The sequence below is a fragment of the Strix aluco genome, chromosome 17, assembly GCF_031877795.1.
Source record: "Strix aluco isolate bStrAlu1 chromosome 17, bStrAlu1.hap1, whole genome shotgun sequence".
In the NCBI taxonomy this organism is placed as follows: Eukaryota; Metazoa; Chordata; class Aves; order Strigiformes; family Strigidae; genus Strix; species Strix aluco.
Window position 1 is genome coordinate 7,795,640 of NC_133947.1, and position 72,089 is coordinate 7,867,728.

The 72,089-nt window shown below is 39.6% G+C and overlaps 2 protein-coding genes across 5 annotated transcripts in view; one reads left to right on the forward strand and one right to left on the reverse strand.

Annotated features, from left to right (window-relative positions):
* The first annotated feature begins 25,034 nt into the window (after positions 1 to 25,034).
* Positions 25,035 to 53,658, forward strand: ZNF217 (zinc finger protein 217). 3 transcript variants are annotated; one of them, XM_074843059.1, is made up of 7 exons: positions 25,787 to 25,855; positions 26,179 to 26,386; positions 39,848 to 41,599; positions 43,821 to 43,946; positions 44,830 to 46,422; positions 50,142 to 50,270; positions 51,570 to 53,658. In XM_074843059.1, the coding sequence occupies exons 3-6, from the start codon at positions 40,123 to 40,125 to the stop codon at positions 50,249 to 50,251; spliced, it is 3,306 nt and encodes a 1,101-aa protein (XP_074699160.1). In that variant the 5' UTR covers positions 25,787 to 25,855; positions 26,179 to 26,386; positions 39,848 to 40,122; the 3' UTR covers positions 50,252 to 50,270; positions 51,570 to 53,658. The 3 variants fall into 3 exon arrangements, with proteins under 3 accessions (XP_074699159.1, XP_074699160.1, XP_074699157.1); XM_074843058.1 differs by lacking the exons at positions 25,787 to 25,855; positions 26,179 to 26,386 and adding an exon at positions 25,035 to 25,169; XM_074843056.1 differs by lacking the exon at positions 25,787 to 25,855 and having other exon boundaries at positions 25,929 to 26,386.
* Positions 53,659 to 63,166: 9,508 nt separating this feature from the next.
* The window catches only part of TSHZ2 (teashirt zinc finger homeobox 2), a 233,501-nt gene continuing 224,578 nt past the window's right edge, over positions 63,167 to 72,089 (reverse strand). For both annotated transcript variants that reach the window (XM_074843072.1, XM_074843069.1), the window contains exon 3: positions 63,167 to 72,089. This exon is cut by the window's right edge and continues 511 nt beyond it. The gene's annotated coding sequence lies outside the window, so the exon portion shown is untranslated.

The window sequence follows — 72,089 nt, forward strand, 5'->3', positions numbered from 1 at the left end:
CAGAGCCTTGCTCCCACTCCCGGGTCTGTGCCGGTGACTGAATTCTCCTCGCAGTACAATTGTCACTACTGTGTTTTTTATGCAAAATGGTAGTTTCCAAGCTTTCAGCTTGTGATTCCTGTTTCAGGCTTGTGTGCCCATTTCCTTCTGCACTTCCAGGTCGTGAACCCAGCTGGGTCACAGGCTCATCTTTGGGAACTGCTGATTTAACATATCCACGTAACTCCATTGCCGTAACTCCATTGCCGAGCTCCAGTGAAGTGCTGTGATTAGCAGGATTTATTTTTCTTTTCTAATAATACATTTGTTATGGAAAGAACTGAAGTTGATCTTCCATTCCTTAGGAAACAAGGATGTAGTGTTCCTTTTGTAATGAGATGGCCTCAAGGAATGAGTAATAAGGAAAAAAAAAAAAAAAAGCAGACATCCACTTCTTAAGACATCAAACACTAAATTGTGCTATACAGAAAATCTTTTAACAGCCCCTGCTATGCTTGTTCCATCTCCATGATGGGCCATGTTGTTGCCCCAAGCAAATCTGTAGAAAACTCCCATTAGAAAGTTGCTTTAACGCTGCTGAAGGGCAAGTGCTGTATCTATACGTGTTATGTTTTGAACCATTCCTTCTCCGTGGCTTGAAAAAGAGCGTCACTGCTTCCACATGTAAAATATGAACTCCCAGTGATACTCTTCCCAAATGCTAATGCACAGCTGTGGAGTTTGGATATTCCAGAGCTGACTCATTCTGCAACACAGCAGATTCACAGAGATGAAGTGGAGGAGGGGCAGTGCAAAATAGCTCTTTCAGGAATTAAAAGAACTCCTAAACCCCAAAGTATTACTATTCCATTACAGTATTTCTTTCACTGAAAAGTTTGGGTTTTAATGACCCCTAATTGATTTTTTTTTTTGGCTTTGCTTTGTTTCAGCATAAAATCTATGTCACTCCAGCGAAGCCTGCCAGTCTTTTGTCTGATGTTACAAACAAATCCAGCCAAACATCAAGATTCATAAGGGGGATTGGGGGGGGGGGGGGAGCACAGCTTCTTAAAGCCACATCAAGTATGTTAGAGACAAAACATTTAATTTAAATGGTAGAAACTAACACAAAACAGCTTCAAACCTAGTAAGCAGAGTTAGCTAAGTAGAAACACATGTTCTTATGACATTTGTTTTCATGACAATTAGAAGCAACTAGTTTTCAGCTAACATTCTTGTTCATCCCTTTGAGGCTTTGGCTAATACATTAATTCAGAATTACTGCAGAACAGGTGCCGATTGGAACAGTATAGGTAATTACATGCAACTTCGTAGTATGTAAGGCAAATAAGCCAAGTCTGGTTCAGGCACGTACGTAACCATACATTCAATGAGTCAAGCAAATGAGGAACACAAAATGCTTTCATTTTTATGTTGCTTTGACCTCAGTGTATGTTTTGTTCTAATGTGTTTTGCATGCTCTGATCATCCTGATCACATGCATGTGTCTCATTCACTTGCAGAGCATATTGTTTCTTCCCCCCATTTGAAGACAAAGCCCTGTGACAGCTTGCAAAGACAAGAACAGGTTTTTAGCTTGGTGTCATTAGCTGGTTGGGTTTGGTTGCAACAGTTTTAATGTCAGCCCAGAGCCACTGAGAGGATTAACTTGTCAATAGACTCTTCCTACCTTTTTTTTCCTTTCTCTTAGCCAAGAAGCGAATCCTCACTTTACCGAAGTCACTGGAAGGTTTCAAACTGACTTCAACAGGGACAAGATTTCACATGTGATTTGAGACACAGCTGAGGTTTCAGAAGGGCAGATGGGTCTGACATGCCCTGCTGACTGCAGGGAGGTGATGGGGAGGGGACAGGGACAGTGCCCTCTCAGGTAAGTAAGTACATAACTCTCAGGCTTCTGTTCTGGATGACTGTGAAAGTCCAAAAGAACCAAAATTGCCTCAAAGCAACATGGGCTACCCTGAAATTTGTTGCTCCAGGAATAAAGGACCACACTTTGGCCAAGGCCAGGCCGATTTTCTTGTAAATAAGGGTGGAACTGGTTTGAGGAGACAAGGAGAGAGCTGTGAATGACTTGGCTTGCTATTCCTGGGCCTAAAGCAGGTAGGAATGATACTGCCAGCAGAAACACCAACACATTCACACCCTAGTCCCTCCTGGGGTGGAGTGCCTTCCCTTTGCTCTGGCATAGGTGCAATACTACAATTTTCCCTGTTTTGAATCCCATTCCTTCCTATCACCTTTGGCTACTGCATGCCTTACCGATGCTGGTATTGATCCTAAGCAGAGTGACTTGGTAAGGGTCTAAGAGAGAGAGAAGAATTAGCAGGTTGTGTCCCAGAGCGTATGGAACAGGGAGACGTCACTGCGAATATTAATAGAAATTGTATTAGCACTTCTGAATCCAATTTTCAGAAGAGCTGAGAACTCAAAGCACACACTGCTGTTGCTATCAAGGGATTTGTCCTAGCAGGTGAGATTTTCAGGAAATCCAAATTATTAATTGTTGGCCAATTAATAATTATTTTCTTTTTGTTTGTTTAAACAGGTTTACCACATTACTGAAAGACAGGAGTAATCTTAAAAGTCTTGCTAATGAGTTAGGAAATGCAGAAACACCACACCCTGCACTTGATTTATTTCAGTCATACAATGGATTTGTATGTGATGAAGAACATAGATGGTGTCATATGACAAACCCTTTATGGATCTAGCCTGCATTAAATGGATATATATGTGACCTTGGCCTTCATGAAAGACCAACAAAAAGCTTGGCTTATTATCCTGAAATCTTCAAAATACTATTTCAGCATCCATATATGCTCTTGGCATACAAGCACCTGTATATGCAGAGCTGGGTTTTCTCCCATACAGCATAAAAATATTATAGCAGGATGTCCCAGTCTTCCCAATATTGCTGTCTATATGGCAGGGCTCCTGCTAGTGCAGCAGATGGGTGAGGGCTGCATCCCTCCTCATTCTCACTAAGGCCACTGCAAACGCAAGCAAACCATGTCGTTTGTGCTGGTGTCAGCCACTGCTGTGCCTCCACGTTAGAGGTGTGCATTTGCAGTGGTGTGCATAAATTTTAGTACTAGTACAGATTTAATATAACGATGTTAATTAATTTCACTTCATGTAATAAAATAGGTAAAACCTTACTAGAAGTATAGGATTGAACTACAATGTCATAAATTGATTCAGTGCAAGCATGGTTTCACAGGCAGTGAACGTTCTACTCGGTCTGTATCAGGACTGCAGCAGTTGCACCCTCTGGCCTAATCAACTCTCACCCATTGTTAAAATGTTTTTGGTTTTATTTTTCTTTCTTTGTTCTCACTTCTGCACAATAATGTATATCCATATACACTATATATTTAAATACAGCAGTACTTTTTCACTTCTAGAAGAAAAGAGTGTGGTACTGCCCAGACAAGCCATATCTACCTCAGGAGGGGTTTGCCACTAGAACTGGCACAGTATAGTGACATGGCAGACCAATAGTCTGTACTACGGACTTGATCTGAGGTGTGGCAGGAAGGGTAAGTAGTTTAGTGGGTGGCTCCCTCCCCAACTGCATCAAGCCAGCGTACAGCACGCTCTTGGGGACAAAATGTTGTCATTGCCATGAACAGTAGAGCTGATCCTACCCCACTCTGCTCATCAGAGTCCCAGCAACAGTTTTTGCAACAGCAGGGTGTCCACTTCATATCAAAATCAAATTATTTTACTTTGATGACCTTTACCTCCAACTGGATCTGGCCTGGCATAATCTCACTAGGAGGAGCATTGGTTAGACCAGCAGAGAAGGTGTCCCTCAATTCCAGTTTGCTAAACCTGCAAACACTTCAGAATCAACCAGAGTGAATGTTGGTACATATAAATGCTATTATCATGCTGTTAAATTACACCTTTTATCTGATGATCCCAAATAATTTATCAACAATGAATGATGCCCTCACAACATCACCGTGAACCCTGTAAATAACTGAGATAAGATAATGCAAAAGAATAGGAGCTTTATACCAATTCTGCTTTTTAAGAAGCTGTAATAAATTGTGTATCCCAGGGTGCAAAACCACTACATAAATGCTTCTTCTCTGCCAATGCTATATTTTGTGCATATGATTTTGATCTAATGTCACTTATTTCTGAAGTCTATTAAACCAATTGTCTTAATCTCACTTATTCTGCAGTGTATTTGCTCTGTGTAGCAACAGTATTAATAAAAATCCCTCTATAAACACACACCAGCTGGAGCAAGCACCACAAGAACTGAAAAGGGTGAACCACATGTGCAGCATTATCCATATTCTTTTTATTAGAGATAAACATTTTGTCTGGTCCTTCTCAGGAATGCCTTCTCCTGGATGCCCCGCTCTCTCCTGTCCTACAAGAGCCAGCAGCTGCAGCAAATCAGGCAGTTTTCATCATACTCCCCACCCCATGGGGAAGTGGAAATTTCTCTTCCCCTCCCCTTTTCTCTCTGTTCAGCCGGAGGTGATAATCCCCTCGGAATGCAGCATTTAGCACTCGTCAGGTATATGGTAATTGCTACATTCCCAGGGGATTAAATCCGTGGAATCTAATTACCGTCGACTGAAGCCTCCCTATAAGAGAGGAGCTCTGCTGTATAAAAGGAGTGAAAGTCTATGTCAGAGTAACAGGGAGTTGAGGGAAGGTGAGGTCTTTGCCTCTTTCCTGCCTAATATAAACGCTATGGTGGTCCTTTTGTCTGTTCTTTTGGGAGATCAGTCCATGGGAAAGGTAGAGTGGGTAGTACTGAGCTCTGGCTGCAATGCCTGTAAAGGTCTGGGAGCCCCTGGTCAGGGTACACTCATATCAGGGTCTGAAAGACCCTGTAAATCAAGGCTTCACTGTGCTTGGAACACGAAGGATAAGGCCCCAGACCTAGAAGGAATACAGGGCCAGGTTGGTCCAGGCAGGCAGGAGTGGGATGAGGTAGAGAGGCAGAAGCAGCCCTTCAGCAGCAGAACCCCAAGAGCAGTATGACAATGTCCTGCATCCTCAGGCACCAGGTCGGATGAAGTCACCTCACTGCTTCCCTTGGAAGGGTGTTCCAGGTGACCCTAATGGCTGTAAACTTCTTTATTTCTCCTTAAGTGTACCTAATGTGATCACTTTTATCTCCATTTTTTCTCATAAAGATGCTGGATTGTGCTTAACTAAACTCATGCTTAATTGTATATCCTCTTGTATGTGTTTACCCTTGGACTTACGGTGGGCAGTAGTTCTTAGGTTTGGCCTTGTTAATGAGGTTTTTCATTCCTTGAACAATATGGATGCAATCCAAACCCCACTAAAGTCGATTGGAATTTTACAATTGACTCGTAGGCCTTGATCAAACATGATCTTACTAAATCAGATTGCAGTATACATCCACAAACTTACCCATATATGCTCACCTACACATGTCCACAAAAACTGTTATTATGGATAATCTAAAACGACCTTGGTTGCTACTAATGTGTTACCTAGAAGCATTTTAGTTCATTTCAATTTGAAGTCAGCAGAGCAGGAGGGAAGAAAATTCAAAAGTACGTAATACAAATATGCTGATCTATAGGCGATACCAGAAGAAAATGAAGGAGACAGGAAGAGGTTTGTTTATAAGAGGAAAGATCTCACTACATATACAAAGATGAAGTGTGTTATGTCAAGATAGCAAGTAAGATTCTTGCTCTGTTTTATTTAGATCAAAAAAGAACAGATGTGCTGCAAGCTTGTCTGTATAAGCTATTTTGTTGCATTCAGTTTTCTAGTGGATAATTATATTTGGAGAGTGAAAAAATATTTATAACACCTTGATACCGCAAATGAAAGCCCTTTGCAATTGTGTGTCTGCCTATTCTAAGGAAAGGGCTCTGTCTTTGATTACCCAACTTCATCTTCTGAAAACATGACTTTCAAGGATATGAGTTTCTTCTCTGTTAAAATCTACACCTGCCAAGTCTGTAACTGACAGAACACAAATGGAAAGATTTTCAAATGTTACTGCCTATCTGTGTTATTTGTATAATACCACCAAGACTGTGTTGCCAAATAACAGTAATAGAAATAAAGTCATAGACTGACTTTCCAAAGCCTTAGGTTTTAAAAATATTGTCTCCATTTCATTTGTTTGTGATTTTTGAGACTATGTATTCTCAGGTTCATATTTTCAAGAGTTTGTTTTCATTCAGAAAGACTAAAAGAAGGAACGAAATAACTTTGAGAAATTACTTACGGTTCTCATGGAAACACATGAGAACATTTTTGCCTTCCAGAACTGAATCTTAAAAAAAAAATCCCCAATATTGTAAGGCTTAGTGACATTGTTAAGAGTTGACATGCCATGCAAAACATCACTTCTGTTTTTTTTAAACTATTATTTATAAAATAAAGAGATGTACAAACAGTTCTGCAACTAAAAAATTTTTAAAAATCTGTACAAAATATTTAAAATTTGATACAGGAAAACTTGCACTGAGAAAAAGGAGACCTGGCTCCATTACTAGCTCAGCCACTGGATTTCCATGTGACTCAATTTCATCAGTTCTTTGCATCTTCAGTTTCTGCATATATGAAGTTGACTTGTAATGCTTAAGAAATAAATCCTTAAAAATGTGCTCTGGAGTTCTTGGGTGGAGATCATATACAAGTGTAGAGTATTAACCCGTACTATTAATGCTATGACTAAGAAGCATGCATAAATAGAATTTGGAAACATAACTGGGCAGTATGTCTATAGCCTATCATAGACATGTCTCCAGTGGGGAAATTATTTCTAACCATGCCACTGATTTATTTTCTCATTTGGGGTAAATTATATCTGATGCTTGATAGTTTGCTCAAAACGAAATAGGAAACACTAATTCCCCCTATCCTTTCTGCAAATGCTTTTCTTCTGATTTGGGAAATGTTGAGTGTTTAAGTCTCAGTAATCATAGTTAAACATCAGTAGCAATAAAACATTCATGAGAGAAATGGACTCATAAAATAATCCTTATTCACTTATTCATAAATCACACACACAAAACAGATTGACCCTGGCATACCTATCAGCTAAGCAGCACAAACAATTTTACATCTATTTGTTTCGTCCTCTTTTTGCAATTTTGTTTGATCTTTCTTCATTTTGCCTGTGTATATTCGGAACAACATTTTGATATGCAGTAGTGGTCTTTTGTGGTTTCTTTTTTCATATTTTCTCTTTTGTATTTTCCTGTGGTCACCTGCTATTACAGAGTACAATAATTTTATACAAGAGGATGCACACAAAACTAAGATGCTCATTCAAACACGGACAAAAAAGCAAGAGTGTGTAACAACCCAATCTCTATTAGTCCACAACTGACAAATTACATTGCAGTCACCTAAAACTTCTTCTGCTATTGCACTAAATTTTTGCCTGTTATTTACGAGCTGTTGCATTCGACTCCAGAAGTGGCTGCACTTCCTTCAATTAAAAATTCACTGCAGTTTTAAAACTGTTTGGGTGTAAAAAGCAAGCGAGGAGTCGAAGAGCTAGCCCAATATCTGTAAAGTGTGGCTTTGTCAAGAAAAATGCTTATGTCAACAGAGGTGATGTCTTAGTGGGAATGCCTGTTGGTTAATACAAAATCCTAGAGAGCCGGCCTGGGGGGGAAAGTGTTAAAGGTGGCTGACAGAGGGAGAATGGGCTGCAGGTGAGAGGAATGATCTGATGGGCTGAGTAAAGAGTCCGGAGGTGTTTCTGTCTGGTGATGGGGGCACATCAGTTGCTGCTGTAGGCCTGCAGAAGGAGCCGGGGGGAGGCAGGTGGTGGCCAGCGCTGCCAGGAGGCAGCTGGGCGGTGGCTGGTGGCACCGCCGGAGGTTTTTGAGGAAGGTGGTGATATGAAGAGACACATGCCACTTTCTCACCATCAACCTGCTTCTGTTCTGCAGGCCCAATCATCCCCCTCAGCCGGCTATATTTTAGTGCATTGTCAACCTCCCACTTGCTTGCTTATAGGCCACGTCCTCTCCGTGTTGCCCAGGTTCACGCTGGGCACGCTGGTCTCTGCCTTGCCAGTCCCCGTCCCCTTCCCAGGAGGGTGACGGTGCTTACTGCAGCCAGTCTGTTCTGCGGAGCTGTTCCTCTGACGTGACTCGCTCTGCTTCCCAGGTAAGGGACTCGGTGGTCTCAGCCCACACACACACAAAACTATTTCATATTGGCCTTCTGTCAGAAGCCATAGATTTTATATACTGATTTTTGGGATGTTCAAAATATGGTTAAGTCCATTAAAATTTTCCAGTGAAACAGGCACTGAAGCCCACTCTTAATATTGACACCTGTGTCCTTACCCCTGTAAGCTCTGTAGGGGTCAAATCAGAGCAGTGAGTAGTTTTTTTGTATGTTTCTATGACCTGCATGGGTTTTTTCACTAAAATTTATTGTAAGGAAGATTAATACTTAGTAACTTTGTGATTACCCTCGTTCACGTTTTTCTAGTAGCTGCACAGCTATTAAAAACAGTGGGGTTTTTTCAGCCAAATAAAAGAAGGGAAAAGCATATTCTGAGAAATGATATGACCTTTACAGAAAACTTTTTTTTCCAAGAATCCAATTTTCTTAGTTTTATTAACTACTAAACTATTGGATTTTGTGTTTGATTTTTCATAATATTTATTAATTATTTATTAGTTGGTCATAACATTTATGCAATAATAGCAACAGAGCCTACTAGTGAAAAACAATTGTATGTGGATCCAACACAGATTAATTTTGATTGAAAACTGTCACCTATTGATGAAATTGGCTTATTAATTTAGTGGCTCCAGCTGTAGGAGTCTCTACACCTGAAAGCCATCAGAGAGTGTCAGGGCCCGGTGAGTGAATCTCAGTGAGGTGACCTGGGAGGTCACCGTGGTTCAACCTCTCTGCCACTAGAGCTGTTGTTTTCAGGTCAAAGCTGAGCTGCTGGTTGTGTTTGAGTGGTCAGGAGACATTTCCTCCTTGCTCTCTTTTTAGAGGAAAAAGAACTTTATTTCTTAGGGTTGTGATGTTTTAATAAGTACTAGATTTTTTTTTTTCTTCTCTTCCCAGAGGATTAAAGTTAACTCAAGCAGTAATCTAGTATCTGATTACAGATAACTGGAAAGTGTGACCTGAAATCTTGAGCTTGATTGCCAGAGAGGTTTGGAGATGTCCTGCCTCAGATGTACACTTTGTCTTTCTCGAGGAAACACTGTGAACAGGCAGTATATTTCTGATTAATATTGGAAACACGTATAGATGAAATTACCAACTGTCTACGCACATAAAATGAATTCACTAACTATGAAATTAGCAGTTTGCTACTGAGCTCAGGGTTGCTGCAAATTCAGAAGGCAAAATACACAGCAAACTTGGTTTAGTCCTCAAACTCTCATTTACATTAAAAATATGCATATGCATGCCTATCGGGAAACATCTTCAGAAGTCGGCAGTTTAGGGCATATTTGCAATGCAATATGTAATTTATTCTAGCGAGGCTGTGAGATGACTGGTCATCATATGTTTAAATCTTGCAGCTGTGTATTGACTCATTCCTGCACTCTTTCTGCCAGCCACTCTGCCTCACTTCCTAACGTGGAGATAAGAAAGGCACCTGGGGAAGGAAGGCCCAGCAGTTCTGCCTGGCACAGCTGCACATGGGCAGACGAGTGGGGTTTTTTTTCTTGCAAATACTGCACAGATATCGGGACTACGGGGTTTTCAGACATGACCACTTTATAGGGCAGGTTAAAAAAATATTTTACCTAAATCTTCCCTCAGAGACATACTAATGCACGTGTTTGGAGCTCTCTGTATACACAGAATTAGCAAGGCTTTAAACAGGAGAATAACATTTGATGAGCAAGAAATGTACCTGTTATTATGGAACTTTGCTCATGGTGAGATTGGGGAGTGTAATGGAGATTTGTGCACAGCTATTTTTAGAAGCATCAAATTTATGTCACTATGACACTGCGTTTATGGGTTTTTATGTTGCTTTCCTGAAGAGCTCACCAATTTCTTCGTTTCATCAAGAAAAACTATCAGAATCATTTAGAAAACGAGAACAAAGGATAAATCATTCTCTGCTATTGCCAAATCATTCTACACTCTTGCCAAACTGTAGGACTTTTTTTTATTGATTGAAACAGTATTAAAAAATATTTTTTAATTTAAATTGAGTGGTGGAGACAGGAGAAGAGGGGAAAGGGAAGAAATATTTTATTTGTCAAAACAACTGATATTGTCCATGTAGTGAAAAAGAACAACACATTTCTGGATGCTGGTTATAAAACATATATTTTAGTAATTAATTTGCAGCCATAGAACTATTATTAGGCTAAAAAAAAATGAATAGCTTTTGTCTTTTTTTCCCCCCTAAAAAACCACCCCACAGCCAGCTATTCTTCCATTATTTCTAATCACTATGTATAAGTGCTTTGCTAGGAATACATTATCTCTGTTTGCAGACTGCAAACTTGTATTTCTGATGATAAATCTGCTGAGACATTAGCTTGGTTATGAGCACAATGCGTGGGTAGCTGGATGATATTTCATGTACTGTTTTATATCTAAATTCAGACAATATGAACCTTATGTTCCTAATATTGCCAATTCTGAAAATGTTTCACAAATTTTAATATTATACCTGAAGCAAAGTTCATGGAAAAAGTAGGGAAACCCTTAAGCTAAAAGCAGTCCTATCGTGACACAAAAAAATATGTGTATACTCAACTTTAGGTATACATTGAGGTCCTGCTACACTTAGGGTTTTTTTTGAAACAATGTCTTAATGGCATTGTAATTGAATGTCTTCTTATCATTAAAAATATATATATTCTTAACTTCTTCATGCACTTCTGAATGCAGTGTACCTCTCCACCAATAATAATCAGCCAGAGCAGTGGGTATTCACAGCTGGAATTATACTAGATGAGGTGTCCTGTGCATTACAGCAATCTCTGAGCAGGTACAGCAGTTAATTAGTCCCCTAGTGTGAAGTTTGCAATCAGGTGTTGAAGCAGTTTCAGTTACAGTGTTGTGGTGAATCATTTCCTTCTGATGCTTGTGGTGATCAATCATGTGGGGCCCTCTTCTAGATTTTCACACTAGCTTTAAGACAAAAGACGTTCACAAAGAAAAACAAAATATTATCCATCTGGGTACCCAGCATGTATCTGCATCACTTTGATTATTTTCAACCTACAAGGTTATACAAACATTTTACTTTTTAAAAATTTGCATATTAGTCTGAAACAGACTTCATAAGGAAATGTTCTAGAAAAAGTATCAGAGTCTAAAATATAAAAACCTGTATATATATTTGAAATGCTGTTGTGGTTCTTTTTTAATTGCTGGCCTTCTTTCTGAGCATTAAATATCTAACCAATATAACACTCAGGAAAATATCCTGCTTTTCCAGAGGCAGCTTTTAAACCGCATAGCACATAAAACTAAATACTTTCTTTTTTTCTGAAATAAACGGCAATACAGGCCTGTACTTGTATGACCACGCATATTTCATTACGTACACAGAAAGCACGTATGAAGAATTTTCACCTGCAGCTATTTTGATAGATTGATTTGGATTCAGGAATGCATCCCTATTTGAGCCACACTTAAGCATGTGGTTAACAACACGCACAAGGTAATACTTAAAGTTGGTCACGCACTTAAATGTGGTCTTGAGGAGGGCAGGATTTGAGCATGTGCGAAAGTGATTTCTTGACTTGTGGCCTTTGTCATTGCAACACAAAAATATGCATGGGGAACGCCAGCCACACACGGCAATTACAACAGCCTAACCTCCTGTCCTCAGTCATGTTTTAATATATAAAATAATTGTGTGATGATGAAGACCTTCAGCTCTCAGAGGTTTCAGTGGGAATTAAGGATCACTGGAGGTGGCGAAACTAACAATATTTGCATAAAAATGCACATGGGAAAAAGAGAACATCAACTGGAAAATACTATTCCAGGCCAATTTTCAGTGTCTTCTGTATTTTTTTAGCTGAGTGCTACGTTCAGGATGGATTTTGCTAGAAATGTAAATGAACATGCATTTCCAAAGATATACTTTTTTTTTCTTTACCTGATAGTAATAAATTATGAAAAACAATTTTTAACTTTTCCCCATTGTTTCCTCCATTTTCCATATCTGTACCCTGGGGTCTGGGAAGATTATTAACTGTGAAGATTGCTTGCTTTCCATTGCTATTTATAATTATAAAATGGTTAAATGAATAAAGAATAAGGAACGTGACCTTGTCACCCTAACTCATGAGTGATTGTCAAGTGAGGTATCCCAGTAGGTCAAATACTGAAGTCTTAATTTATTTTTTCATGTTATTATGAACTAAAAATGGAAATCCTGATCTCTCAAAGATTTCTGTGCATTCATACTTTTAAGCATCAGAAGAAAAAGTGTACGCCTTAAATATATATGTTACAGAAGTGAGACCTAAGGAAATCAGAAGTCAACCCCATTGACTTCAATAGAGGTTTCCCCATGAAGGATTGCAGGATCAGATTCCTGGGTGATACAAAGGGAGGTTTACAGAAAGTGCTGGGGGTGGGGGAGCTGTTATTGAAGATATAATTAAAGTTGCAACAGTAGTTACTAATGATCACTTCCAATGAAAGAAGCAAACTATATGCCAAGTAAATTTGAAGGTCTCTGTTCTCAGTTTAATTTCTAACAATAAGGATCCTTCCTCAAAGCAAGAGGAGGGTAGGTCGGGGGGATGGGTGCATTTGCATTTTCGTAAGAGATGGGGGATATCGCTCGGGCAGGGAGAGTACAGAATAGTGATTATGTGGAGACACTGGCACTTGAATGTTATTGCCCCTGCTACGGTATTTTGGATAGCTGGATCAATATAACATTGGCTGTCCTTGCAAAACACAACAGGTCAATAAATAAATTTGTCAGCATTTTTCTAGCTTGCCACGCTGGGAAATAATACAGGTTACTAAAGAATTGTCACCTTTGATTTATAAAGCTAATTAAATGTAGGTGGCTTGGTTTCTCTCAAATCATTTGGCAAATTAAAAGATACAGGGGAAGAATATTCTACAAGTGAACCAGAGAAATACAGTACATCTGAATACTTCTCAGCTTATAGAGACATCTGACCTCAATTACTGCAACTGCTTTTAACACAGTGCTTTAGTGTTGCTTACCCTTTGTCTATTGACAAAATATGATATTCAAAATAAATCTGCAATGAAGCAGTTTTAAATTAGCATTTAAGATTCTAGGAATTCATTCCAATTTAAGTCTTGGGGCAACAGATATTTTCCCTAGTGATTTCCTGCTTTTGCAGCACTTACTATTTTTTATTGCTTTGCATGATATTATATTAATAATACTTAGTTTATTCATTTCATTGGGATTCATTTCATGTGCAAACTGGCTTTACTCTTCTATTAACAAATATTTCAGTTCAAGACACCATCCTTATAGCAGACTTCGGAAATATTACACACTATTTTGTCCTGTTGTGTTATAAATGAGTGGATGCTGCAAACGAAAGGAGCACCTTCAGGGATTTTTTTTTTTTTTTTTTTAAATCGTGGACTTTTCCTAATCACCTTTGGCTTGCAAACAATGAGAAAGTCCCAGATGAGAGTCTCTAATATTCCATTTAATTAGGATTCCTTTGTTTCCTTTTTTTAAGAAACTTGGATTAAGGTCGTCTGCATCTGACTGCAATGGCCCAAACTGTGCTCTGAGTGACACTGTGCAGCCTTTCTCAAGGAAAACAGCCTGGCTGGCACTTCCTGAATATTGCGGGATGAAAGGGGGTTTGGATAGATTCAATCCTAAGAAACCTATGCAATGAATAGGGGGAAATGAAGCTGACTTGTTAATGGAAATTTCCCATATTTCCCCTTGGGATTTTCCATTGGGGATGACAGGTATTGTCTCCAAAGCCATGAGTCAATATATTCCTCATGGCCAGCGGCTCCCTAATCCACTCAGCCCTTCCTTGGCTATGAAGAGCTAATCTGGGGCTGATACATTTCTGTCTGGGATTTCCTGGACAGAAATACGTGCACATGTGCTGTGTAATGACATGTAGAATAAACCTGATGTATCCGGGACGCATCAAACTTATTGCACATGTGTGAATCAACTATACATTGCGTGCTCAATAAATCCAACATTTCCGAGAAAAGCGGTACAAGAGCTATACACCCACTACACAGATCCCGGGAATTTGGGATGTATGAAAATTCACCTAATGCTACTGCACAGAAATTCTAACTGTGCTGCCCTTTTAGCCAGAAATCCCAGATGAGGGGCAAACCCAGCCCTTGAATTTTTCTTGAACAAAGAAGAAAAGGACAAAAAATTCTCTCCTCCATCTCATTGGTGACAAAAAAGCATGTGCGTGCAACTATCTAAGCACAGAGTAGCCCTAGCTAATCCCACTGTATTGCATCTTCGCATTATCTTCGCATTCTGTTCCTCTTCTGGCTAATTACTGACCAATCCATGATTTTGGTTTGTTAGAAGACATCACGTGGCTATTGTATGGTATGCTTTAAAGGTTTTATACACTTATTTCGGTGGCTGTCTCTCATACTTGTAGTATCTTGGGGAAAATATTGTGCCTTTCCAGGCCTCAGTTTCTCCATCTATAAAATGGGCATGGTGATGCCTTCCACTAATTGTAAAGTACCAGTACACCTCAGTGGTTCTCTTGTTCTTAGGGCCATCTATGACTTCTAATTAAATTGTGGATGGTTTGAAGTAAGACTTGTGCTACCTATGCAGATTGTGCCTCTGTAAGTCACTCACTCCTACACAATGCATTTTTTAAAAGGCCCACAAAACTCATGTTACCTTTGACCTATTCCTGTTTCTAAGATGCAAGACATGAAAGTCTAAGACATTAACATAGTGCACGACCCTGTCTGAGCTAGCTTCAAAATTTTATATAGTGACAGCTATCTTCAAAAAGTCTTTTTCCTCCCTTGAAAAATGATCAAGTAGAAACAAAGGCTATTCAGATGACAAATATTTCTTACTGAGAATAAATCAATGAAAATATTTACAAAACGAAGTAGTAGGTGAGTATAGTGAGTCTGTTGACTTCATGTAACTGCTTATTATTATATTAAATACAAGGCATACCGTTACTACAAATCCATTATCATTCAGTGTGTGGCTTCTTGTTCAAAGCAGTTAATGCAGTTATGAACCTTTAAAAAGGATTAGTGACTTTCCTGCCTTAGAAAAGAATTCTTTTCCCTTTATTTTACAAATTGCGATTTTATTTTCAAAGCTGAAACAAAGGAAAGGCTGTACTCTGGCAAGGAGACGCACTGCTTAAGGCTGACAGCTGGAGTACTGTATATAGGATGGCAGTTCTTGATTTGTCAGCATGTTGCTAGGGGTAGGGAAACTGAGAGTATAGTAAAATGCCTATTGAGATATTCCTGTATCTCATGGTACATATGCACACTCGCTCTTTCCCTCGTCTATCTATATTCACTGCAACTTCTAAAAAAAAAAAATTTAAAAATCCTCTTGACAGACCCAGAAACACACAACCTGTGTCTCCTTTCTTCTCCTCGCCTTTGTGCACAGGTCTAAAAAGTACCAGAATGAGGAGCAGCACAGAAACCAAGCTTACAAAAAAGTCAGAAAGGAGTCCTAGGATGGAGGAAGAGTGCAGCAAAGCTGCGCCCCGCTCCCGGAGGCATCATGAAAGGAGAAGGGGGGGCAGTCAGCAAGCTGACATGGCCGGGGGCGCTGAAAACTATACGGTCTAGTTACTTCAAAGGCAGTTCTGTATGGGGGTCCACAGCAGCATACAGAAACTTATATCTGCTTGGTGTTGATGCAGGTAGAAAATGCAGAGGGCATGTACTCATAGGGAGTTCTTTCGATTTCTCCTGAGTAAAAGGAAATTAAAATTTGCCCAATTAGCTGTTTCCATGTACAATTATCTGGTTTACATACCTGAATTAAAATAATTACATGCCTAAAGCAGCCATCCAGCTTCATCTGCAATACTCCATCAAGTTCCTAATTTCTCTTGAAAACCCACCTTTGATGACGAATGTCTAAAACCCTTTCGGTCTCAAACGCAGCAGAATAGATTAAGGAGATTTTCTTACTGTATAAAATGATCATGTTCACTATTACCTTTCAATATTTGCTAAAGGTACTGATCTAAATCTACATATACAACACCAGAGGACACAGCATTACCAGTTTATACATTTTTCTAAACTTCTGTGTGTTGCGTTAAAGGCTTTAATTCACCACGCAGCCTGATAAAGATAAAACGTCTAAAACAAACTGGTCTGTGCTGTTCCTGCAGCTGAAGCAGGAAGTCTGCAGCAGGAAGCATTTTTTCACTCTCATGGTTTATAGTGTCACCAGAAGGCCTTGATAAAGCTATGGTTGCATCTGTTGGGCAAGGATTTTGTCAGCACCAAAAGCTGTTATTAGGAGACCTGGGAGAGAGGTCTGCATCTCGACAATATTAATAGCTAGCTATTGCAGTATACTTAGACAAACATTCCTTTTTTCCTGTAAGTGTGCATGTACTTGTACATGTACTATATATAGTCTATACTGAATGTCCTGCTTTCTTAATCACAGAAATAAGCTGTCTTCTCTCAAACTGTTAATAGAAACTTCATTATTATAAAACTATAATATCCTGTAACTTTCATATTAAAAAAGTCCCATATAAAAATTTTCCCCTAATTTCATCTGTGGTGACACCATCTCGAATGAATAAACTGAAAGGGGTTTAGATTTCAATTCTACTTGTCATTTCACTTCTGATGGTTTAGTTTTTGCATTTGCTTCCACGGAACAAGTCACCTTCCTCTTTGTCTAATGTCAGTAGTTTAAGCTTAAAATGTCCTCAGTTGCATGTGTTACTGTGAGGCTTTGAAAGCAGGTTTTTTAACTGTAGAAAAATTTAGTTATTTCTTTTTAAAAAGCCATCTCAAAAACTTTGATATGAAGTAATAGCTAATTTCTTTTGAGGAAAAAAAAAAGTCATACAGGAAATAACGTAACAATGGCAAAAATGAAGCAAAATCTGATGATTTACTTTGAATAATATCCTGACACAAACAGACCATGGGGAAGATATTACTGTCTCCCATATACAATACTTCCATTGTATCAAAACACCAATGTCAAATTTTGAATTTCCACATGTGAGTGGAAACCCTGCTTGCTGATGGGCAGACTTCAGGGGGCTGTCGTGTCCATGCAACAGCCTGCCTGTCACCGCAGGATTCGGCCTCACAGTACAGTAGGTTTTAAAATCAAAACTCCTCTTAAGCATGCTAAAACGCTGCGGTGAAGTCACAGCTGCTGGAAATTACTGTAGCTCCATTAAAGGCAATAGTGTGATAGTGATATGCACCAGCTGAAGCCCTGCTCTGAGCAGCCCCTTGCTGGCACCATCAGCAGCCCCAGCCCCCTCACCCAACTGCATCCCAGCAGTGAATGAAGACTGGTAGGGAGGGCGCATACATTTTAATTTGGCAGGTTTTCTGATATTGGTTGGCTCTTGAGGGTTGTCTGTATCTGAGCCGGAGTACTGGCAACGTATTGACAAAACTTCCCTTGTGGGATTGTTTGGGAAATTTTGGCGCAAGTCAGCGTGGCAGGAGTTGTGGAAGCTGTGCAAAGCGGCTGTGCTTTGGGCTTCATTTTGAAAGTTACTTGAAGGCTTTTTAGATCTGGGAAGTGTGGGTTTTTCTGTTCCCCCTCCCCTTTAACCCAGAGCATAGATGGCAAATGTTCATCACCTGTTTATCAGAGCACCGACTGCGTCCTCTCGCACAGTTGCAAGAACGTTACTTTTGCAAGAAGAGGAAAGCAGAAAAATGTAAATCAAATAAACATAACAAATGTAAGGACAGGGATCAGGTTACTAGTCAGTTGTGAAAGGGAAAAAAAAGCTAATGTGTTTTGAAGTAAAATGATATCTTCTTATGGTGTCGGAACAATAATTCTCAAAATGGGGAAGCACATTCACTGTGTGTGCAAGAACATGTGAGGCAACTCCCTCGCTCAGATCAAGGAATACTTGTTCTCATTAGCTAGCATTAGAAACCAGTGAGATCTGGCAACACACCATGCCTTTGTCAACTGTCATGCTAATACCTCATTTTAAACAATTGCTTGTCTTTTTTTTATAACCTTTCAAATGCACATTTTTGTCATACCAGCTCTACGGCATTCACAACATTAAGAAGCCTCAGATTTTTCTTCCTGAATTTCTGATACAAGGAGGAAGTGTTGATGAAGGTACAATAGGAAGAAACAAATAATGATAACAAAGAGCCAAGCTCAGGGAATTCTTTCGATTATCAGATTAGGAAGAAGAAAAAACGTTGCAACCCTCCCAGAATGGTAATACCACTTCAGGATTGATCAATATTAACTTTCTATTTATAGAGCACCTTTCATTCTGAGGCTGTGCGGTGTTTATAAATTAATAAACACATGTGCAAGAATCCCATCATCCATTATTAATATCAGCACTTTCAGTTTATGAGAGACAATTATTATTTTTAACACCATTCAAGTTTTGGAAAGAATCACAAAATTACTTTTTGTATCCTATTCTCTGTGCTCTGCAGTTCAGGCATTGAAGTGCTGTAGTCGCACTACAGCTTGAGTGGGAGGACATACTCTAAGGTAAATACTTTTGCAAAAGTATGTCTCAAAAAATGAACTGAACTCACCACACTGTTCCTAGGGATTACACCTGACAAAGTCTGGGGTAGTCTTACATAAAAACCTTTACAAAATGAATACTTCCTTAACTCTGAATTATATGCATAGATGCCTTCAGTCTCTCTGCTATCTTAAGGCAGATAATTTTCTTTCCCTTACCACGGTCCGTTCTTAGGGATCTGCCTCCACATCACAATTACAAGCAGCAGTAACTGCCACCCTTTAAGGCAGCTTTGATCTTTGAATGCACTTGGAATACGCCATAGAAAGTAAAGGAATTAATCTACAGATGCCTTCTTCAGTCTGGGAACATCCTGTGAAATTCTGAGAGGCTATTTCCATTATTTTGATGAAACAACCCATCGCAAATATTGGTGTGCCTGAAATTTTGATTCAATTTGTTTAAGATCAAAACAAAGAGGAGGCAAACTTCTCTAATGGAAGACAAAATGGAAAATGACCCACAAAAGGAGAAGTGGGGAAAAAGGTGACATTTGAATTACACCTACAGCACAGCACAAGTGTCAGAATTGAAATGTGGCTGTAAAACTCTTTTATTTTACAGACGTGAGCTCTTTAAGATCTTGGATTTTTAGTGTAGATAATTTATTTTTAACAAGCGTGAACAGAGCTCACTAACGGAGTGAGGGAAGTTGTATTAACAAATACAGACTTTAAGCCTGTCATCATATCAAAACAATGCATTTAGGCTTCAATTTTAGAACCAGTTCAGGGTACACCTACCTCTTTATGTGTGAGTTGTCAGCTCAGGGTTGGGCATTTAATATTAGACTTTTTTTTTAATTGAAGAATGGTGCCAGGTGCTAATTAGCATGGGTGAATATGCTCTTATTTTGCCATATCCAAGCAATGGAAAGAAGAAGTTTATAGACTGAGAGTGAGAAGACTGGAAGCTCAAACTAATCAAGGAAGGGAGAGGATTAACAGCCAGTCTCTAGATCCGACTCTTGATATTCAGAGTAAAGGCCATGTGATACCAGGAAGGACAATTTGGAAAGTTACAACAAAAGTTTAGGGCCTCTGGTGCTGATAACTAAGCCATTCTGGGCAGAGGGTATGACTTCATTATCTTCAGTTTGTTTATCTTCTCAAGCAGCCTTTTTTACATCATTTATATTTCACCAATGTATTTGTCTTCTTTCACTGCACAGCACAAATGTATGCATGCTTGAAGTTTGTTTCTGTTTTCAGTCCTGAGGAAGGGCTTGCGTGCCTGAAAGCTCTTCTCTCTCTTCCAACTACATCTAATAAAAGATATTACTTCTTCATGCAAACGTTTATTCTCTGTCACCACGGTAGAAACAATGCTGCTGTTATTGCTATTGTTATATACCCTATCAAGCAACTAACATGTGCTTGAATAAAACAGTAAGATCCCACAAATCTTTCACCCCATGAGTTAAGAAAAGAGAACATACACATCATGGTGTGCTGTCATCTCGAAAAGGATCCATTTGCAGAACAAAGTACAGGAACAAAACTGTAGGTTGAGCAAAATGAGCTTCAAGAAAGTCATATATTTTATTTGAGAAATCTACATGCTATTGAACAAGCTTCTGTTTACACGTCTTTTCCTACCCTAGGAAGGGTGTACTAAGTAAAAAGAAAAGACATGTCATGCTTCAAGTCTGTTAAAGTTCCTACGCAGCGAAAACAAAACAAAATCAAGGTCAAATAGAAAAATCTTTAATAGTTGTACTGTCAGCGTGCCTTGCAGGATTTTAAACCTATGAGTTTATACAGACAGGATGTATAAAACAGTGAAAGAAAAACCCTGCAATTTCTTTCTCATTATAAAAATAAACTGTTCTATGTTAAATGTGCTGCTTAGAAAGTAACTAAACCTTCAAATTTTAGCTGAGCATAAAAATACCTACGGATGCATTTTTAAAGAATGCAGCACTTTGGTCTAGAATGGGGGGAAAGGGAGGGGGGAAGAGCTGCTGTTGATGAGAGGGAGGCTGGTAACTGAATATGGGTTGAGGAGATAGTTACTAATGCAACAGCCAGGCGCATTCTTGGGGGGGAGGGCGCGGGGAGCCTTCTGCATGGTTACTGCACAAAGTCGCTTCGTGGATTATCTGATGTTGCAAGAACCTGATTGCTTGCAGCTTTCTCATCACCGTCTCATCTGTGTCTTCATTTAGTAAATCTAATCATGTGAGCATGTTAGTCAAATCTGAGACCGTGTCTAACTACCAGAGTGCCTCTGCAGCAGGCGTTTCCTGTAAACATACTACTGCCTGTGCTTCTGCAGAGGCAAAAACAGGAGAACCATCTGACACGATGGGATTTTCTTTTACTCGTTGCTGAAATAATGCTGAAATAAGTAATTTGTGCAAAGGGGAAATTCAAAAAACAAGCCACAAAACACTGATAAAGACTTCTCATAAGAGATTCTGTCTGTTTTCTAGTCTCAGTCTCATCTGAACATCACACAAACAATTCATGAACAATGTTGTAAGCAAAGAAGGAAAATTACCCTGATTTTACAAATAGAAATTGTTGTGCAGAAATGAAAACTGTAGAATTTTATATTCCAACTCATGGCCCAGATACCCAAAATAACTTTAAAAAGGACTTCTAAAATTTGTTCTCTAACTTTGAGCCATTAGGTTACACTGTGATCATGGTTTCAAGCTTATCTCCTTAAAAGCTAAAACACTGCGTATTTACTTTATTTATCTATTCATGCCAGCGAACGGAGAATTTCATGTAATGACTTGACTGCTAGAGCAGGGGCTTAAAAATAAAACCTGCCAAATTTTGTGAGCCCTGTGAGAAGACTTGCCCAAGATCACGCAGGAAGTCTGTGGCAGAGCTGGGACTGAGCCCAGATCCCCTAAATCCCATTTGTGCCTCAACCACACGACGGGCCAGATTTAATAGCTGCCTAAATATGAATCTAAAATGAGAGAGTGCCTGTGCAAAAGAATGAAACTTGGCTGATCTCCGGCTGCCAGGTATAGATGGGGTATTTTGCTACTCAGGTCAGTTGTTTGAGACAAACATCCACAGTAACCCTTGAAAGACTTTAAATTTAGGTAAAGGCTTCCTGTTGCCTGATCAGCTCTGTTTTCATTCTCTCTGACAGCTAGGGTTTTCTTGTGTGCACTATGCAGAAGAGCAGGACTTGAGCCAGTTCACAAGACTTTTAGTATGGATTTTTACATAATGTAAATGTACAAAATGTAATTTAAAAGAACTTATAAATTTAAGTACATTAGGAGTTTGGGGACTGAAGCTAAACTTTTCAGCTTTCAGCAATGTTATTTTATTTTTTTTCTGTTGTTATGGAGGAGATTATCACAATTTTGGGCATGCTGCCTGGTTCCAAAGTCTAGTTTGGGGCTAGGTTTAATATTGCAAGACTGTGTAGTAACATATAGTACAGAACAGTAAACACAGGTCTGTCAGTCTTTCCTGTGTATTTGCTGCAGAAGTTTTTACTTCATACATAATACATGGATTGCTGAAGCTTCTCCAGAAAGGCAGCAAATGTCCTCAACACAAGGCAAAACAGAGGGAGAAGAAAATATAAGATTTATTTTTACAAGTTGGCCCTTGCCTCATATCAAACATTTCCAGCACCATGAGCATAAATCACGGAGGTCATTGTGGCTAATCTGTAAAAATAAATTGGATGTTTTCATTTCAGTCATGTAATGTGATATTATACGATGCATTTTCAGAAAAAAGGAAACAAGAAGAAAAGTTTTAAGATATTCTGAGCTCTCATTTTTTCCTGAAAGTCTTTTTATTTTCTTATGTTTTCCACAGAGGTACCATATCTCAGTGGATAAAAACCATACAGCTTCTATGTTCTCTGTTAAATCATGTTTACAGTCGTCCAGAGTCCTGGCTCCAGTGAAACGCCCCTTATAATCAAGAAGGTCAGTATATTTCACCTGAAAAAGTACAATCTTTAAAAGGGGGTAAAAAATGAAAGCAGGGGGGAAAGTAATGGGTTTTGGTATGTCATAAGAACAAGAAATATTGCAAAACCTGACTCTGCGAGTCTTTCAGGAGACATAGTTAAGAGCAAAAGCACAAGTCCAATATTTTTCAAAGTTTTTGGGCCCTGAAGTTGTAACTTTTCGATATAAGGGCTGTCAAAATGCTAAAATCAGAAGACAATAAAAACCCTAATTTTTTAACAGTCATGATTTTTAAGAGAGTCATGTGAGTCAGGACATTGGGTGTAGCAAAACTGGTAACTCCCACACCCATTTCCAGCTAAATTCTACTTTGTTCTTCTTGCCATGCTGGCATTTGTAGATAATCAATGCTTAAACCTACATAGCAAGTCCCACTGAAGTGTACTGGCTTACTCCTAAGCTTAAACTTAGGAGTGTTTGTGGGATCAGGTTTGGTCACGTAGTACAAATCAGTGTGCAGCAAGTTACAAAGAAATGTGAAGCTCTTGCAATGTAGTGGAGTATTTTGCATGCATGTATAAACACTTCGGTTGGATACATCACACCGCAAAAAAAATCACACTTAACAACTGAAATTGCTCATTGTGCAGCAAGCCCTATATCAGTTTCCTCCTGTATCAATTCAAAACTCTCAGACCATTCAGAATAGTGGGAGGACCAAGACCCAACGCCTGAAAACCTGTAAAGAAAGCAAACTTAAGGCAAAACCCCGTGGTCTTGGTTCACACAGCTGATTCACACAGAGGGTTTTTTTTTAACTTTCAGGAATTCCGCTAGTGAGGGTGCACTGTATGACTTGTTGAAGGGCCACGTCTTAAACATACGTATTTTAAAAGTCTGAGCTTATCATTTTTGACCTTCTTTCCATGAAAAGAATTCTGTTTCAAGTTAGTGTGAGGCAAGATTCAAATTTGCCAATAAAGATATTTCATCTTCCAGAATTACCTGGTGGGTAAGTATATGACCACATTCTGTAATGTTTTTGATTAATCTTTATTTGCCATATAAATGACCTAAATTTCAACCTGAGTTGTGTTGCTCATTTTAGACTGGGAGAACATTTTGAGAACACTTTAAAAAACACATAAAAAACCCCCCACATCATTTTAGTTGCAATTATTTTAGATATGTCCTCCATTCAGGGCAGGATGATTTTTATATTGAAGCAAATAAGCCCCTGGGTGTGATCTAAACCTACTGATGTAAACTAAACTGACTTTAACAGGTCTCAGTGTGTCTTTGGGGGAAAAACAAGAGGAAAGAGCACATGGAAACTCACCTCTTTCTTATCCCATTTACTTGAAGAAGGTGCTAACCTCAGAGTCTAGCGGAGATTAAGCACTTTGCTAGAAGTATTACAGACTGCATTTAACTCCTAAAAAGCTCCTCAGTTCCAAGTGGAATACTTGAAAAAATATTTTAAGTCTTTGTCTGCTGCATTTAATTCCCCTCTAGCGTCCGTACCGCTGAAGAAGTAACGCTATGCCAGACAGAACAGCTGAGCGCTTACGACTGTCAAAAGAAGTGCAAAATATGAGAATCCTTGGCCTTTTCTGGGGAACTTCTATAGCAAATTGCCGTGTTTCCATGCTGATCCCCCTCCTGGTGCGGCAGCACCTCCCGAGCCCAACTGCTCGGCAGAGGCCAGAGGTCACCGGGGCTCCCCGCAGGCGGACAGCGACGGTTCGGGCATTTCACCCCTCAACGATCCACCAAAGGAAACCGATGGACAATACTTAGGAGGCGCATTGGTTTTATTTACATTTGCAAAGACGAGGCCATAGGAGCAGCCCAGACCGATCCGGCCCGTAATGGCCCCTGCCGGGTGTGCGCAGGGGTGATACAAGGCTTTCGATAACCTTCCTCCGCTGCGTTTTGTTATTCACGGAGATAACCATCGCCCCATCTCCCTGAATCACAAAGGCGGCCGGGCCCCGGGCCCCGACCCGCCGTTACCGGGCTGCACACCGCCGCCCACTCCCGCGCTCCCCCGTCACGCCGCGGCGACACAAAGGGAACGCTCGCCGCCGCGCTCTCGCCACCGCCCGGCAGCGCCCCGGCCTCGCCGCTCCGAGGCGCTTCGCAGACCCGGTGGCGGCGGCGGCAGCAGAGGCCGCCCCGCGCGCACACACGTTCGTTATTTAACGCCCGGGCCGGGCCCGGCCGCCCCTGCGGCCCCGCCGCCTCACGCGCCGCCCGCCCCGCGCGAGGGGGGCGGGGCTTGTGCCGCTGGGGGGGGCGTGGCCTGCGCCTCTGTAGGGCGTGGCCTGCGTTGCCGGGGCGTGGCCTGTTGGGAGGTGTGGCCCAACGCTCGGGCTGCCCGAGCAACAGCTGCCGCGGGAGCGGTTTACAAACACAGTGCCCCGAGCGCCAGCGCCGCCGAGTCCGGGCTCCGGCGGCACCGCGGGCGGCCGCCCCCGCTCCCCTCCTCCCTCTGCCCCCGCCTCAGGATGCCGGCCGGGGAGGCGGCCCAGGCACAGGTGAGGGAGGGCTGGGGGTCAACTTCCCTCCTCCTCCTCCTCCTCCTCCTCCTCCTTCTTACAGGGGGCACCTGAGGGAGGCGCAGCCCCTTCCCCTCGGGGCGGTCTCTGCTGTGAGGGGCTGGTTGTGTGTCTGACCGCGGGGGGGTGGGGGGCAGCTGCCTTCCGGGACGTTTCAAGGGGATCTGGGGGGACACAGCCCCCTTGTGAGGAGGGGGGGGGTTAAGCACTCCCCCCCCCCCCCCCCCCCACCTCCGCAGAGCAGGGCCGCCCATCCCCGTGCTGTCCCGGCGCCTGGGGGGCTGGCGAGGCGCACTGACCGCCCCTCGGGGAGAGGAGGAGGAAGGGCAGGTGTGTGGGGGGACGCGGCTCCCGGGGGGGGAGGAGGAAGATCCGGGGAGGGGGCCAGGTGTGTGACGCCAGCGCCCCCCCCCCCCCCCCCCCCCCCCCCCCCCCGCGCGGCGGAGCAGCAGCAGGTACCGAGCCCCTCCCGCCCCCCCCCCCCCCCCCCCGGGGCCGGCCGGCCCGCAGCGCCCGCGGGCGGGCAGGGGAGCGAGAGGCAGCGGAGGGAGAGGAGCCGGAGCCCTTCCCTCCCTCGCTCCCTCCCACCCGCAAACTTCTCGCTGTCCCCGATTTCCTTCTCCTGCCCGGGATCGCCTCCCCCTCCCCGGCTTCCCCCCGCGCAAGTAGGTGTCTCAAACTCCCATTGTATACCTGGGTATTTGCTTTTAAATACTCGAGGCGTCGCGCCTGGGTTTTGGGGGTGCTTTTCTGCCGGGTGGGGGGGTGGAGCGGGAAGAGACTATTTCTTTGTGAGTCAAAGATGTTCCTGGAAGAAGGATTTGTAGTAAGTGGCTCATGGGGCGGAGGGGGGGTGGTGTTAATGAAAAGTTTATTGATCCGTTTTGCCAGTTTTTGTTTCGTTTACCTTTGTCTTCTAAGGACTAAACCCTTCCTGATAATTTCTTTGGCATCGTGTTTCTCCTTTTTTTTTTTTTTTTTTGTTAAGGGGAATAGGAAGTTTAGAAAATAAATAAATAAGCCTCAACTGACTTCTCAAGCAACAAAAGACGTTGCCAAGCGAGGACAATAAAATTCTAGAATATCTAGAGATTGGATTTCATTCCTGTTCCCTGATACCCACTGGACCTTCTGTTTCTGGATGTGGGGGTTCTTTTTGTTTGTTTCCCACACAGAAAACCTGCAGCCAAAGTAAGGTCTGTATGTACTCTAATGAGCCATCCCATAAAATGTGCTGTGTGACTCCCAGTAAGTATTTGAATTGAAGTGTAATAGTTTTGAAGTGGTGGTGAACAAAAATCTTTATGTTGGGTTATTGATCTGCTGCTGAAAGGCGTTTGAATTTCAAAAGGGTTTAGTTTAGGGGTTTTGTGTGTTTAAAGGTTTTTTAAGGCAACATTTTTTTTTTCATTTCTGAAATGACCTTGAGAGCTTTAAAACTACATCAGTTTCTACCAGTGGGTTTGAGGGGGAGGCAGTAGCAGAAGGATCTAGTGAAAATCGAAAATAGAAATAGGAACTGAAGTAGATGCAGTGAAATATTTTCTTATAGAAGTATGTGAAAAGGGAAGTTTTTGTAAGAATGTGTGAAAAAGAAGAGAGGGAAATAACGCAGTTTCAGATGCAAGGAGAGAGAGGGAGCATATCATTCTTCACATTTTATTAGGCCCTGAAATGCAGGAGTGATATGATCTGGAAGACACAGAAATAAAACGCCTAACTACAAGTTGAATAGCAGGCATTGACTTGCTGACCAATGCTTACATGCTTGTTGGTTGGTGGGGGCTGGTTTTGTGTCTGCAAAGGTATCAGAGCACAGTGCTATGACAATAGCTTGCAAATGCTTTAACGCCATGTTTTATTGCTCTTAGGAGCTCTTATTAACTGTAGGTTTGGGAATACGACTAATACTTTAATTTGTGATGTCCACACTAAGGTTTAAGAGTTTCCTTGGATAATATAAAAGGACAGTTTCAAATAAGTAGGATAAACTGCATTCTTTGCCAGAGGGGGAGGGAAGAGGGAAAGGGTGGAGGAGGTATTTTTTTTCTTCCCCTTTACTAGTTCTGTAACTAAGTCAATATTTTAAGATCTGTAGCAGGAATGTGCTTTGTGATCACTAATCTTTCTGTAACATATTTTTTTAATGAGCAGTATTGTAATTCTGTGCAAAATATTTGGATTTTGTATCTCACAGCTCGTTCTTGAAATCAGTATGAGTTTTCAAGTTTTGTCTTTTGAGTTTTTAGGATGATGAATATGAAAAACAAATAACTTCAGAAACATGGTTATTACAGTGATTATTGATTGGCTTGGCCTACGGCCAAGCAACTCTTCTGCATGCACCAGAGTTGCTGATTTCAATTCTATAGATTCTTTTTCATATGTTAGCCTTTTTGAATCGTGAAGCAGTATATATAGCTATTTAAGAACAGTAGATCAGTTTTTAGTTAAGGTTGTTCAATTATGTCTTCATCGCTTTGGAGTTGGTTGAATGACTTGACATGAGATTAAGCACAACAAAAGAAAAGGCAGGGGAACAACAGCTGCCTTCCAGTACAGAGCACTAGTATTCTGAGCAGTTAAGCATTTTACCTTTTAGTATTACGTGGTGTCAGGTTTAAACGTTAATATTTATATTCCTGTTTACAAGAACCTTAGGCATTCTGATAAAGCATCAGACACTCAAATCCTGGATATTCGTGTTTTGGGGTTGTTTGTCTCTTGCATTTTTAAGAAAATTATCTTAAGATCTGATACTGAGGAGTGAATTGATCTCATTAACTTTTAAGACAAAAGTAGCAAACAGTCACCACTAGTTTGTACTTGTTTAGTTACTGTGTGGTAAGAACTTTAAGGTGTGTCCTTAATGGCAACTGACGATTCTTGCTGCGAAGCCTTGTTTATTTTAGGTAGATGTTTTATACAGAATTTCCAGTGGGACAAATTACTACACTGACTGCACTTATTCTTTCTGAAGACTGGCTGTAAGCATAAGAGAATAATTTTGCCATGCTGCAATCAGTATGTATTTTAAAATTAAGGCCATTAAGTTTTGCTGTGTATTTTGAGGCTTTTCCTACTTCCTTTGTTTAAACATTCTTAAACAGTGCATATCATATATGAATTTAAAACATTCATATGGCACTATTGGGGCCGAATTTAAATTTAAAATGAATACCTACGTCCTTGTTGATCAAAATAGAAAAGGCATTTCTTTAAATAAGTGGATGTTTTCTGGTTTTGAATGTGGTAAGAAGGCTATATTTGTATCTTGTAAACAAAGTTTCATATTAAGTAGTCTTTAGAGAATGGCTTCCAGGCTTTGGATTAGAGGATTATTTTTTCTTTTTTCCCTTCATTTTAAGTGAATAATGTGTTTTGGTTTTGCTTTGTTTTGGTAGGGGTGGGGAGAGCAAGATTTAGGGTAGGGGCTAGAAGGAGGAAGATAATAAACTTTAGCACCTTTTTCAGACTGTCTTACACAAAAGGTTACTTCATTTTGGTTTCTCCTTTCATTAGATCACACTCAAAAAAATTCCTTTTTGAGCACTTATTGCTAATCTTCAGAATCTATCTTCTCCTTACTACTATATTTTCATTTAGAACTATGTTGATAGATTAATATCATATTTTATATGAACAAAGTGCTAAGTTATTACTGTGATCATGGGGAAATAACTTTAAAAAGGAACTGTGGGTTTCACTTAGACTTTCAAAACAGTGATTACAATAAACTTTTAGTTACAAAAATCTGAGAGTTTGTAATTAAGAAGCTCTGGGGAAATGTTAAGTAAATTTTAACTTCCCTTTGTTCTTTGGGACTTTTTGTTGTCCCAACTCTAACCTGAATCTTGATTTGGAATGCATTGTCCTAGTAAAAGATTCCATACTCTCTATATGTAAATACACTCCCTCTTTCCTGTGTTATGAAATGCTGTAACTACCGCTGGCATATGGAAAGAACAGTCCCCCCCTTCCCTAAGGTAAAATGGGCTAAGCTTTCTTTTCTTTGCAAGAAGCTGAAAGAAGAGTTTGACCTTTGAACTCACCCTCACACTTCCACACTGCTTTCAGGATGATTAAATAACCAAGGATATTTGCCTGTGTCTTATGCTTATTTATCTCACTTAAAATGTTCTAATACTTAACTGTTGAGGTATTGTCTTTAAATATAGCAAGACAGTACATTTCAGTTACAGCAGGGCTGCCATTTGCCAGCTCAGCCCTCTTATTTTTGAGACTCTTGATTTAGAACATCAGCATTCCAATCAGATACTCTTTCCACATCTCATAACTACATTAATTTCAAACTGCTATTTACTCTTAATGGGCTTTGGGTCATTTCTGATGACCCTTGACCCTCTTTTTTAAGGTGACTTTAGTAGCAAAAAAGTTTTTCTTTCTGGTGCATTAATACGATCAGGGGATTCTGCTGACTACTGTATGCATGCTTTTAGAGAGATGTGACTCATACCACAAGAGATTTGCAACTGAATACAAAAGTAAGGAAAAGGATATGACCAAGCTGTGTAAGATTCTCAATATGTGTTGTATTTTAGGATTAAAAAAACCAATCACACTTTTCCAGCTCAAGCTTAGCTAGGTTTTTGTGTACCTCCAAACAGAAAGCTACTCTCAAAATAATTTGCTTTTAAAAATCATCTTTTTTCAGTGAAATTCCCAAATAATCTTGTTTTGTTGCTGATGAAAACTTGTTTATGCCAACCTGGGTATATTTCAGTGGGAGAAAAATATTAAAACTTCTACTGTTAGAATCATATGACTTTGGTCAGAGCATAGTTTATAGCTTGTCATAAAACTAGCTCTTTTGATTCTTCCTCATTTTTTTTTTTTTTTAGGGGGCAGCAAGTTAAGTGGTATGACAAGAACAGACTTTCAGTTTCAAAGTAAAACAACATACATGCTGGGAAAAAAAATGAGTTACAAATCAAACATATAAGTGACACTTGTTTTGAAATATAATGTCTTTGAGTTCATTGCAGAAGATGGAATTGGTTATCAGACTGCCTAGAGAATTTCAAAAGAAAGTACAAGAGGAAATGTGGTTAGGATATGCAGGAAAATCTATGTAGATCAGTGTGACTTAAAGATTTGAGCAGAAACCCATCCAACTATAAGTGAATAATTGACTGGATAGTGATTTTCTATGTGCTAAAGATTTTCTGTAACAAAGTATCAAAGTCTGAGTTTGTTTATGTGCAATGGGTACGCTTGCATTTTTCAGTTTAATAAAGTGAGTGCAGTTTACCTCTGACATAAACTACATGAAGGCCCTTGTGTTGTGCTTATACTTTATCATGATAGTTGAGAATTGTTTGGGTGAAATCCTTGGGATTATGTCAGCCCCTCTCTCTTTTGGTAGACAGGTAGGAAGAAGCAAATTAGATGTAATCCAAAGAGTATGATGTTAAGTACATTGTAAGGAAAACGGCTGTATAGGTGGTCCAGAGCAGCAACAGTTTCTATTTGTTTGTTTCTAACCATTTTTCCTTATGCTAGTAAAGTTTGTATATGAAAGTGCCTGTCTGAAAGGTCAGTTTCTTGTGGATGCTAACTCCCCTTCCTAAAGACAGTTTGGCACTGTGAAGCGCCAGTATGTCAGACTACGTCATCGCATGCATCCCTTCAGTCCACTAGTTTGAGATAATGTAATGCTCGACAATTAAAAAGATTCAGTCTCATCAGTCTGTGTGGGTCTCTGGAAGATCTCCCACCTGCATGGAAGAAAGGAGGCAGCTATTTGAAGTGTCTATTTCTAGCACTTTTCTATTTTAGTATCTTCAGATGCTAGTCCAGGGGATGACTTAAGTAGAAGTAAATGTCTTTCCCTTGCACTGTGTACCTTTTCCCATCTTTCAAGACTGATTTTTGCAAATACATATTGTGGATGTGTTTGAAAGTGACAACTTCAAAGTGCTCTGCAGAGAGGAGGGATAAGAAGTTGCTGCTTTTTTCCCAAGGTACAGGGGTTTGAGCTGTGTTGGACATGAGTTAGATTCAGAGTTGAAATCAGGTGAGAGCACGAGGGAAGATTAATGACCTTAACAAAGTGAACTCTTTGGAAGTGACGACTACTCTGAAATTCAAGAATAGTAAAAGAATCCCTTTTCCTGTTATTTCACCTATGCTGCCCAAAGGGATGCAACTTGCCTATAATTGCTATGGAGGAAGTCCTGGCTCTTGAGTAATAAGGAATTAGGTCTAATTTGGTAAACTCTGTATTTACCACTTCTTTGTAGTTGTGGCTGCTGGAGAGACCTAACAACCTTCTGCCAAGAAGTAAAAAGTCAAATTTGCTTTTAAGGTCTCTGAAAATATCTTCTTTCAAATGAAAACCAAGACTAAACATATAAGGCAGTCTATGTAAGGTGAGACTGACTCAACAGTAAAAATGCATCACTCACTCCACCAGGAGAGTCTTTACCTGCTGTGGAGAGAACAATAAACTGTTTTGTAAGGTAAGGGGTCATTGCCAGTTTAAGTGCATGTAACTTCTTGATTTAATGAAGTTGCATCATCTTATAGCAGTGGTGAAATGTGTCCCAGACTTATTTAAAATAGGATCACTCTTGTGTCTTTCAGTCTTTCTACAACAGGTATTGGCCGCTTCGTATTGTCTAAAGTACACTTTGGTTTTGTGGTTCCTGAGAAATTCTCTCCTAATCAGAGGGGAAAAAATCTGGCTGTTAGAGCAGTCCTTCTGAACTTTAAAAGTCAATACTTATTTGTAGCACTTCCTCCTTTAATGCCAAGAATTAGTCTCTTTTATATTTGCTCTTGCTCAGTGGAGGAAAAACATGTGCAAAATGATGCAAGCTTATATGTTCTCTGCTTTAAAAGGAATAATTACATCTTTTGATAGAAGAGGCATTCAGTTCACTGAGGAGACACATTCAGCTCATCCATCCACTGCCAAAACACTGTTAGACATATAGCCTTAAAGAAAAAGGGACTCCACAGGAAAAGGTTTTTTAGAGAAAGGATATCCTTTGTTTCTATTAGTATAGATGTCTGAAATGGGGGGAGGGAGTTTTCCTAATATTGTTCATTATTAACTACTAGTTATTTTCCACTGGTGATTAAAATCCTGTTTGCTAGACTGCGGGGGAAAATGGCTTGCATGTATGTCTGTTTTATCTGACTACAAAAGAGCTTTCAACACAATCTTTCTAAAGTGTTTGTGGAGGAATGCCTGGGTAATAACATTCTTGCATTCTGGTGTATATGTCTCTATTTCTTCAGTTCTGTTTTTATGAACTGTCTAAGTATTATTGCATTGGAAAGCTCTGCAGTGTTGTTAGAAGGGACTGTAACTGAGGAAAACAGAGTAGCCTCTCTTAGGATAAAAAGATAAGCCATGAAAACCCCTCTAAGAGTTTAAGTTTAGGATAACTTTGAAAACTTCAAGCCTGAAGGATGCAGACTAACAAGGGGACTTAAATTTGCAGATTTAAGGAGTGGAAATTCCAATTTGGGGTCATCTTTTATGTTCTCTTTTCAACCTGAACGTCTTCAGTCTTCATTTTGATCTTTCCTGCAACTGAAACAAACAACTCTCTTCCTCCCCTTCCTCCCCCTAAATCTCCATTTCCTTTAAAAGTACTCATGTTAGTTCTTTATCAGACTGAACTGTTAACAAACTATTTAAAAACATTTTTGTACTTGAACACTTGGTATAAAAACCTAAGTGTAGATGAGAAACAGTGTTGGGTGTACTCACGTGCTCCTCCATTAACAAAGAAATACACTGGAAAGTTGTGTTAAAATGATAGACTGTTAAAAGATAGAAGGGAGTAGCTCTTCCCTTCCCTAGAAAGCAATAGAATGCCCAGTAATGAAGAGTAAGTTATTGACTTCATGTAGTGTTATGAAGAAAAGCTGACTCTTCTGCTATTCTGCAAAATAATGTTTTATCTGTGCTGACTTTTATAGCTTTCCAGTGTTTTAAGTCATAAGCAGATGGACAGTTGCACTTTCAGAAAAAAGGTCACAGTCTATGCAGCAAATAGTGTGTTGTCTTCCCTAGATTTAGAGACTATCCTTCCATCAAATTGGGGTAGGAAAGACATTTCTTTCTAATAAAGGATAATACTTTGTTGCGTGAGGTGTGACTTGTATGCGTTCCTTCTTAAATGGAGAAAGGAAGTTATGTGGTTGCCATAAAACCCTAATACCTGTGGAGATGAACTTGCAATTTCATGCTGTGGCTGTTTGGAAATCTGACCAATATTTTGGAGCAATTGGTAAATTAGAACCTCACAATAACACTTTGCTTCACTTTCTGACTTAAACCTAGGAGACTATGAAGGCCGCAGCACACCAGTACTGCTGGTACAGTGGAGCCGTTGTCACTGATGGGTTCTGCAAACACTACACACACAACCTAGGACACTATAGGTGCTATCTCCAACGTTTGGAGCTCTTGAATATTGTTAGCAGCTACTTAGGGATGGTATTTCTGCTTAATATCCTGTGTGTGTACTAGGTGTGGTGCAACTGCCTTAAGTTTATGCAATTATATATATGTATTAAAGAAATGCTCTTAAGTAAGCTAAGTTCAGCCTCAGCTCAGGCTTTTATTTGAGAATTTGAAGTTGTACTTATTTATGCACGAGCCTCTCTGCCTATGATCAATATCATACCTGAATATAGATGTGCCCAGACAAAACAGAGAATATCCATAAGGCAGTTTTTATTTGTGGTCTTCATGAGGAAAAAGTGATGTTAACTGGTACGTTTTATTTATGTTCATTAGATAGAACTGGAACAACTATTCTGAAAAAGCAAAACTTTTATATTGAAATAAGAGGTGTTTAAATAATTGTGGTTTCCACTAAGCAATCAGCAGTATAAAATCTTATTTCATTAACAATGCCAAAAAGCAACAACCTGTTCTGAGGTATAAACATACCAAGAGACAAGGATGTTTCACGTAAAATGACTCTTAATATCCTAAAACTTCTTGAAACATGAGGAAAGCTGAAGATTTTTCTTAAAGTGGAATTGAGAGTTACATGAAGGTTTGAGTCAACTAGGCACAGTAAAAATTAAGGTAGTTAATCTGCAGCAGTTTGTTCTCTGATGGGTTTTTGAGTGTGGGTTTCTTGTTTGTTGCTGGCACTGGATTATGTAGGATTTGAAACCTTGTGGAACCTTCTTAGGATAGTGAAAGAAGCTCTGGTCATCTGTTAAACAGCAATAGCTTTGCTACTGGCCTTTTGTTTAAGGATCTGCTAACAGTTTGTTGAGGTAGTTACCTCTGAGTACATATCTTCTAGTATACAGAGAAGTAAGGTAAGTATCATACTTAGTTGTAACTCTTCTAGTTTTCTCACTTCTGTTTTTAAGAAAGTGTTGCAGCAACTAGGTTAACTTCTGTAATTGTTCCAGCTTGCTTTTTTACAGTTTAACAATAGTTTTGCTAGATTAGAATTAGCAAGGTATAGTTGTTTTTCCTGATACTAGCTCTGCAACTTTTATTCTCAGTGCTCTGTAGTGTTTAAAATGGGAAATTCAGTGGTTAGACTTTGCCATTCTCTAAAAGGTGTGTCTAGAGTTTTTATTATATATTCATGGAAATTTTGAAATGCAGGAAGTAGAAATGCAATAAAATTACTACTGATAGGTCATTTCCCAAAGAAATCTTGGAGACTGTAATATGTCATCTTTGGTTGTGTAATTTAATAAAAATAAATTAAACTTCTCTACAGGCACTTAATTAAAATTTTCTCTGTTTTAATAATCCATTTATATGCAGCAGCTTTTTGGTGTGGTTCTTGGGTTGTGTGGCAAGTGCAATGAAAACAAGATGTTCTCATCTGTCCAGTTCAATCTTTATTTATATATGTTTTGTGGTGTTTATAAATATAATAGGTATTGCTGCAAACCTGTTGAAATATTTGACTAAAGGCCATATAGCCAAATATGACTCTGTTGTGAACTAAAGCTTGCTAAATGCTCAGGCTCTGGACTGTTGGAAGAAAAAAGTACAGTAGTTGGCATCCTGCAGTTGGGAAGAATTTGCTGCTTCTGGACAGACCACTCCAGGAAATGTCCAGGTGTGCTGAGCAAGACTGGTTCCTTCTGCCCTGCTCGTTCACCTCAAGGCAGTTGCAGCAACCACTGGCACATGTGGGCCCTGGACTCTGAGATGAGATGCATGTTGACTTTTACAAATGGATAGGGGAGCCAGAAGTCAAGATTTCCTGACTGACTTTATTGTGAGGAGGGATAGTCATTCTTTATTTTCAACCTTGAGTTAATCTGCAGCAAATTTATCACTCTTCAGCTATTGGAAGGAAGGTTTTCCTGTTTTGTTTTGTTCCTTTGCTTAATATCTCTGACTGATACTGGTGTCATGTCTGTTCTGTCTTCTGAAAGTGAAAGACAACAGAAGAAACCCCAGGTACTGTATATTTTTGTTGAACTAACATACAGACCTTCAGCCACAAATAGTTACAGTGCTTGTCCAAACTGCAGGTTATCCACTTTCCCAAGGAAGCAGTAGTACAGAATTAAGGCAACTCTTAACAGTTTTGCTGCTGCTTACAGGGTTTTGAATAACAGAAATGTAATTAATCAGCATTTTGGTCCTCAAATCCAAGGCAACTTCCCTAGGAAGAGAGGTTTTGTTAATAATGGATAAAATCCTAGCGTAGATATTTGGTTTGTAGTTTTAGCATGTGTTAGCTTGTCTAAACACTAAGAGCATAAAATCATGCCTGCTTGTAAAAGCCATATATTTAATCAGAGCAAAGTGTGTAATCGCCAGATACAAAAATAATACTACTAGAGTCAGAAGGTGAGCTAAAAAGCTCTAGTCTTATCTTCTCAGTTTAAATATAATTCTGTCTAGTTGCATCTGCAGTTTTCTTCAGAAATGCTACCTGCAATTTTTTTTCAGTCTATAGGTACTATCTCTTGTATATGATGGTATATCCAAGAGCAATAGTTGCCTGAGCTGCAAACAGGCATTTCAGATTCCTAAAACAGGAATATCTTGCTCTGCTTTGCAATGCTGCCTAGAGGATGAGCTGTGGCCAGTTCTTCAAAAGTGTTCAGAGCCTCCTATTAAAAACAGTGAAAGCTTGAAAAGCATTCAGCAGCTAACAGCTTGGTGGAGGTGTGTAAAGTGCTTTGAAGAGCCGTAGAAGAGGTCTCCAAAGGGCTTGTTCAAACCTATTGATACCCAATAAAATTTGGATCCAAACTCCTGTTAAACTCCTCTCATGAGGAGTTACATGCTCTGTATTTATATGTGCAGTGGTGAGGACAGGTTTAGTTTTTTAGACAGCTGAGATAAGATTGAAACAGACCCGTTTTCAAAGGGTTTACCAGAGAAAATGTTATTGCGTGAGGTGGATTTTTCACCCATCAGTGATCAACCTAGGGCCTTCCGTAGATTTAATCTATGTCTATCCCTTTAATTCTGATAAATCTTGAAGCATATGGTTTTTTTACAAAATGTTTGTATTTTCCTAGGTTAGGTTTGAGTAGAACTGTGTGTGGCAGTCTGTTACAAGGATGTCCTTCCTACCTTCATCTCATCCCAGGATGCTGTGGATGATAAGAATTGACTATGGATTTCTGCTGGTTTTCATCTGTTTTCTTTCTACAGTGACTTAATTTTGGCTGCTCTGTTGTGTATCTGTTGTAACGCCACAAAGTGGGGAGCGTAATAAAGCGTAATCAGCTTTTTCTGTATTTGTAGACACTAGCCAGGAAATAGTTGATGACAAATCTCAGCAATTCACTACGTGGGACTTTAGGCATTGGCGTTTGGCTCTGACTTCATACCCCAGAAATGCCTCTGGCCTTTTTGTAGGATGATTCCTATACCTGCTACTGCAGAGTGCTTACCTGTGACTCTGAAAGTAAATGCATTAAACTCTTTAAGTTTGTTAAATTTTTTTGTCTTGCCTGGATATTCATTATAGGTGTTCAGGAGCCTTTCAAAGTTGATGTTAATTTTTGGTTTACAAATAAATTGTTTTCGGGCAGATAGTTGCCATTTAAGCACATGAGCTTTGCTGCAGCATGTTATCCTGCTGTGTAAAAAATACCTCTTAAAACTACAGTAGAAATAGAGCAAAATGGCAAGTTTAAACATGAAGTAAAACATGCTAACCAGCACCCTTTGATATGTTTTTCCTTATGTTTTACAAAGGGGAAAGCTTTTTGAATACTTCAGCTTCAAACTTTTGTTACAGCTTCTTCACTTGCATATAGAGGGTGAGTGAAAGTCAGAAAGTCAAAACTGAATGGGGAAGGTAGAAAGGCAAAATTGAGAAAAGCAATTGAGAAGTGTTGCACCATAGACTGAACCTGCCTATTACAAAAGATTTTTGAGTCATTATGCAGAGAGGAAGTGTTAATCATGGCAGTGATAAAACTAAATGGGGATAAAGGACACAGTTAGAAAAGAGACTTTGGCTGCAGAAAATCCAGGTTCCATAGCCATCAACCTGTCAGCCAGTGGCTTGTTCCCTCTTACGCTCTATCCCCCAAGATCCCTCCATTCATGTTTAACTTGGCATATGACGAATCTTTGGCCCAGGCTTGAAACAAGTTGAGCTTAAAAAAAGCTAGAAGCTTCTTGGTATTAGATCTGATAATTGTCTAGATCTGGATTAGAAGACTGGACAATAAAGGCACTAAGGTCTAGAGATACAGAAAAAAATGGAAGACAAGCAACTGGCAACAATAATTTTATTCTGTTTTGGCATTCTGGTGTGGTTTTTTTTACCCATCTTCATTAGGCTCCGGGATCTTGCTTTCTGTATGATGGTGGAAAAGTAGTTGCTAGCTTTTCAAATTAAAACCAAAGAGTATTCTCAGGGCAAGGCTGTAGCGCAGAAAGTGGATAAAGTGTTTTGAGATGTTGGATCTGTGACTCCTAGCAATGTGTTGTCCTGTTTCCTTTCCCAGGTGGTTATCTTGCCTGGGCTTGACAGTTCTGTGGTAGGTGAAGGTATCCAATATAGTTGAAGGCACCATATCAAACCTTGGGTCTATAGACAGTCGGTTGCCTTTTCACTTCAGGTGGTTTTAAAGGTCCTGTCCCATTAACCTCCCATGGCTGTTATACTGGCTCTGCCAGCAGGCGGCCTTACAGGAACCTCATCTGCAAACATGTTTGGGCCACTGAACTGGATAAACAGTTCAAGTTCTGGTGGCTGATTTCTACTGAAATGGTTTAAGATTTGATGGCTTAAGACCACCTTTTTCTGTCCAACTGGCATTGATCAGAAAAGGCTGGAGAAGGTAACCTCAGCTGCATAGATAACCACATCTTTACATGCTGCAGCTACTTGTCATGGGAATCTCTGTAGCCTGAACTATTACAGGGTTGTGTTTGAATTGTCACCCTTTATTTGGCTGAAATGAAGCCAAATGTTTCCATTTTTTCCAAATAAAAGCAAGGCAGAGGTGGAAGTTGAGATGAAATTTAAAAACCCTACTTTGCCTGTACAGTCTTCTGCTTTAAGAGCTATAGATCATATTGTGTTTTCAGGCATATTAATTCAAGTAATGTGAATCACTGGCCAGCTGTCTTTTATGAAATAATTTGCAAAAGTTTGATGTTTGAGTCAATGCATTCTTTTCATTAGATATTCATGTATTTGGAAATGTGCCTCATTTCTGAATGATTCCTCTTCAATTTATATGATCTTTTATTAAGTTGATAGACTTCTCCTTTATCCAAAAATCTGATCAAGCAGAGTCTTGAACTTCACAATACTATAATTTGCCAGCCCAGAGTGGTGGCCATTAATTGCTGCTAGCAGGCGGTCTATAAGAGTTACAAATTGGAGTTGTGATTAACTATATTATAACCCTTTTTAATTGGGTGGAATCTTAAACCTTCCCTTTTGAGTATAATCAATAAAGCACGTTTTTTGTTGCATGTAATTTGAAATTAGAAGCATTTCCTGTTTAAATGTAATAGTTAGCCTCTTGGATGATTTAAATACTAAACTACTGTTCAAGAAACAGTGTCATTAGTGTATTTCAAACTTTGAGATGATCCCATTGTATCAGTCCAAGATTGTCACAGAGATTGTAAATCTGTGGATGGTAGTAAAAGCTTTGAGTAGTGGTATTAGTGAATAGTTCTTAAAACAAAGATTTGTACTGACGCTTACTGTGTACCAGAACTATGAAAGCTAATTCTAAGCTGTCTAGTCTTGATAAAAAAGTCTTTTGCTCAGTGGCCTTTAGAGAACAAAGAAGTAAAGTTTTACTGTCCCTGTAAACAGTGGTTTCACAGGTTCGAGGAAAGGTTACTTTGGCTCGCTGCATTTACTTGTTATGAATTCAGTAGTATATGTATTGAAATATGGTTTTAGCAGCTTTAAGTAACTGGATAAGAGTAGATTTAGAATAGATAGTAGAAAAAGTATTGCTTTTCTATAGCAATCTTAATAAAGAAGCCCAGCTAATGGAACACAGGGATGTTCAAGACCATATTATTTCAACTGCGGTAGATTTAAAAGTGACCAGAGTCCCTCACTGACTATTTACTAAAAGTGTTCAAAAGCATTTGATAGTTCTCTAGTCCTAATGTTTTCATTATTTGGGAGACAATACTTTTTCTTTCTTTGAAAAGTCTGACAATTTTCTCTCTTTTCCAGGTGCTGGAGTACTTTGTGGCACTGAACTTGTCCTTGAGTGTATTTTACCCAATGCAACTATTTGAAAAGTTTGTACAAGAAACTAAGTGCAACTGACTGTTTCTACAGACTTGAAGAATCAGAAGAAATAGTTCAAAAAAGCCCTCATTCTGTCACTGAGAGAACCGGTGGATATACTTGCGGTGATGTGTGAACACAGATAAAATTGAAAAATTGCTTGTGGAAAAAATATTTATCCTGGCAGAGGTTTTTTAGCTTAGCAGACTTGTAAGCACATGTTGGAGAACTTCAGAAGTGTCCTTACTGTGATTAGTGAGCATCCCCAAAGAACTGAACCTTACATTAAAACACATAATAGGGAACAGAACATAGGAAACATGCCAACTCAGCCTCTCTTGGCATACATGGATGGACCGGATGGAATAGCCAGTACCGTTGGTGCACAGATGGAGAATAACGATGCCTCAATGACAATAAAAGGAACAAACACAATTTCTTACAAAAGCTTGCAAGAAAAGTTTCTCATGCAAGCTGAAGGATGCATGCCTCTGGACTGCATGTTTTGTGATGAGACTTTTAAACATCCTGAAGAACTTGGTAAGCATGTTTTAACTCAGCATAGGCCAACTCTTTGTGAACCAGCTGTCCTGCGTGTTGAAGCAGAGTATCTTAGTCCTCTAGATAAATGTCGGGTAAGAACAAACTTGTCTTCATCAAACAATGAAAAGGACAGTGAAGAACTTAGCTGTAAAGTTTGCGGACAAACATTTGATGAGGCTTTTGACGTCGAGGCGCACATGAAAAAACATAAAGATTCTTTTACGTATTGGTGTAATGTATGTGGAAGAAGATTTAAAGAGCCGTGGTTCCTCAAAAATCATATGAGAACACACACTGGAAAGCCTGGTTCTAGAAACAAGCACCAACAGAGTTCTGAAATGCCCATAACAATAAATGAGGTGGTGCAGGAGCATGTAACTGAAAATGTAACGTCACCTTACAAAATTTGTATGGTTTGTGGTTTCCTATTTCTCAATAAAGAGACTTTAATTGAGCACAGTAAAGTGCACACCAAAGAATCAGTACCAACTGTTGAATCTAATGCAGAGGAAACGTCTCAGAGAGAGGAATTTTTTCAATTCTTGAACTTAAGACCAAACGTGCTTCCAGAAAATGACAAATCGCAAAAACCTGTGAAATGGATAGCTGAACTAGATCCTTTCAACACATACCAAGCATGGCAGCTGGCTACCAAAGGTAAAGTTGCAGTTGGCCATGGCCTAATTAAAGAACGAGGCCATGAAGTAATTACAGACAATGATGATTCATCTTCTGATAAAGAAGAACTTGGTGAAATTTGGAATGCAAATAAAGGTAGCCATGCTGAAACTACAGGGAAGTCAAAAGTAAATAAAAACAGCGGTTATACAGGGAATGGTAGCTTATCCCAAGACAAATTGAAACATCCCACTGGTGAAGTGCCTTCTATGGAGATGGATTCTAAATTGTCCCAGAACAAAGAGAAACCAACACACTGTTCAGAGTGTGGTAAAGCCTTCAGAACATACCACCAGCTAGTCCTTCATTCCAGAGTACACAAGAGAGACAGGCGGACTGATGGAGAGACTTCAGCTGCTTCAAGGACGTGCTGTGCTGATATAATCGCAAGTCTGGATGAAAACGGAGCAGAACGAATAGAAGGAGGCTCTGAAGATGGATCTGAAGATGGGCTTCCAGAAACACTTAATTTAGGTGAGTAGCATTTTGAGCACATTAGTTTGAAATAGATGTTACTGTATTGTTTAGGAACTCTTCAGAGGCAAAGAATGCATCTTGCCTTTCTCAGTTATCTTTTCAAAACTTGGCCAGAGATATGAAATGTTGTGGTGGGGGAAGAGGGAAAGAAGGGTTCTGACACCACTGTTTGGAGATCTTTGAAGTTGTGTTGGGCCTTCTTGCAGCTATGATTTGGGTTACTGGAATCATTTAAATACTTTCAGTAATCAGTCTGGGAAAAGTCACTGTTTACTTACCTCTTTCTCCCTTTCTTTCTTTCTTTTTCATAACTGCAATAGCAACATTCTCAGTTTTACTGGGTGCTTTTGAGTGTTGCATATCCCTTCTTGTCCAGCACGTTTTTACAAATATTTCTGAAGAAATCATTGCAGTTTCACTTTTTTCCCCTGCATCTTGTAAGAAAGGACAGAAAATGTCCAGTGCTCAATACCAGCAGTTCTTAAGATCCTGAGAAGTAAAGAATAATTCCAAACTTTTTCTGTCAAACTGCAGGTGCTATGTTTCTTTTGAATGGTATGTAACTTGAAAACCTAAATGTCAGAGCCAGAAATTTTAAATTAGTTGTGTAAGGACATGCATGCAGGTTATTAATATGTGGATGTCATGTATGTAAGGAGGTATATATTTAACTCCTCTTCCTTGAAGGGTTGCCAGCAGTTCTCTTTGTCAGAATAGATGGGCTCAATCTGTATGTTACCCAGGATTAATTCTGCATCTCACAGTCTTAGAAAAACAAGTGATACTGAATTATTCCTTAATTGAAAAAGATTGCATGTCTGGGGACACAAAGGAATAGCAGTGTCTTCTAGCTAATCTAGCACTTGTCTGTGTGACATGCTTTGAGTCTGCATTTAAAGAACAGACACTTGCATAATCTCAGGAAAAGACACAACGTACAGAACGTCCTGGCACACACAACTGACTTTTCCATTTCTGGTAATGTGCAGCCCTTTATTTTGCCTCCAGTAACAAAGGAATGGAATTATTACCTAATGTTAACTTGCTTGTTTTGTTTCTCAGTATCTTATCCTAAGCTACAACAGCTTTCATTGTGAGATGCTGAGTCATGCTTATTGAGACATTATCTGTTTGTTTAAAACAGCTATGGCTTGTCTTAGCCATAGTTTAGCCATACTTAGCATTTTCACTATAGAAGCTTTCCAACATGTAGGAACTTCACAGAACCATTTTGAGCTATCTATTATGTATCTTAACGTCTTAGTCAAGCAAAACATCTCCTTCCTTCTCACTGTAGCTTTCTAGTCAGCTTTGACTTGGATAGTTTACTGAAGTTGTCTTGATGGTTTTTTTTCAATTCAACCCGCCAGAGAGCATGTTGATTTGAATGGTGTGTTGTATGTAAGCTTTCTTCCCCTTCTTGTTAGATATTATGCTGTACTTGCTGCCCTCCAGTGGTAACTACCGCTGCTTACACTTGAGTGGAGCTAGTTTTTATAATTTGTTCTTTGAATACAGGTTTCACAGAACTAGTAACCCCTGTCACTTTCTTACTCCCATATTTGTCAGAGCTTAAGCATTAGTGCTTTTAGTGAAAGAATATTACCCATTAAATCTTAAGGATGTTGTTATACAGGCACGACACTCAATTGATTAACAGAGAAATAATAACAATATTGTAATTACTAAGAAAATCCATCTTTCTCCTCGCCTTCTTTCCCCAAACACCTTCTTGTGTTTTGCCATGGTGCTCAGAGCAAGTTTACAGTCTGTATTGTCATGCTCACACTAAGTCAATAAAATAATAAATAAAAGAAAAAATTTTTAAAATTTTAAAAATTCTGTAATAAAATAATACAGTTTATAACTGTTGTGACTTCTTGAGATGGGCCATTCTCCATCAAGTTCCTGTAGGTCAGTAAAGTTGTCTTTTTTTTTTTTTCTTTGAGACCTAGTTTTGCATCTTGTTTGTTCTCTGGGTCTTTGTTACAGTCACTAACTGCAGTGTTACTTTACACAGAAACCTTTTTAACTCTCACTCTGATTGCTAAGTGTGCAGCAGTACAGAACAAAAGATGCTCATAGATGGTAGGAGTTGACAACAGTTCATCATTCTGTGCTTTTCCTTAAAAAAGACAGTTAAGATAGTTACTTAGTTTTAAATGAGACTCCAAATTTGCATTTGCTCTTCATAATATAGCTATATTTTCTCCCAAAGATAAAAATGAAGATGGTTTGGAAAGAGCAAAAGTTAAAAACCTTGGAGCCTCCAGAGAATGCAGCTATTGTGGAAAGTATTTTCGCTCAAATTATTACCTCAATATTCATCTCAGAACTCATACAGGTAAATGGGCTTCACCTTTGTGGGAGGGGAAGGAAGTCTGCTGAATCCAGTTTGGATGGAATGTTTGGTTTTGCTTAAGAAAAACAGAAGTTGCCCTCAAAATTATTGATATTAAGAACAAAGTTTTCTCTAATGCTAAAAAAGAAATTTAATAATTCCAACTGAAATTTTTTAGGAAGAATTAATTATTGGCATAAGTGTAAATCTTTTTGATTAGGACTAATTACATTAAGTATTGTTAAGAACACAATATATTTTAAAACTTGAATTAACTTTAATTCTTTCTGGTTTTAAAAGTCTAGCAAAAAGTTTTGGGTTTTGTGTTTGTTTTTTTAATTTTATAAAAAAAAAGGCTATTTCCCAAGTACTAAGACGATTCTCTGCCAGTTGCTGCTACCTGGGAAAAAAACATGTCTGTCTATCAGTTCAACTTTTTGTTTTCCATAACCAGGCAAACTCTTCCTACTTCTGTTAATGTATGTCCCTGTTTCTTTTGAAACAGCTCTATTTATAGATGAACTGTAACATTTGTGTTGTTGAATAGCATGCTTGTGGTATGATCAAGGGCTACAAATTGTTGGAGTTGACCCACAAGTTATACTGCTTGCTTATCTCTGCCAAACATATTGTCATCTACCATCTCCATACATAGCCAACGTGTGGAAAATATCTTCATCGTAGCCAGAAGATGTCACTGTAGTTAGTAAAAGCAGTAAGATGTAGTTGTTTAAATGATTTAGATGAGTTTGGGAATTATGAGTATGTGGAAGGGGAAAGAAAAATCTGTTTTACTGTTCTGCGGTCTACATTATTCCCTTGTCTTTAATTGTATTCAAGACTTCAAATTGTATCAAACTTATTTCCTGATAAAACTGTGTTTCAGGTGAAAAACCATACAAATGTGAATTCTGTGATTATGCAGCAGCACAGAAAACTTCACTGAGGTATCATTTAGAGAGGCATCACAAGGACAAGCAAGCTGATAGCACAGCAGACATGAAAAGTGACAGCAAAGTTTCATTACAGTGTCAGGAGATGGAGCTCTTGCTGGCTGCTGATGGTGCTCAAGAAACCAAAAATTTGAAGAAGCTTTTTGATTGTGCCAAAGATGCTGGGGGCTTCCCACCTACCAAGCAGCAAAAGGAGGTTCTGTTCTTGAACAATGCAATAGGCAGCACAGTCCTTTCAAAAACGAAAAATAATTCTAGGGAATTGAACAAAGGTTCCATTTGTAACAATTCAAATCAAACACACAAGAATGTGTCCACTCCTTACCTGGAAAAACTAAAGGCTGAGAAGGAAACAAAGGAAACTCAGCCTAGTGTTCCTCATAAAAGAGAGAGGAAGACTTCTGTGGCATCAGAGGGAGATGATGTCCAGTATGTTTGTGCTTTCAGGGACGGAAAAAATGTGAATGATGTGCAAGAGTGCACTAAAAACTACAAACACAAACCTGTGGTGGATTCTCAAGAAAAGCCCTTGAACTTATGTATTAGGACTTCACAAGAACGTTCAGTTGCTTTAGCTGGAGACCTGCCAGCACCCGTCACCTGTCCATTTTGTCCTTACGACTCACTTCACCCAGAAGTCCTAATGGTGCACCAGAGACTGATACACAAATACCATCCTGACACCGTTAACAAAAATGTCTGTAGAAACAAGGCTGTAGCTAAAGCCAGACGCACTGGATGTCCTCCAGCTCTGCTTGGTAAAGATGTGCTTCCTTTGTCTTTTGATGCTAAAAAACGTAAGGCTTCCCCATCTACGCAGCAAAAAGTGGTGCAAACCGGCAAAGCTAAACAATGTCACCCTCCACAGAACAAAGTCCCTGTCTTTTCAGTGACTGACTCAAGCAGCACAGCCCCAAGTAACCTCAAGTTTCTCAAACAGCAAAGTAATGTTGGCGCTCAGGCAAATAACTATAGACAACCTCAGCAAGAAATGCACTCCAGTTCCAGTATCTCTCCAGTATCAGACAGAGTAAAAAGATCTGAATCTAAAGTAAAAGCTCTAACTGTCCCAGTGTCTCAATCTGGTCTAGTAAGCAGCAGTATGACTGGGCCTCTCGACTCTCACCTAAATGAACCTGCCTGGTCTTGTCAACGAGGAAGAGACTATATTTGTAGTAAATCTGTGACCAATGTAAATCTAGACTATGGTGAAACGTCTTCTAAACGAATGAAACCTAATGTGTTAGCTATTGAACATAATGACTCTCCAATGGATACTTACAGAAGATACGAAATGAGCAGATTTCGTGTTGCAAACAGATATGCAAATCTGCTACCTCAGGAATGTGCTCGCACCAAACCTGCATCCTCTGTTTTGCCAGCCAAACAAGGGCTTCTGAATTCAGATGATGTCGAACCTCCTAATGTATTGACTGTTCTCAAACCTTATGAGCCATATAGCTCTGGATCACTTTACAGTTCTGGTGGATCTAGCAATGGCCAAGTAACCAGCTCTACAGTAGAAGGTACTGTATCTCCTTCCTAGTTAAATGTCTTACACCATTACAAAGGAAGGTAAATGAAATATGAATAAGTGCGTACCCACCTTGAAACAGAGAAAATACAGCTGTACTTAGCATTTCACCAAGTGCAGTCAGTGCTTGGATTTTAAACTTAAAATCCAGGTTCACCAAACTCAAGGCTTGGGGAATTAGGCATGGAAGGTCTGAATTTTAAAGAGGGGTTTAAAGTTCCTCAAGTTCCCTCTTCCCCCCTGCCATGGGTCTCTGATAGCAAATATCTATTGTTTGCTCATCAGAGCACTCCAGACATGCTAACTAATCTTGGATATGGAATGAGCCTTTCTGCTTAATATACAAGAAGTCTTGAACCATCTGGAATATTAATAAAACCTCTTACCAAAAAAAAAGCTGTCATGAACAATTGTTCCCTTCAATTGCAGAAAAGGATGTATTACAAATCATAAAACTATGATTTAAATCTTATACTTCTGTTCTTCAATGGGTTTTTATAATGTTTAGTAGGAACAGAATACTTTGTTAAATCAAGACAACATATTTCTGCTATTCTAATTATGGTGTCTCATTGCACTAAATAGTAATGCTTTGTGGAAAATTCTGGGCCTAGCAGAGATAAATGTTTTGTGATGTATTTGGCAAACTTTGGTACTTTTAGGAAATACGTGGTTTGCGTGTTTTGTTCATAGTGTTTTCAAAACTTAGCGGGAGGCCAAGATTAAAAGATGCTAGGTGATATTTAAGCAGTTGTCTGACTATTTGTAGAAGATGGTATTTATGACTTTGAGCTGAGGTCAGTATGGATTTAGCTATAAATATAGGACTTTGAGTTTTGAAATTAAGAATCTATTATAAAAATGAGTAATGTGTGTGCTGTGTAGTCTTAAAGTCTCTGCTAAGTTCTTAAACTCTGAATACTCCCATTCTCTAGAAGTAGTAAGATCATTCTTCTGGAGTAGTCTGGGTTCATAACAAGCAGGGGGTGTTACCTTAGGTCAGAGTGAACTGCAAAATACTAAATCTAAATGTATTTGCTAATTCTGTTCTGGTCTTTGTTTGCTTGTTTTAAGGTTGTGGGCTTCATAAATATTCAGGTTTGCTAGTGGGTTATGGAAGGATGAAGGAAAGCGTTACAGTTCTATTTCTAGTTGGGGTAGGGAGTGGATAAAGGAAAAGCCAGCATCACGGTTGACTCACTGAAGTGATTGTGAAATGAAGTTAATTCTCAGTTTCATGAATAGCATTGTCTGTGTACCATGAATTGCTATGAGGAATGTAAAATGGGCACTAGATTATGCACAGAATGCAGAGGGATGGGCAGAAGGACAAATGTTGTTGCTGTCTTTTGATTCCTAGTGATCTGAGAGAATGAAATACAGGTTTTTTTCTGAGCACAGAAGTCATTCATGCAGTTGTGGAATTTACAGTGCTTTGCAGCAAGACTTTTTTTTTTTTTAAACTAATGGTTGATAGCCACTAAGTACTTAATGTGTGATTTCAACATTTAGTGGAGGACATGGCTGTCCTTAAGGATGAAACTGTTAATTTGCACTGACCGAGGACTTGTGCTTTGTGACGTTGCTATCTGTTGAGCAGATAGAACATTCACGGTTTTGAGAGAATGCTCTTGATGTTGTATACAACCCTATTAATTTTCATGAAAACAGGAAGGGGGAAGTTACGTCTTGCAGCTTCAACCAGCTAGATGAGTAGTCTGTACCCTGAAGACCAGGTGGTGGGCAGTGTCTTGCTGCTTTCCAGCATTAATGTATATTGGGGATAGGGAAATTCTCTTATTTTGCCAGTAGTCTTAGTGAGGTTAGCCTCTTGAAGTAGCAGTTGATGCAATACTATTTTTAAACAATTACTTCATTGGAATCCACCTTGTTCTTCTTTTGAAATCTCCACCTGTCTGCCAGAAAAATCTCTGCGGTAGGCTTTTCTTCCTCTTCTTTGGTACAAGCCTGGAGACAGTAGCCTGTAGTAAAGAACTTTCTACTGTTTCTTGTTATTTACAGCTCTCAAAACTATGGCTGCAACTAATTTGACAGTATTGTTGTCATGGAAATGAAGATTTCATTGTTAGTTGCACAGTGCTGTCTCAGGACAAGAAAAACAACTTTTTATGGCTGTTACCTACATTGGAAAGCCTTGTGAAACAAGACCCCCTCTATGGGTTTTCTTAGCAACTTCAGTAAAAGCTCAGTGCAATAAAATGTAGGTTTTTACGGTTAATTTCCTAGGCTTCTAACCATTCTGCCTAGAAGTACCCAACACAAACCTTGATAGTTGTCTGATAGGGTAGAGGGTGGCAGACAGGCAAACTTCTCAGTATTAGAGTATTGATGTGGGTGGAGACAGCGAATATGAGGTTCTGCAAATTCTTTTTTTTGTTAAAAAGCTGAAGTACAACTGTTTGTCTAAGAGTTGCAGCTCCTCAGAGATGTATTTTATAAGATACCATATGCAAAGTACTGCAGGTGTAGACCTGCAGGTTTCTGCAGTCTTTTTATTGAACTCTGGTGATATTATAAAACATGATGTCAAAACCTTTTTTAAGGGCCTGTGTGCCTTGTGGCAACATTATTTAGGTCCTATGAACATGTTATGTCGCATGTTAAATGCTGGATCAAGTTGTCATGAGAATATGTTCCACTTGGCAAACTTGATTAAAGCATGATGCCTTCCGTTATTGCTTGTAAGCTCTGCCATTCTGTGTTGCCCCGAAGAGACAGAAACATTCTGAAACCACTCAGTTTGTGTTATTTTCAAATTAGTTGCCTTTGCAATGGCAACATGCTATCAAGGATAACCTGTTGGCTGATTGATCTGGCAGAGGCTGCAAATTAAAGACAATTGCTCATGACACACTTCAATGGCTTTGTAGATTCTGTTGAAATATTAATTTAGCTTTGCCATTTTAATTTAATTAAAGCTTGCTAGGTTTTTTCAATGCTGCATTTAAAGCTTTCATGGAATATGGATGGCAGTTGGGCTTTTTGTATCCTGTGGGAGTAATGATGATTGACTTTTTTTCCTTAATTTTATGAAGTGTTTTTGACTGCTTGCTTAAGCTAATAAGACTTAATATGGAACAGGCATTGATTTCACATATATAAATTTGAATTAATGGTCTCGGATAAACATGAAATTACCTGTATACTAGGCTGAAAATTGCTTAACAAAGGTCTTCAAGTAAATGTATATTAACACTTTAAAGTGTCACAATTGCCGTATAATCTGTGATGGCAATAATGTAGTATACCTGTTTCTTCTCAAATATTCATATTTAAAAATTCATTTTTCAAACAAGTACAGAAGCTGGATATGTGTAGGCATCATGCTGTAGAACGTACTGCAGCACTTTAACCTTCTTAAAGTGAAGTCTGCTGTGTGAGTTAAGCCAAGAAATTTCTTTCTTGCAAATGAGCAAAATCTGGAGAGATGGACGTCATGTGTATACACCTTAGAACAAAGTTGTTAAATTAATGCTTTTCATTCTCCTTGTATCTGGATACTGAATTTCATAAAATCTTTTAATCGGGCTAGGAGTAACTATTGTCTTGGGCCCTGCTCGTGAGATGATTTGTGGTAGTATCTCTGGAGTGGGATTCTGGGTGCTGACATAGACCTGCTCACAATTGAATGTCTGACCAATTAGATTAGCAGGAGATAATTCTAACTCCTCTCAATTATTTTTTTGCCAGGAAAGAGATCAATGTCATACCAACACTTATCTGGCAGTGTGCTACAAAAGCGAAGTTACGAAAGTTTCATTGGTAATGCACACTTCCGACCAAGTGACAAGAAGAATTGACCATTTACTTCAAGAAATGGTAAACTAGCCTTTTGAACTAATTGTTACTTAAATGTTGCATTAGGTACTCATAGCATCAAAGGTTGCTGCATAGCATGATGAGAGGTTATGAAAGTCTGAACCAGAACAGCTGAAAATACAAACTCCCCCTCTCTTACAAACCAACCAAATACTGGTATAGCAGCATGAGTTATTCTGAATAGTGGTAATGGCTTGCATAAGTAGTACATAAATGCTCCTTTTCTAAAAGAAATGGAAGGGCTAACAATAGAGAAATATATTAATTAGTTACAATGCCAGTGGGAAGTGTTCAACAAAAGGGCTCTCCCCTTAAGTCAGTACTTGAGGGTGGGGGAACATTGTGTGGAAAACTAGAAATGAGAGGAAGTGCCTGTTATCACAGCTCATGGATCCTATGAGAGGTTATGTTGGTTAGTCCTTCCTGAAAAATGTAGACATTAGTCATTTTACAACTTCTGAAGATTGTGAGGATTACCTCAAACAACAAGACTCTTTTTGGTGGATTATTTCATAGAGAAGTAAGAGTTTCCTGATGGCTCCTTGACAGTTTATCTTTGTGTACCAAAGATGTTATTCCAAATAGTTTTTCTTTTGTTTGAGGGGTGGGTGTAGCCTCTTAGGGAAACAGGTCAAGTGAAAAGAATTAGCCTGGTGTTCTGAATTCCCATGCTTCATCTCTTCAGTTCTATAGCTGTATCTCAGAACTGAACAGCCCCATTGTGTTTGCAACATTCTTAGCTGCTAAGGAGATAAGTACTCTATAAGACTATAAATAAATACATCTGTATGCTTTCTTCAAACCCAGAGCTACAGATAATTTTTCTCATTCAAATTTAAGGAGATATGTCTTGAATGCTATAGTGTGTGCTGGTCCAGGTGCTGTTTTATGGAAAGATTTTTACATATCTGGGGAGCAGAGCTATCTGACATCTAGTTGACAGCTTTTAAAATACTTTGCTTTATTTCTTGATATTATTCTAATCTTACTGCTTGCTTTTATTGTTCCCCTACTAAGCATGTTTTTGTGTAGTTCTGCTTTTTTAAGCTAACTCAGTTTCCTGCCTGTATTTCTACTTGGGGCTTGACTATCTTCAAAAGTAGACTTGATTGCCAGCTTTTTATTTGTCAGATAGAAGACACAGACCTTATATGGCAATATCAGTTTCTAAATACACTCATGCAAGGGTGTGGAAGAAATTGCCTTCATGTTTTAAAGATACTCCTCACAACAAAAAAAAAGTGTTGTACTATCATAAAGTTGTATACCAAAACCTATTTTTTTTCTTTTTTCCCCTAGGTCTAAGGAGACAAGTACCTGTTCTATGGAGTTATACCTGCAGTTTATCTTTTGAGGAAAAATGAATGGTGAAAGCTACTGAACTAAGCTGTGATTGTACTGTATAAGAAAAAACACTACAGTTTTATAATACTGGTTCTGTTAACATTTTGTACCAAATAGCCATAAACAGTAGTCTAAAGTTATGAAGGTGTGTGGAGAATGTATATCTTGACATTGACTTTTGAGTATTTTTCATTAGAATTAATTGACCAAATATTAGGTAGGAATTATATTTTTACATACTTGAGCGCTGCTGAAGAGTTTCTCTTTGAAAGAATATATAATCGTTGCACCTCAGGTAAATTGTAAATACTGAAGTTGAAATCCTGTTGGCTTAATGCTCCTTCTTCGTAAAGTTTCTCATCTGTTTTTTTTCTGTTGAACTATGTTAGTTTTTTTAAACAACTTCCAAATAAACTGTCTGAAACTGTCCAGTTTATAAATGTTGTGAACATCAAAGCAATGGTGCTGACATAATGCTGATCTGCCTTGTGTATGTTAGGACCATAATATGTTGGAGGGATCCATTTCCCTGGGTTGTTTCCAGCATATTTTTAAATGCAAGGAAGAGGCAATACTTGACATTTTGGATTTCTGTGTGGCGTTCCTGAAATACGGTTGGGTTCTTCTCATGGCATTGGTTGCCGTTCTTCAGAGAAGCCTCTTAAACATCTCTACCAACATACAGACTTCTAAAATACCTAGGATTTGCATGAGAAACGATACTAATCTAAATGTTTCAAATGTTTAGTTTTGTACTAAACTCAATACAGTTACATTTAGAGGAAAACTACTTTGCACCTTTGTCCAAACTGTAAAGTCACAAACAGACCTGCAATATGAATATGGGATCTACAGACTTCAAAAGGGACGTGGCTATGGTGTAGCCTGCCTGACTGTGCTTGGAAGCTTCTTGATGTCGAGTTCTAGCATCTACTGGGTGTTTAAAATAAGTGAGAAATAACCTGTAAATGGGAGAATATCTCCTTTTATTTTTTTGTGAAGACGACAAGAGTTTTTTCTAATGCACATGCAGTTTAATTTTTGTAAAGGGAAGATGGCCAGTTACCAGCCAGTAAAGCAGAATTGTTGCATATTTTGACTTGCGTTCCTAGTTGCTTCTCATAAAACCTGTAGTTAAGAATTAATTTCTTCTGTACCTGGCTTTGACTTCCATATATTTTAGTAAAACAAAAAATGAAAAATTTTGCACTGTTCATTTTGCGCTCTTCCCTCATACAGCAAATGTAAAATAGCAAAACCTAGAAACTCTTGTTTTTTCATTATGCAACTTGAGATGTTCCAGTTGTATGTCTTAGTTCCTGTATATGGGACCTATTTTTAATGTCTCTGTAAACTGGCGATGTAATGAAGTGCTGTGTATCAGGAAATTGTACACTATTTACCTTTTTTCCTGTTCATAAGCTGAGCCATATGTACATAATCTAGATTTTTGTTTTCCTAGTTTTGCACTTTTATAGCCTATTTTTTGAAGATGAATTCACTTGGAAAATGGTTAATCTATTTTTTTGCGTGATCTTTCAATGAATCTTATAGAATGCATGCTGTAACTGTCATCTGTGTACCTTATGGGGTTCTGTGATTAAAATGTACAGGGCTGGTTTTTAAGATGTTTCAGCAAACAGACCTAAGACTTGTTTGTTTTTAATCTCCCTTCATGTGGTACAGTTTCCCTCAAGGCTTTTTTTAGTAGGTATCTTGGGGATGGAATAAAAAAATGGACATGACTATTTCATGGCAGCACAGCCCTGTACTTCAGAATACACTTTGCCCATCAGTATTAACTATTGGGATACTACTGGTTTGTATGTTTCTATGGAAATAACAGTGCATATATAGAGGTACAAATTGTTGATTTTTTTTTGTTTATGTATTTATTTCATTCCATTTTGTCTTATTTTAATTGTTGGAACCGGAAGTTGTCAAGCAGTAGGCACACGTTACTCATTTAATTTATAATGTATTTCACTTTAGTTGAGTATATTATTACATGTGGATGTAAATATAGACTCGGTGTTTTGCAAAACTGGTTTCTGTGTCTTGCTTTTAAAGCTTAAAATGAGTTGCCTGGAATTTTGTATTCGTTTGACCTTTCATCGTACTTGCACCGCTGGGGGAGGAGGAAGAAGGAGAACCTGCCACCAGCCAAAACCAAATTCATGCCCTGTTCAGTTACTTATATGAAAATACTGAGTCACTTCCCAAAAAATCAGTCTGTGAAGCTTAACAGGAAAACTCTTAAAATAATGAAGAAACTCTTTGTTTCTCTCTTTCAGTTATTTTCCTTCAAGAAAGGAAATTTAGTTATTGTAGGCATTTTCTGTGGTCATAAAATTATGAGAGGAACATGTATTTTTTTGTGAGGTTTCAGAATTTTTATGGGTGTAAACTTTGTGAAACCAAATACATTATGAAAAGCTTCTAGGTCTGATGTGTTCTTGGAACTTGACTGAGGTGACAGAGCTTGCCACCACCTCTGACCATATTCCTAAACTAGATTCTGAGCTTGGAAGACAGCTAGAAAAGACTTGTCAAAGGCAACTCCTCTTTGAGAGAAAGGGAGCTCATCAGCTGAGATCCCCAATATAAATCAACTGCACTTGAGGGCACTTGTGAGTGATTACAGCCTCGTTGACATCACAGATGAAGCTTTTGGTTCCTGTGCTAGGCTGCCCCATGGTACCATGATAAGGTTTGTAGAAGTAGGTTAGACTAGTTTCTTGACTGAAGTAAAAGCAGTGCTGTTGGGGAGGATAAAAGCTTCTAAGTGTAGTTGCTTAAGAACAAAATGATGGGGGCTGTGGATCTGTCATTCCCTTTGGAAATAAGTTCTTACAGAGCCTGTGGTGCACAAATGAGTCTTGGAGTCTTGCTGCTGAAGGTCTTCAGCTGGGCTTAGGGTAACATTCAGTGCAGTGCTGAATGCCAGTGTGGTTAGACAGGGTACAAGAGGTAAGCGTGAGCTTTGGAAGTCATCTTTACTGTTAACCATGGCTTTCCTTTGGTGCCTCTTAGGAGTTCTAAGGGTCCTTCTTTTTGCCTTTAGTAGTTTCAGATAAGCCAGACCGACACAGTCAATATGTATTCCAGTGACTTTAGGTATCAGATGCCTACATTGCCATACCAATTTGTGAGTTATACAAGCTGTCAAATTAAAAGTCAAATTAAAGAGCAAATCTCACTGACTGAGAAGGGAGGCGTAAAAGATGCGGAACCAGTACAAGGATATTCAACTGAAGGTTGAAAAGTCTTTTTGGCTTTAAGTCTCTTGCATCTTCAAACAGTGTGGGATTTTGGAGGTGTTCTTTTCAGTACTACCATGCCTGCTTTGTCATATAATTGGTTCCTCAGTTGTAAGCTACATTAATACTGCTAAATTCGCACCCCCCCCCCCCCCCCGCCATTCCTTTGAGATAAATGTTATTTTCAGCTGAAGTTGGGTTAATGGAAAAGCTGAGACTCTCTTTGGGAGGAAGGCCAAAACCAAGAAGAAATGGAGCCAGTGAAGAAAGCTAGGGTGTTGTTTTCACTGTTGGTGTCAATAAAGTTGCTCTAGCTGAGGGGTTAGTGAGATGTGCTCCTCCTGACTCACGGTGTGCTCTGGTTCTACCCCCCTTGTGCCAGTGAAGCCCTGTGATAACTGGTTTGCATAACCTGCAGAATAACAGGTTCTGTTTGTTGCCTCCAAGCAGATTATCCGAGGACTTCAAGTATTGTCTAAAACACTGGAAGGAATAACTAAAATATGGTGTTTCTCTACAGTTGTAACTGTTCAGATCAGCATTGTAAGTATTTGTTTGAAGGACCTTGCTCCTATGCTTTTAATGAATTACCAGTTAAGATACATAGTCAGACTACTGTATGTCTTGAAATTATGAAGAAGCAACACCCATTTTCTCTTACAAGGAACAGAAAAATCACAAAACAGTTTCTTCTTCCCCTTTGTGAAAGAGGAAAATATGCAAGTGCGTTACTGAGCAGATTTCTCTGTTCATTTGCACACACTTGAGAAAAGTGCATTTAATTAGGATTAGCAAGTCTCTAAATTGCAGATGGTTCTCAGGGGAAAAAATAGTTATGAGTGCATTCATGACATTAAAATCAGTACATTTAATTCAATTTCATCTTAATATTAATTCATAACATCTAAAGTAGTAGTTCCTACAGAAGATATTCATATGACTTAGAATTACTGGGGAAAATGATACCTAGCATTTCCAAACATGTTACAGCATGATTACTGTGTGTAATTATGCAGATCGAGTAACTACATGCTAATTACAAGAGTGCCCATTTTGATATGTATTGTTATCTGTAACAGGGGTCGGTTATATGATATGCAGTTTTATTTAGTTTGGAGTCCATTATTGATAGATACTGAGTCCAGTAGGGGGTCATACGTGAAATATTGCAAAAATAAGTAGCTATTAGTAGCTGTTGGAGCACAATTCTAGAGAGAAGGCTGCTGGGTTGAGCATGGTATTACAAAACAAGAAATGCTCTGATTTAACACTTTTTCAGACTGCCATGTTGGCCTCTGTTCTGACCACAGACCTGTAAGTATGCCATCTCTTTCTTTCAGGAGTGAAATGTGAAGGTGTGGTATCTTCCCAGATGATCCATTCTTAACTTTATTATTGGCTCTAGTTGAACTGAGCCTGATCTGCTTAGGGCAGCTACAACAGCTTTATATTCCTTCCATATATTTTGTACAAAAGCAAAGGAACATACTTAGCTCTGGGCCAAGCTGGATCTTTCTGTGGGATAACGAAGCTTGGAACTGGGAAACTCTGGGTTGTGGTAATACCACTCCCTCTTTAGTTTTCTCCCTTTGTTTCCACCAAGGTTATCCCTAGCCCCCTTACACGCAAAATACCATCGCTGTGGGCTTCCAGGCTGAGCTGGGCTCTGCAGCCTCCAGGTGTTCGCCTCTGCCATCGTCGTACCTTTGACAAACGTCTCTCAGATTCTGTAAGACAGGGAAAGGTGGTCACCGCCAGTCGGGGTGTGGAGCCCTCCTAAAGAGAGTCACCAGTGCTCCGGTTATTTTCCCTTATTAATGGTGGAAGCTCTGGGGCAGGCTGAGGGGTGGCCCCCAGCAGCACTGTGAGCAGGAGATGCTGCGGAAAGGGCGATGCTGGCACCGAGTTCCCTGGGCTCGGGCTGTGCCGGGCGTTGAGTGGCGATGTTGGCTTGGGAGAGCGCTGGGAACCGGCCGGGGACGCGGCAGCACCCTGCTCTGGAGGTGCTTCGTGTGTATGTGAAGGCCAAGTTTACTTTACATTCCTAAATTAATTAGCAAATGCATAAAAGTAGATAAAAATAAAACAAACACAGAGCTGCCCAGAACAGACCATATATGCAGAAAGATGTTGACCTATTTAAATAATCTGTGTAGCAGAAATCACAGTATAACCAGAAAACTTCACCGACAAGTGAGATGAACCAAAGGAAATCTGTAGATACAGAAATGTTATCTCTGATTTTCTCTTCTCACCCTATCAATATTTACTGAAATGTGTTGCTACAGAGCAGATTTAGTGTGCAGTTTAGCTGCTGGCTACCATTATTTTTGACTGCTCAAGATTTTATGATTAATTAAATAATGCATTTTATAATGTGGTACACATCACTGAGACAGACATTTCTCTGCATGACTCTTAGGTACAAAACTATCTGCATGAGCAAAGCTGGGCTAATAAATAATTATGGAACACTTTGGCATTTAAAACTCATTTTATACATAGAAAATGTTTTCATTAATCCTCTCTGAAAGTCATGACCTAATTACTGATTTTTCGTCATCTTGACTAATTACTTGGAAAGAACATTTCTGCAATTTTATCCCTCCTTCTTTTGGGGCAGTTTATTGGAACAAGTGAACCGGAGGAGCCTGCGTTACCTGTGACAGCTGAGAAAACAGACAACTTTGTTTTCTGATGATTCTGGAAAATCAGGAAATAGTTTTCCCTTAAAGCAAAAAATGCCCCCTCTTATCAAATAAAAAAAAAAAAAAAAAAGAGTCACATTTTGTCATGAAATATGTTATTTCAGTTTAGGGTACTTCTGAATTTTTAATATATATATGTATGTTCTCAAAAATCTAATTAAACATTGCTAAATAAAGTACTTCTGAGCAAACTGAATGAAATTTTAATGTCAAAGTTGAGCATAAGTAGTTTGGAAAAGAGAAGATGAGGACAACTAAGAGAAATTATAATTAATTCCAAAATCCATTTTCACCAAACCTGCATTTTGTTCCTCCTGTGTTCTTTCAACTACCTCTCACCAACACCTCCAAAAATCCCCAACTTTTCAGCCAGCAGGCCACGGTAAGAATACATCTGCTTACATCTGCTTACAGGTTTCTGTTCTCAGTTACACAAGGAGAAATGTCTCTGCACTTCAGTTATCTTTATTGTCCAGATAACATATTTTCCAGGCTCAATTTTTTGGTAAACTTTAGTGCAAATAACACCTTAACAGAAGCACCTTCCCAATTTACTTCTCAACGTCAGCATCGTGTGTGTGCTCTGTGTGTTCCACAGAGTCAGATCAGGATGAATTTGGCACTTCTTAATTTCTGTTTCTTTTTTTGATTTACCTGCAGCGTTGTGTTTGGGTTTGTATTGCTTGTCTCCTTCCCTCTGCTTGAGGTTAAAAGGAAATTGAATTCAACATTTCTATTCAAATTGGGTCTTGTAAAAGTCTCTTTTAGCAGAACTTAAATCTGGGCTTTTGACAGAGTCTGTTTTCAGATTGAAAAATTTCTTTCACAATAAGAATTTTGGTTGTTTTCTGTTTAACTCCAAAAGCCTCCACTGATCATCTTTCAAGCATTACCACAATTGCTTACAGATGGACTTTTCGTATTAAAAAAAAAAAAAAAAGATTTCCCCCTTCTCTAACCTAGCATTATTGTTGTTTTCCTAAGATCAGGGGCTTCTAATTTTGTTAATTTAACCTGAGTGCAGAGCTATTGATATTTCATTAGTTACTTCAGAAAAACAAGCAAACAAAATTCTCAAAGACTTGTAATACTGTTCAGTTCTTGGCCACTAAATGTGAATGCTTGATTGTCCTGGTACAATAAATGTTTTGGGTATGGTTTTGCTTCTGGCTTTTTGGGTTTTTTTTTGCTTGTCAGTGATTTTTGGCACTGGAATTATAGAGACCAGTGTCAGGACACCTTAATCACACCTGAATTGCACCACACCACTGACCCGCACACTCAAAAAGCCACATTCAGTGAATTTAGTTGTGAAGGTTTTAAAAATAAAGATCAGTGATAGTCTACCACCAAAAAGGATGTTTTGGTAGAGAGTCAGCTCTGGTAACTGAGGAACTGTAGCTATACATGCACCATTATAAATTAAAGTTGAGTATTAATGTAAAATTAGCATCATTTTTTTTTTTTTTTAAAAAAGAAACTTCATATTTAAGGTATATTTCTCTGGGTAATATTTCTTTTATGTAATTTAATGTTTCCTTTGCAGTAGCACCTCAAATGTCCAACGTCAGCATTGCAGCCCTCTTCTGGCTGGACACTGCAGGAACAACCAGTAGGCCAGAGGCTCCAACATTTCAAAGGCAGAATTCATTGCCATTTCTGTACAAAGTCCCTAAATACATTACATCCATAAAAGCACCATTTCACCAGCAAAAGTATGTCTTTTCTGCGTCAAAAATGTTGTAAATACCTTTCAAGTCTCAGTACCATTGCAATAAATATTTTCAGTATGTAGGCAGTCTTTGTTTCCCAAATGCTCTTGTTAGTGTTGAGGTTTATCTGATTGTCTCTAAAAGAAGCCTCCTCCTCCCTCACTAGGGCCCTTATTATGGTGCACTTAATATTTTAGGGACTCAGGTGTATTTTGCAGGACAACCAGAGGAGGTATCAAAGGGCTTAGCCTGGATTACTGTTTGGGCTGCAGAAAACTCTGCCAAAGTCCTAAATTTTACAAAGTGGAGTGGTCTGAACCTTGGTTCACAAGACTGCAGGGGTCTGATGTGCTGAGAAAAAATAAAGGCAAAATTTGAACTGTGTTTCCCCAAAGCACAGCTTGGATAAGAGCTCCTTTAGAGCATGTGGCTGGTGCTTAAGGTACCACACAGTCTTGGGGCAGTGGGGAGCTGGGTGCCTACTGAGAGCTCTCACCCCCTTTTGTGCCTTTACTGTGTCCTTATATTGACTGAATGCCGTATGAGCACACCCCTTTTCCTGCATACTCATTTACGGTGCCAAGTGCACTGCTGATCGTCAAAAACAGGGCACGTGAGCAGACGTCATTTGAGGAGGGCCCTGTTCAGTCCTCGTGTACGTGTGGCCTAAACCTTGCTGCGTACCTGGTGTGGCTGGTTAGTTCTACCTGCTGTGATAAAAGCCTGGCCCTGTCCGTGACTGCCAGCACCAGCACACTCCTGCTCCCCGTGTGAGCTGGTGGTTGGAGGAGGAGAGGATCTGCCAGCTCCTTGTCCTGGGTGGGTTAAACGCCGGCAGCTGGGGTGTCTGTGTGCTGCATCCCGGGAGGATCCCCATCATCATCCTCAGGACCTCAACTCCTTCCCATGAACAAGGAAAGATCTTCCCAGTAGTGGGGAGCAACTTGATACAACCTGAACTTTTATTCTCTGTTTCGGATTATTTTTCTCGTGATATTTGTCACTTCTCTTTCCATGAAGACCGTTTCCTTTGCAGCCTTTCCTGTCCTCAGCCTGAGGTCTGGAGCCCAGCTAAAAGCTCAGTTTGCTCCAGAATTGCCTCTGAGCTGGGGCTGAGGAGTCAGTGTGAGCCAGGAACAGCTGCTGAGGGTATGTAGGGTTGCCTTTTGTTCCTCTAAACTTTTGTTTTCCTGACCATAAATCTTTCTAATAAACTGCCCCGAGTGACATAAACCTCTCAAGCGGCTGGGCCAGGCATGGTGTGCTCAGCAGCCATGCCCCAGGCTGACTCAGCTGCGTGCAAACAACCGGGAGAGCTGAGTCGTGCCCCAGTGTAAGCGATGGCCCCACGTGGATGTGTCCCCGGCCCGGGTACCCCCTTGCCCACGGAGGGCTGTCTGCGAAGGGCGGCTGGCTTGAATGGCACTTCTGTGCTTTTATATTTCTGAGCAAACTGTGGATCCTCAGTTGGTGTGGTTTGAGGCAGGTGAGTCAGATAAATCCCACTGCTGGCATGGCAAACCCCAGCCCCTGGTCCCAGGCTCTCCTGCCCTACCTCTCACAGACTTGGTCATGTCCCACCTGAAGTCCTTTGTACCATGACCTTGGTGCCCTTCTGGAGCTAATCGATCTCTCCTTAGTACCCGGACTTCACTGTCAGACCAGCTATTTAAATTGTAAAACACTCAGCAAAGGTAGATAGAATTAAATTTATTCCTGAATTGTTGAATAATGTAATATTCGTGTTGTACATAAAAGAATCACAAACCACCCAGCCTGATTTTCCTATGAAAACATTTAACTTTTATTAAATCAAGACAGTTTTAAGGAGCAGCAAAAAATGAAAGCAAAAACAACTGAACCAGCTTTCAAAGTTGCCCTGTAGCCAAAACATCCATCTGAGAAGCTGAAGGGTTGATTTTATTTGTTTGTTTGTTCTTCTGTTGGAGTGTATCACCAATAATTAAAAAAAAAAATAAAAAAAGAGAGATACAAGTTCAAACTCTTGGAATAAATTAGAGCAGTCTCTTAAGCCTGCTGAGAGCTGCCTACAGCTGGTTTGGCAGCCTCCATCAATACGGGAACGCTGCAGCATGGGTAGGCACTTGATCTTGCCGAGCCCCGATCCTGCCCAGCCGGCTGGACCCGGGGCTCCAGGACAGAGGGGATGTGGCTCCCTGTGGACCATGGTCCCGGCCCCGCAGCCTTACGGGGTGGCGTGAGCCAGCAGTTGTGTGCAAGGGCATGAGGTGAAAACACGCTCCAGTGGTGTGTGTATTGCTGCTTCGTGGAGTCACTAAAAGATCTGGGGTCAACGTTTGTGCGCCTTGCAGGTGAGACTCCCTTCAGGCCAGGATTTGGCCCTGTACCTATGAAACATGCCTAAACCATTAACTATTCTTCCGAGGAAAGTGGCAGAGGACCCTGCGTGCTGGAGTTAAGTCAGAAAGGCTAGACAAAGCCCTGGGGAGCGGTCTGCGGGGAACAAACCTGTATTGGCAGACAGCAAGATAAATTGGATGATCTAATAGTCCTTTTCCATCTCTAAGTTTTATGATTCATTTGTTATTTTAGCCATCTATATATATTTTTTATTTTACCCTAGAGGGGTTTCTTGAAATGTGTGCAATATATTCCTTTAAAAAAAAAAAAAATCACCTAAAAAAAAAAGTCAGTGTTGCAGGATCCAAGGCACTGTCTCATAAGTATATTTGCTAACGAACTACCCAGCATGTAGAAGTTGAAGGGTGGCTCCTGCAGGTCAGCTGTGGGTGCTTGCGGTGTGGAACGGTCACACCAAGGAGCGGATGGTGGGGCGAGAGGGTGCAGGGCCTTTCATCGGCCTTTGGCTCTGCACAGTGGGGATGGGTGGCTGAAGAAGGGATGGGTGATGCCCTGGTGGCCCCTGTCCTCCATGCCAGGCTGGAAAGACCCCGAGGGGAGCTTGGGGAAGGCAGGACATTTGGAGGAAATCAGAGGAGAAGGGCGACGGCAGGGTGTGGGGGACACATCCAGCACTTTCCTCCCCTCTGCTCTCCCTGCCACAAGCGTGGGGACAACTGCCCTCTCCTTCCATGACCGGAGAGCACATGGGTGGGACAGAAGGGCTGGCAGCAGCGTGGGGAGGCAGCTCTGCCCGCAGGAGCACGACTGACGGTGGCCGTGCAGCCGGCTGGGCTGAGTTGCTCATCGGACGTGTCGTCATGGCAAGGAGGAGCAGCGGCAATTAAATATGGCTAACAGGTGATACTGTACCCATCAAAATTTAATGAGTACAAGTCTCAGGAATCTCTGCCACGGAGAGCTTTGGCTCATCAGCAGTAAATAACCCCTCACGGCCGGGGCGGCAGCGGCGTGTGCTGCTTCACACGGGTGTGTGACACATCACCCCGCTCGGGGGGATGTTATGGGGGACAAGGGAGTGCTTAGGGAAACTAAGTGTTAAACAGAGCCATCCGTCTGAGGGGGAGCACTTGAGAGAAGGGTGTTTGGTATCTCAATCATGCCTGGTTTATGGCTAGCGAGCCTTGAATTTGTGTGACAGCAGCCCAATGCCTCGCTGTAGATTACACCATAAATAACCCAGGCATGGAGTGGTCAGAGGAGCCAGATGAGGGAAAGAAAAAGATCTGTTGAAACAAATGCAGGGTGGTGTAGTTGGATTTTTTTTTTTCTTTTTCCTATTTTAAGTGATTATTATTTAAGGGAAAGGAGGCTGCTAGAAATTGTTTGTGAGTTTTACTGAAACAGGCACATTCCTGTGGTTTTTTACTCCCACAGCCTCTCCAGGTCAGTCTTTTTCTTTCTCTGCAGAGAAAGAAAGGGGAAAAAAAGAAAGAAAGAAAAGAAAAACCCACACAAAAATCAATCCATCAAATGTCATTACAGATTTATTAAGCCTGATGTAGAAAGACTTTTAACAGTAACATCTTCAGAAAGCATAAAAAGAGCACTTCTGTTCAGTCTTGTGCTTTGAAAATCTAAATATATTTTTATCATATAAATAATTCTTTTCATGTTTTAAGTGCATCTGTTTTTTTTTTTCCTTTTCAAATTTCCATTTTACAATTGGCCAAAACTGAAGTCTGCATTGACTGAAATGAAGCCATTTGCAAAGCTAATGATGTTGTGAAGCATGTCTATGGTGAACCATATCAGCTAGATTTCAGAAAGGTAGTTCAATGAGTGCAGCATTAAAATGAGGGACAGCCTCCAGCAAAATCATAATTGAACACACCCAAGTCCTTAATGTCTGCAGTTGGGTTTCCTGATGCAAATTACGATAACATTTCAGATGTGAGCAGTCGCTTTCCAATAGCTGCAGTGGAAAAGAGACATTTTATGCCACAAAGGAAAGAATTACCATGTTTAAAAATGTAAATAATATATGTATAGAAACCTTTTTTATGGAAATGAGGCATTCAGGATTATGTGAACAGTTTGGGCTATTTTTTTTCCTTTTAAACACAACAGATAAAGATGTGTGATCTATTATTCAGGGCTTTAATTACAGTTCTAAAACTGCAGTGATTTTATTAAAAAAAAAAATCCCTGGGCATAAAAAGTAATGTTTTCTATGTTAAAGTTGAGGGATTTTTTTTTTTTTTTGTTTACAATGTATTTACCGTGGTAAAATACAGACCAAAAAATCACCGTTAGTAGATTTGAATGCTGCAAAATCATACACAGAAATACATCTTAAATGCACTGGAATACAGTCATCTTCCTGTAAATCAGAAAAGGCCTTAGATAAATAGGTTTGACCTGATTTAAATTTAATGAGATACATAGTCCTGATTGTTAATAATTGGTTTGGGGGAACCCAAAACAATAAAAGCAGTAATCTCCTCTAGTATAAATTATACGAATTTATTTAGCAATCAACCAAAGGAAAAAAAAATCCTATTAACATTATCAATTTGTTTAGTTTAAGTTAGTTATAACAAGCAAATAATTTGAAGCAAAACTGCCAGCGAGGCTTTGAGAAAGGCGGCGAACGCCGGGACGCTGCGTGTCTGCGCTGGAGCTCCAGGGCCACTAGGTGGTATGGTCCCCCCAGCAGAAAGGGGTTTGCCACTGCAAGGCCCATTCATAATCATCAAAACCAAGTGAAACATGGTTTTGATTAAAACAGCCTGTTGGCTCAATAATCTTAGTAATTTTAAAAACATCTTTAATGTGGAAGAAGAACACTGCAATGTCAGAAATGGCCTTGGGGCCCATTATAAACAGCAACAAAATAAATAAGGAGGAGAAATGAGAGGTCATGAAAACAAAATTAAGCTAATGTTTCAAATTTTGACAATTATGAATTGTTCCTCCAAGAAGACATTAAAAAAAAATTCAGGCACTATTAGATAAAATACAAAGAGAATAATTGTACATGTATGAGTTTTCCCATGGGACTAAGCATGCTTTAAAAGCAAAACTTGACTTAGATTTCCCCTCTTCCCCCCGCCCCCCTTTATAGCCAGCAATTGGGCAGGTCTCATGCAAACACAGACTTGCTTCTCAGAGTTCCTCCAAAAACTCATCTCTAATTCCTTTATGAGCCATTAAAAGATGATGACCAAGAAAACAAACAAACAAAAATTACAAGCATATTTTCTATACAAAAAAAAAATCCCCCATCATGGACCAATTTTTGTAGGAAACCGAAACAAGCAAATATAACAAAATCTGTGTTCATAACATGGCAATATAGTTAATATATACAAATATGTACAGTATAAAAATGCATCAAAGGCGCAACTTTTCATCCAAACAAGCTGCAGTGCACAATGAAAAGCAGCTTGGCCCCCCCTCCTTTCTAAGTATACAGGCAATATATTCTATACAGCATGCACTTGTTACAAAATTAGTGCATAAGCACTGAAACATTCTACAGATAAAGTCACCGTGAGTCCTCTCGGAAAGGAGTCCCATTTACGTTGTTAATATAAAAAATGTGTTTAATCTTTCCTTTTTGCGATTTGTAGTATATACATTTTTTTTTTTTAAGAGAAATGAGCTTTTGATTTTTTTTTTTTTATTTTTTAAACAAAATTCTAGACCTAACACCACGGGTCACAGATGTAACCTGAAGATGCTGCCAATAACAAACTTACTACATATCACGAGTGCTGGGGCAGAGCAAACCCATCAAATTTACTATTATGGTCAACTATGCTCTATTATTTAAAATGGGGGTGGATCTCTCATGATTCATGCTGACATATTCAAGATAATAAAACCCAAAACTAATGTACAGAAAAAAAAAACAACAAAGGATTAATAAGTGGTGCCTGAGCACTAGACAAAAGGGCATATTGTACCAGAGACGTATGACAGTGAAGTACCCTGAGCCAAATAAGGACTGTTTAGCTTGTCAGCTTTTGCAACCTGTATTGCACATTCCAGCATTTGCTGCATTATAAAGCCAAAATACTGCATTGTATGTCCTGAAGATATCTGCTGCTTCGCTCGGTGCCAACAGTGCCCAGCTGTTACTTCAACCACAGACTCGTTGCCTGTTTATAAATAGATATACATACACACACACATATACGGTGTGCCAGTGTATGCACCAAAATATGAATGTATACTGGGGGTAGATATCTGTATATAGCTGCATATCTACTTATATACAGATATGTATGTTTTTAATGTTACATGGACCAGTTAGTAAGTGAAAACATTGCCCATATAAATCTTCCACATTTGAGACAATTGCATGGATGTTAAAGTACTGTGAATACATCCTCACCTGGGGCTGATGCCCATGTGGGGATGTGGTTTTCAAGGGAAAGCATTCCTTGCATTTAATGTAGCTGCATTTTTGCAAGATGTTATTTTCATTTTCTTTTTAAAATATTGATCTTTTTTTCCTGCTATCTCGTCTAAGAAGCCTAATGAAAGAATTTGTTGCCTTTACTTAGATCAAAAAAAGGAAAAAAAAAAAAGTTTGCTCAGCTAGATGGTATGAACTCAAGCGGAGATGTACGATCTGCCAGGATTAGTATTTAATCTGTTGTCTCAAACAGGGCTTCTTACAAAGGCCTGAAGACATTTCATGAGCTGAGAGTGATGATGAACTGGAAGTTTGTTACTCTGTAGTTAAGTCCAGTGGTACAGCTATTTCACTTTTAAAAATACTCTCAAAGAAAATATTGTACAGACACTTTGGTACAAGAAACAACAGTGTCGTCTTAAACTTTATCTACTCTTCACATTTTTGCTGGCATAGTTAAAAAAAAATGACCACTAGTGTAGACTGAAGTATACTGGGGTAAAAGTGCTTGCACTGGTATAAAAGTGGTCCAGCAAAGCAAAATAAGCTGTACCAGTATAAAGTGCTTTATAGCGATACAACTGTTTTTACATTAGGACTTTTACCAGCATAGTCACATCAATAACAAAGTTTTGCAATCACTTCCCTGACATAACTATAAAACTTCTGAAGTGCAGACTGTGCCTTAGATTTAATCTGCACGAAGCTAGAGACTGTCTGCTGAAGTTGTTTTCAAAACCATCTAAACATGTTAGGAATCCAAGGTTAGGACCATGAGGACAGTGTTTGAAGCTGTGTAGACAGAGGGTAAATATACTGAATTCAAAGGAGTAGCTCTGGATTTACACCAGAATAAATTAATTCAGAATCTGGCTTCTGTTTTTTAGAAGTTGGTATAAATAAAGCTGAAGACTGAAATGAAACCAGAGGGAGGCAGTTGCAGGGATGATTGGGAACGTGCTGGCGGGATGCGGCACAGCGCGGGGGACGCACACCCTCTCCCCGGGCTTTTACGCTTGGCATGTGTTCATTTGCAAAGGTATGTTGGCTTCTGTTATCACTGTAAACTATTTTTACTTTTTGCATTCTTTCACTTTCCTTCAGGAGATGATGGGAGAACAAAAAATCCTGAATTCTGCATGCGTGCGTGAAGTCAACCACTGCAGGAAATAATTAAGAAAAGACGAAAAAAGAAAACCCAGGAAACATTTCTCTCTGGAATCACTACCTAGTGGCTCATCCAGGGCCATCAACAGAAAGACTTATCTCAGCTTCAGGTGCTGACAAGTCAGGACCTCAGTTTGATGAAATGTGAATTGAAATCTGCCTTTAGAGGCATGTCATTTACTCTTTAGTTACAAGTTTCAAAACGGTACATTTGCTGTGGTCCAATCTGTCACATATAAAAAAAGGCTCAGTTTACACCTACCAATGTCCAGATCAAACTCTTCAGCACCATTACTGAAAAGTTCTTAGTTTTAATGAAATTCAGTAACCTCTTGCCGATCATTTGCAACCAAGAACAGAGGTTTGGCAAAAAGGAAAGTTGCAATCTGTGGGATAAGTTGTGAGGGGGAGCAGGAAAACCAGGCCAGCAAGACCACAGTGTTGTTAACCCTGTTGTGACTTTGAAACCCAAAGAGAAGCTGCTCTGATGTCTCCTCTTGGGTGGCCAGTAAACAGGAATTACAACTCTATGTAGCTCCTAAACACAGCTTCTTGGGAGCAAAAATAATATGTCAGGTTGCACTGTAAGAAGATGGGGACATACCAGTAGCACTTTTTCAGAATATATAGAGGTTATATCAGGGCTCTTGCTTGGGGACAGATGGCCTTTAAAGCCTGCTGTAATTGCAACATATTGATCTGGAATCTGTGATCAATACTGTCTTTATAGAGAGAATTTTAAATATAAATTGCATCGTATATCTGTTTGCGAAGACAAAAGTCCTATGTGACGGAGATCCACCTCCACTTAGCCCAGGCGCTTTCTCCAGCCTGAGAGTTACGAGGCAAGCGGAGAGGGGATGGGGATGGTGGCCTCAGCCCAGCCTGGCCCCGGGTGCCGAGAAGAGTCATTTCTTCACTGGGAGGAAATCTCTGCCAAAAATTAGGTTGCCGTCTTTCATTCCCTTGTGTTTTCCCAACAGGTTGGATTTCAAAATAATATTCACAGCAGGATCAAAGCGAGGGCTGACCTGAACTGCTGTGCTTGAACCAGAGCAGCACCTTCATGGCAGGATCAGGCCATTAGCAATTAGCAGGGGGCAATGCTGTAGAAAGCAAATGTCCCCTAGGTAGCTCTCACCCATAGCCTGCCCCAGCACGGACACAGCCCGGTGGGAATACCCCCTTCTATTTTAGAAACTGAACTGTGGGTATAAATTAGTCAATAAATATGGCACTTTATCAAAACATGATTAAGGAAAGAAAAAAGACCAAAAATTAGGGAAACAATCCTTGCCATCTGAACATGTGAGAGTTGTCTCAACAGCCTATAAAATTGGCTTGGAAGGCTTCAACCCCTATTGTGTTAATATATAATTATTGATTTTTAAAATGACTTCTTATATCCTCCATGATCTCTAAAAAAGCTAGGGAGGTCAGTCTTGTAAATACTTTTACAAGTAGGTAATAAAACCCATGATAAGTTGCATTGACAAGTAATTACTGGGCAGGTTTGTTAGCAGATTCTCAAAGATTTTTTTTAAACCAACAATTATTATTGTACTAATGACAGCCATTTTTAAAGTTAAGTGTCCTTCTCCCTCTCAGCTTAAATAATAAGAGCCTGGAAAAAACACCTGAGACTGATCCACTGAAATTTTTATATATTAGGCTCCAAAGAGATGTTAATTACCTCTCCCTCTTTTAAAACAGAACATTTTTTTTAAGGTGATATGGCTTATTTTGACATGGATGGTGGCGGGAAGGGAGCTATGGTTTCTGAATAAATCTCTCAAAGCAGTGTGTAAGGGTAACAATTCTTACTGCTTTATTGCAGTGCAAGAGCATAAACAGCTTGGCTATGTGGTGTATCAATATGCCACTTGTTAATAAGCAAGGACGTGAATCATAAATATTCGGCTGTTTGATCACCAGGCTTTTAATTAATGTTTTGATGATCTCCAATAAGAATAAAAGTCAGAACGATAGATATTGAGTAGATACGACAGAGAAAAGATGCAATGATTTTCTGTGTTACCTGATTTATATGACAGATAAACTATCAACTCATCCAGTTTTGTACAGAGAAAGAGAGAGGAGAGAGGTACATTTGCTTTTTTTATATCATATTGTAAAAAAAAAAAAAAACAAACCACTTAATTCAAATGTGTACCTAAAATGTTCCCAGAGGACAGCGATGCAGGCAAAATAATCAAGGTTTAGCACTGTGTAATAAAGGTTTGTGGCCAGATTTTAAATGAAGTAGCTGTTCCTGCGTTTGCCTGTGCCGGAGCGAAGCCTCCTGAGCAAAAAACGCTGCTGGGCTGGAGACCTCCCTCGGAGTTTTTGGGCCCTCCCCAAAACCTTGAGAGAGGTTTTCAGCTCTGGGGTCCCAGGTGCCAGCACAGCTGGGGCCAGGGCAGCCGATGGTATGACCATGTTTCCTATCATCACCACCTATCACCTCACTGCTCACCAGCTATGGGGCACCAGGAAAGCCTCTCTTCTGCCAAAATTGAGCAGTGGTACCCTGCAGAGCCCCAGCCCTGGATGTTGCGGGCTGACCGGGGCCGTAGGGCCACCCTCCTGTGGGAAGAGGATCCTTGCTCCTAGCAGCAGCTGTGACAGCATCTGCACTGCTCAGCCACAGACGCAAGCAGCAAAACATACTGCACGGAGGGTTTCTACCAAAGCAGATGGCAAAAGGCGACAGGGTGCAGAATCGGGGTTGTCTGAAGTTGGTGGGAACTTCACCTGTTGGATGCTGCAAAAAGCCAAATATTTTTTCTAGAGCATCCAAAAGCTTGAGGAAATGAGCGGGGCTGGAGATATACATGCAGTTTCTCCCAGGTGGCATTTTACCGTGGCACTCGGTGCCTTTGGGTCCGTGCTGCAGGACCCACCTCGTGCAACTTCACTTAATAACTCTGAACGGGCTGCACAATTTAACAGCTTCTGAGGAGCTCGATGCTAATGCATTGATTTTGCTTTAATAGAATTTTGTTGTCAATGGCCGGTGCTCAGCACGGTGCAGGCTTCAATCTTAACCCATCTGAAGGCTCTGCTCGTTTCCAGTTGAGCTCCGTTCATTTCCAGTTGAATAGGTTAAGCAAAGACAGACCTCACTGTTCTCAATTCACTTTATGATCCTCCCATCATAAAAAATAATATCAGCACCTTGCTTTTCATGTCAGAACTACATTTGAGCTGCTATTCCCTATGCCCATGAGTAAATCCCATAAAAGCCGCCCCGTTGTACTGTCGCTATTTTTCCTTGTGGATGATTGATTGATGGATGAGTGCTGACACTTCAATGAAGCTATTTCGACTGCCATCTCAATCCGATGATGTGAGGGGTATATTTTCTGTCCATGCCTCATTACTTCAGAATGACATTCCTGGAACTTCATTTACTTTTTCCCTCCTTCCCTCAAGCGCCATATTTTTTCCCATCTAGGTTATGCATGCCATAAAAAAAGCAATTTGCTATTATATGTGGCATAAGGGCAACACTTTCCCTAGGAGGTAAATAAGAAGGGCCTTTTTTTCTCCTCCATGTTGAGTTTAGGGATCATGTTAAAATTTCCCAAACAGTGCCAAAACAAGCCCTTCTGCACAAGCCACAGGGAACGCAGTAAACATATTTAGTCTGATTTTGTGAATGCTGCACTTCAGTTATATCCTTGAATGTCTAAACCAAAATAATACTAAAAGACACCCCAAAGCCCCCTCTTATTTGAGAAAGATCCTCTTCTCAACTTGTGCCTAGTATACTTTGAATATTTCATTTGCAACGGAGTAGCGATTTACAACTTGATCCAGACTTATTTTTCCTTTGAGAATAAGGGAAGTTCATCATTAAATGCAGAGATGGATTTGTCTACTGGAGGTTGGTTTTGCTGCGAGGAAATGCTCAGCGAGAGTAAACAGGGCTGTGCCTGATTGTCCAAGCAGTGCACTAGGTAACGTGAGACTTGTGACATTAGCATATCCTGGAAGATTTTGTGAGTTGACTCGGGACCCGATTTTAATCTGTGTAATACAGTATTCCCGTTAATAATAATGTATAATTAAGACATCCGTTAAAAATCCATAACGTTAATTTAATGGAGAAAATCTAATACAGTTCTATTGGAATTTTTACGTTAAATTAACTTTAACGGGCTTTTAATGGATGTCTTAATTAGATCTCATTATTAACGTGAATATTCCACAAATTAAAATTGGGACCTTAAAGTTTTAATGAAAAAAGTTACAAGCACAAATTTGAAATTGCCCTCTTTGTAGCCCCCTTCTCCCCAGGTCTCGGTTGACTTGAAGACAGCTGTGCTTGCCAGCCTGTCCGTGTCGGCAGGACGAGCCCGGCTGGACAGAGAGCGCGAAAACCAGATTCTGATCTCATTTACGGTGGCATAAATCCAGTGTAACTCCATTGACTACAACAGAGAGCTTTAGATTTACACTCACCTAACTGAGAAAGGAATTCTACTTTTATTCTTTTATATCTATATATAGATATTTATATAGCGATATTTATATATAGATATACCTATATTTATATAATGTTCAATAATCTAACAATAGTACTTTCGTTTAAAAATCACTCCATCGCATATGTCTCGCCATAAACCGTAATGGAGATTTAAATATATATATATATCTAAGGAATAAAACAAACTGAAAATAATCCATTTTAAACAAATCTTTGGCAGCAACATGGTTAAGCATAACTATTTGAACAACTTGCACAGAAGATTAACATTGTTCAGAGGTTTTTTGGCTCAGAATCTGTTTTAACTTAATAATTCTTGTACTTACTGTGATGTATTGATCCCTAGTGCAATGACTGGATTGGGCAA

What these genes read in the sequence shown, in the direction of transcription:
- ZNF217 (XM_074843058.1), top strand. Translation starts at nt 40,123, where the DNA reads ATGTTGGAGAACTTCAGAAGTGTCCTTACTGTGATTAGTGAGCATCCC. An exon ending in TCCAGAAACACTTAATTTAG is followed by an intron (nt 41,600 to 43,820) that starts GTGAGTAGCATT and finishes TTTCTCCCAAAG; the next exon opens with ATAAAAATGAAGATGGTTTG. An exon ending in AACCAGCTCTACAGTAGAAG is followed by an intron (nt 46,423 to 50,141) that starts GTACTGTATCTC and finishes TTTTTTTGCCAG; the next exon opens with GAAAGAGATCAATGTCATAC.